Source organism: Amia ocellicauda, chromosome 13 (genome assembly GCF_036373705.1).
Source record: "Amia ocellicauda isolate fAmiCal2 chromosome 13, fAmiCal2.hap1, whole genome shotgun sequence".
Taxonomy (NCBI): domain Eukaryota; kingdom Metazoa; phylum Chordata; class Actinopteri; order Amiiformes; family Amiidae; genus Amia; species Amia ocellicauda.
This window is the reverse complement of record NC_089862.1, coordinates 9,944,348-10,013,078: the sequence shown is the minus strand read 5'-3', so window position 1 is coordinate 10,013,078 and position 68,731 is coordinate 9,944,348. Positions and strand designations below refer to the sequence as shown.

The 68,731-nt window shown below is 46.4% G+C and overlaps 7 protein-coding genes across 9 annotated transcripts in view; 3 read left to right on the top strand and 4 right to left on the bottom strand.

Moving 5' to 3' along the window:
• faah2b (fatty acid amide hydrolase 2b) overlaps positions 1 to 5,879 on the bottom strand; it is a 12,014-nt gene extending 6,135 nt beyond the window's left edge. For both annotated transcript variants that reach the window (XM_066719875.1, XM_066719876.1), the window contains exons 1-6: positions 5,611 to 5,879; positions 4,370 to 4,452; positions 3,016 to 3,152; positions 2,686 to 2,895; positions 1,976 to 2,095; positions 1 to 116 (exon numbers count right to left, since the gene is read on the bottom strand). The exon at positions 1 to 116 is cut by the window's left edge and continues 20 nt beyond it. In XM_066719875.1, coding sequence (XP_066575972.1) covers positions 1 to 116; positions 1,976 to 2,095; positions 2,686 to 2,895; positions 3,016 to 3,152; positions 4,370 to 4,452; positions 5,611 to 5,793 — 849 coding nt within the window. In that variant the 5' untranslated portion in view covers positions 5,794 to 5,879. The remainder of the gene's footprint in view (positions 117 to 1,975; positions 2,096 to 2,685; positions 2,896 to 3,015; positions 3,153 to 4,369; positions 4,453 to 5,610) is intronic.
• Positions 5,880 to 13,907: 8,028 nt separating this feature from the next.
• On the top strand, positions 13,908 to 39,741 carry tesk1b (testis associated actin remodelling kinase 1b). Its single transcript, XM_066719874.1, has 11 exons — positions 13,908 to 14,152; positions 14,605 to 15,328; positions 28,616 to 28,737; positions 28,971 to 29,019; positions 29,449 to 29,595; positions 29,917 to 29,999; positions 34,368 to 34,458; positions 34,540 to 34,623; positions 34,929 to 35,015; positions 35,666 to 35,774; positions 36,052 to 39,741. Exons 2-11 carry the CDS (start codon positions 15,149 to 15,151, stop codon positions 37,227 to 37,229), a joined length of 2,130 nt encoding a protein of 709 aa, XP_066575971.1. The 5' UTR covers positions 13,908 to 14,152; positions 14,605 to 15,148; the 3' UTR covers positions 37,230 to 39,741.
• A 1,095-nt stretch (positions 39,742 to 40,836) lies between these two features.
• On the bottom strand, positions 40,837 to 44,020 carry LOC136766988 (5-hydroxytryptamine receptor 3A). The gene is made up of 8 exons (XM_066720961.1): positions 43,901 to 44,020; positions 43,683 to 43,727; positions 43,353 to 43,462; positions 42,531 to 42,700; positions 42,188 to 42,345; positions 41,587 to 41,797; positions 41,267 to 41,479; positions 40,837 to 41,093 (listed from the first exon to the last, which is right to left on the bottom strand). The coding sequence occupies exons 1-8, from the start codon at positions 44,018 to 44,020 to the stop codon at positions 40,837 to 40,839; spliced, it is 1,284 nt and encodes a 427-aa protein (XP_066577058.1).
• Positions 44,021 to 50,228: 6,208 nt separating this feature from the next.
• LOC136766436 (C-C motif chemokine 19) lies at positions 50,229 to 52,296 on the bottom strand. The gene is made up of 4 exons (XM_066719873.1): positions 52,168 to 52,296; positions 51,380 to 51,500; positions 50,682 to 50,801; positions 50,229 to 50,366 (listed from the first exon to the last, which is right to left on the bottom strand). The coding sequence occupies exons 1-4, from the start codon at positions 52,220 to 52,222 to the stop codon at positions 50,351 to 50,353; spliced, it is 312 nt and encodes a 103-aa protein (XP_066575970.1). The 5' UTR covers positions 52,223 to 52,296; the 3' UTR covers positions 50,229 to 50,350.
• Positions 52,297 to 57,803: 5,507 nt separating this feature from the next.
• On the top strand, positions 57,804 to 60,274 carry msmp1 (microseminoprotein, prostate associated 1). Its single transcript, XM_066719872.1, has 3 exons — positions 57,804 to 57,926; positions 59,468 to 59,576; positions 59,717 to 60,274. The coding sequence occupies exons 1-3, from the start codon at positions 57,824 to 57,826 to the stop codon at positions 59,880 to 59,882; spliced, it is 378 nt and encodes a 125-aa protein (XP_066575969.1). The 5' UTR covers positions 57,804 to 57,823; the 3' UTR covers positions 59,883 to 60,274.
• A 393-nt stretch (positions 60,275 to 60,667) lies between these two features.
• On the bottom strand, positions 60,668 to 66,209 carry rgp1 (GP1 homolog, RAB6A GEF complex partner 1). 2 transcript variants are annotated; one of them, XM_066719871.1, is made up of 9 exons: positions 65,821 to 66,209; positions 64,713 to 64,828; positions 64,415 to 64,548; positions 64,204 to 64,287; positions 63,680 to 63,829; positions 63,414 to 63,560; positions 63,187 to 63,314; positions 62,598 to 62,775; positions 60,668 to 62,237 (listed from the first exon to the last, which is right to left on the bottom strand). In XM_066719871.1, exons 2-9 carry the CDS (start codon positions 64,826 to 64,828, stop codon positions 62,014 to 62,016), a joined length of 1,161 nt encoding a protein of 386 aa, XP_066575968.1. In that variant the 5' UTR covers positions 65,821 to 66,209; the 3' UTR covers positions 60,668 to 62,013. The 2 variants fall into 2 exon arrangements, with proteins under 2 accessions (XP_066575968.1, XP_066575967.1); XM_066719870.1 differs by having other exon boundaries at positions 65,838 to 66,208.
• A 608-nt stretch (positions 66,210 to 66,817) lies between these two features.
• gba2 (glucosidase, beta (bile acid) 2) overlaps positions 66,818 to 68,731 on the top strand; it is a 14,720-nt gene continuing 12,806 nt past the window's right edge. Inside the window, exon 1 of the mRNA XM_066719869.1 lies at positions 66,818 to 67,778. Within this exon, the coding sequence (XP_066575966.1) occupies positions 67,588 to 67,778 (191 nt within the window). The 5' untranslated portion in view covers positions 66,818 to 67,587. The remainder of the gene's footprint in view (positions 67,779 to 68,731) is intronic.

Sequence of the window (68,731 nt, the reverse complement as noted above, 5' to 3'; positions counted from 1 at the left end):
CATGACTCTCAGCATAGGTATCAGGTCCTCTGCGTAGCGGCACATGGGGCCAGTGCACAGGAACGGGTCCTGCAGGCCAGACGCGCATGGGAACTGGCCCTCATTGGGTACAATACCTGAGCACAGAGAGAGAGACTGCATTAATGCTCACTGCACACACACAGAAGCTGCATTAAAGAGCAACTTGCAGGGTTACAGGACATAAAACCTTACATTTCCCAACGCGTTAATGCTGGGGTTGTAACGAATACAACTGTAACTTGACTTTCTGTAGCCGACACACTGAAGTTTGTGTAGCTAAAATGTTGACGACTAACTCACTCCGTTTCTTATGCTTTGCTTTTGGTATATGAAGGACCATGGCAGGTCAATTAAGATTAATGTCCCACATCCAGGAACAGCAGTTTTGTTACTTACTTTGTTGAACTAACAATTCTTATTGCAATTACAGTGATTGTTTTTGTCCAAATAGCTAAAATTATATCTTAAGTGTGGAGTAGTGGTCAGGGCTCTGGATTCCTGAGCACAGGGTTGTGGATTCAATACCAGTGAAGGCCAAGGAAACAGCCTCCAAGTACGCTGACTTGCAGCAATGCCATTGGCTCTACCCACACAACCTAGGGAGATGGTGGGTGAGGAGCAGCAGCCACAGACCAGCAGTGCCCAGCACAACTACATGTGCAGGGGCCTATCGCAGACAAGGGGCAAGAACAGGCTTTCTGGCTGGAGACTGAAGAGGAGAGGTAGTCTCGGAAAGTCCCTTGCAAAGACACAGGAGCGTCCCTGAAGGGGTGAGGCCACCATCACCATCCCTCTCACCTCCCAACAGACCTACAGCACTTCCGGGTGCGAAGGACAACGACCCACGGATACACCCTCCAATTCCACTCTGCACCCCCCCCCCCCTTCATGAGAGTGCTAACCACTACTGTTGGGTGCCCAGAACACTTGGGATACTTCCTAGTGCCAAAGAAGGACAGAAGCTTCAGAGCCATACTTTATCTGAGGGGTCTCAACATATTTCTTAAGGAAATAAACTTCCGCATGTTGACAGCACAGTGTATCCTCCAGCCTGTCCAGCCGGGAGACTGATTCACGTCAAGACTTCAGGTACACCTACCTGACGTGTTATATGGAAAGGACTGAGCACCTTCGCAGCTCCAACCAGCTGTTTGTCTGCTATGGTTCTACCACCAGAGGGCAGGCAGCGACAAAACAACGACTGGAAAATGCAAGGGTTCTCGGCACACTCCACAAGGGGACTGGCAATGTCTTGGAGTTTTTTTCATGGAGGACCTGTGTAATGCTGTGACCTAGACTGGTCAACAAGCTTTCGCAAGGTTCTACCGCCTGAATGTTGCAGACCAGGTGCGCCCTGCTCTGGGCACTCAAGTACTGCAGGGGGTTGCAGGGGTGCCCTCAGCCACCGTGAGGCTCTGCTGTGCTTGCCATGGATGGGACTTGGCTTACATTAGGTATCCGGACATCGTGACAGCTCTGATATAGCCTTCCCATTTGGTAATGGCGGTCTTTCAACTTGAAAAGGAACATTAGGTTATTATCACAACCATGGTTCCCTGAAAAAGAAAGACAGCCATTTCCCTTCAAGGGTCACACGGCCAGACGACCTTCTTAACTAAGAAATGGCAGGTTGCTACTGTGAGGAGGAGACACTTCACAGGCACAGGGGTGGGACTCCTCCTCCCAGCAGTGCCTCTATTGGGCAGCTCTGGTACAAACTTTCACATGATTGGCAGGTCTGATGGCTCTTCCCATTCTCTAATGGTGGTCGGTCTTTTTCAGGGAAGTATGGGCATGATAATAACCTTACGATACATACAAATACAGAAATCATGTGCAGAACTTATTTCATCCATCAAACGGTGTAGATCGAGCTGTAGCTGGTGGATATTCTTGGTGAAGTGATCAAGCTAGGGAATTGTTAATAGAAATGAGGTGAGGACGGAGAGCTGACCTGGGGTGGGTTTGTGTCCAAAGACGCCATTGAAGAAAGATGGCATGCGAATACTGCCCCCGATATCAGAGCCAACCCCGATCACTGAGGCCCCGCTGCCCAGGATACTGCCCTCTCCACCTGCAGAGACAGAAATATGCTGTTGGGTGATCCACAGCACACTGTAGATCGGTGGTGTGCACTGAGAGAGGGTGCAGTATTATTCTGTATTCATAGCAGTACTTTACAAGCATTAACATTACTAAACATTGTTTGAGTCTTCCTCATCACTTCCAAGCTGAATGACTAAACCTTCTGTTCTGCAGAAGGAGAAACTACAGGAGAAAGAAGAGAAGAACAGACAGAAGAAATACACTGCTGTCATCTTCCATAAGTTCCTGACCTGCCTCCTCATTGTCAGTTGATTTGGCAAAACCGTTCTAAGCTTTTAGGGCTTCTGCTGCTAATAATTATGATCAAATTATTTGTATAGATTTGTTGTATTAAGACAACCCACTTAAGCAGGTCTTCGTTGCAAATCTATCCCACAATATGAATTAAATAATTCCAAAATAAAACATTTGATTTTCTTTTAAGATTAATTTTATGAAAACTAAAAGTGCAAGTGTAGTTCAGATGACTTTCAGTGCTGTGGAGTGTCCTGCACATATACACGCACAGTGCAGTGTTGAAGTACAGTGTGCGCTATGAAGCCAGTGCAGTGTGCTGACCGGAGCTGCCCCCTGCGATCCTCTCAGTGCAGTAGGGGTTGTTGGTGGTGCCATAGAGCCGGTTGCTGGACTCCAGCCACATGCAAAGCTCGCTGCAGTTGGTGACACCCAGCGGCACAGCCCCAGCCCTCTTCAACAAGGCCACGGCCGCAGCGTCGTTGCGGGACACCACCCCTTTGCGGGACACCAGGCCTGAGGCCTGTGGCATTCCTGGACAGAGACAGAGAGGCACAGAAAACAATGAGAAAAACTGGAAAGATACAAGAGACAGAGAGAGAGGACGCGGGACAGGCCGTACAGAGAGACAGAGAGAGAGGACGTGGACCATACCCTGCAGAGCGAAGGCCTCTTTGACAGTGAGTGGGACCCCCAGCAGAGGATACCGGTCCTGCAGACTCTCCTCATCCCCCCCCTCTTCGCTCACCAGCTTGTCCACCTGAACTGCTTCCTGCAGGGCTGCAGAAAACCTGCACGCACACACACAAGGTTACAGCACAGAGGAGCACCAGACACAGAGATAGGGACAAGCTGGTTTTCAACAAAGTACTTTAAATAGTAAGAGGTCAGGTAAATGGCTCACGGGATATCATCGTAATCAAACATAGGAATACTGCAAGGATATTATATTTACAAAAACATCAAGGATTTCAATAACTAGTGTGAAATCACCTGCCACAGAGAGGGAAAGGGAAGGAAAACCAAAAGAGTGAACTGAGCAGACCAGCTTCAAACTTCTTGTCCAGTTATGTTTGGGTCATTGTATTAATAGAAGTATGAAAGGTGGAACTTTGTTTCATAATCCATACAGATCATTACTTTAGTCTACGGGTTTAAAAATCCCTGATCTAGGACTATCGCATGTACACCACCGGTCAAAAGTTTTAGAACACCCCCATTTTCCAGTTTTTATTGAAATTTAAGCACAGTTTCCTACACCATCAAAAGGCACTTGGAAACTGGAGGAAACTCTGAGGAGGTCCGGCAGACCCAAAGCCACAACAGAAACAGAAGACAAGTTACTGAGAGCTTGCGTGATAGGCGGCTCATAGGACAACAGTTTCAAGCACAGCTTAACACTGGTCGAAGTAAGCAAGTCTCAGTGTGAACGGTGAAGAGAAGACTTGGAGCTGCAGGTTTGACAGGTCGAGTGGCAGTAAGAAACATGGAGGAGGTGATGGTCTGGGGCTCTTTTGCAGGATCCAGAGACAGCGACTTGCACAGAGTGAGTGGCACCCTGACCCATGGCTACCACAGCATTTTGCAGCGCCATGCAATACCCTCTGGTATACGCTTAGTTGGTTAGGGGTTCAATCCTACAGCAAGATAATGACCCAAAACATGGGATGAACTGGACAGAAGGGTGAAGAAAAAGCAAGCTACAAGTGCAACACATGTGTGGGAACTTCTGCAACAGTGTTGGAAGAACTTTCCAAAATATTTGATTTCCATTGTAGAAAGAATACACCGAGACATTAAACTGTGTACATTTCAATAAAAACTGGAAAAAATGGAGGGGTTCTAAAACTTTTGACCGGTAGTGTGCATCAAATGTATGAGCATGGATATTTTATTTAAACTTATTTCGATTTCTGCATTAGAGTTAATGTTGGGATAAAGGTTATGAGGAAAAAAAAAAAAAGAGACAGACAGACTTGACCTAGAACAATACAGTAGACAGACTTACCGGTCTTTGACCATTGCATTGATTTGTGGATTCACCTCCTGTATCCTGTCAATATAGGCCTGGATCACTTCCACACATGACACCTGAAATAACAACACACCTGTATATGCACTGGAGATATATGGTGTAGAGGAGAATATCATCTGAGGACTATAAAGTAGAGACAATTAAGGGGGACATGATAGACAAATTGCACATAAACTGAGCAATGGACAGAGCAATCTGAAGAGGTCTGCTTGGAAAATAAATGTAGGGAAAGCTATTTTTATATATAAAACACACACATACTTATTGTACACCCCTACAAGAAGTGTTACAAGAGCACCTTAGTGTCCGAATGAATGCCATAATACATGACAGTGGCCGCACCAGAAGAGGTCACAGAAACCAGACATTGTTATTCAAAGCGGTCAACTGGAAGAACGTGTGCATCTCCCCCACAATACATTTTGTTTTCAGGTAAGGTTTATTATATATTAATTGTAATAAACGGTTTACATTTTTTTTTTTTTTATAATCAAAGGTGACTAATCTGCCCAACACTAGGTTTATAACTACTGAACTCTGGAATGCTGTGTCCCTTCTAATCTGAAGAGCTTTCAACAAATCCCTTACAATCAGTATCTACTACAAACTGGAAATAAAGATATTATGTGAATCTTTGTTTAGAAGGCAAGTATCATATGGATTTAGTTAATGTTTTAAATCTTATAATGTAATTATACTTTTTTTTACAGTAACCACTAACTTTTGAATATTAAATTCAGCCCTGCCCCGAGAATAAATATCCGATGTCACTGAAAACCTGTGTAGAACAGGATTTAGGCAAAGGTAGCGGCAGCCCTGCCTGCCTGCAGCTAAAACCAATTTTTTAATTGCTCGCGTTCTTGTAGCGCAGATTCCCGCACTTGTTCGCGGCTCCACCAATGGGATCGGCGGGATTCTGCAGACCTGCGCAGACCTGCGCAGATCTGCGTTACAAGAGACACGGCCAGCGCTTAACCGCCCGCACCTGCAGCCCACATCCCTGTCTCCAGCGCCGCTCGGTGCTCAGCCACACACCGCAGGCAACTCCCATTCCCACTCCTCGAGTCGTTTGAGGACAAAACAGTCATTTGCGCAACAAACTCAATGTGATTCATGTTAGGGCTGATTTGGGTTTTTGTCCTGCCCCGCCCCACTGCTGTCTACAGCTCAGATCACAGCGGCGGAGGAACACGGGCATCGAGGGGGTGACGCACCTCTCCGCGACGAATCCTCCTCGCCAGCTCCACTCCGGACAGCCGCAGCAGCGGGTTGGTCACCGGGGGCAGGCGGGGGGACTCGGCTCCTCTCGGCGCCAGCAGGGAGAATAACACAAAGAAAAACCCGGTGATGGCACGTATGGCCAGGGCCAGCAGGCGCTCCAGACGGGTCAGAGCCATGGCTGGTGTCTCGCAGGTTTCCAGCACAACCGCCTGCAGCCCGGGAAGTCGGTCAGGCTGTATCCAGGGGCGAGTCTGCCCTTTTCTCTGACGTCAGCGGAAGAGGAACGCGGTACCTGCAGTGTAAAGTCCCCTGTCACGTGACGAGCACGGTTATGTCTCTGGGCACATAGGTCGCGTTGGTGTAGCGCAGGTTTCCGCAGTTCTGCACAGATCTGCGCGGCTCCACCAATGGGATGGTTGGAATTCTGCAGATCTGCGCTGCTCCACCAATGGGATCGGTGTAATGCTGCAGATCTGCGCAGAACTGCGGAAATCTGCGCTACGCCAACGCGACCATACGCCCATGGAAGCTCGCACAGATAGCTCCTTTATTCATTCATAAACTGAACAAAAGTACTGTTTTTTGTAATTGTATTAACTCATATAGCATTTAATATATAATTTTAACAAATAATTTGCTTGTTTAACACCCCAGCAATATATACAATGTGCGTGTCCCCTAGGATCCCATTTGTCCCCCATATTTTCTGCCTTTAAACGCAACAAATTGTGACTTATTAATACAACTTTTCTTGTGTACGCTTCGTCGAGGGGTGCATTGAGAGTACACCCTTTATTCATTCCCTGAGCAACTGGGTCACCTATTTATATTGTGAAAATTGCAATGTACATTTAGGAAATTGGATGTATATTGACAGAATAGTATTGTGGACCCAGAGTATGCTCTGCTGTCTGTCCTCCCCAGTTGGATTTCCAGTTTGTTGTCCTTTGTCAGTGAGTCGAAGTCTGAGATCACGCCTGTCAGTGCGTGGACTTTTACTGATCACACATATCATCTCTATAGGATGTTTTGTCTCTATAGGAAGTCACTCATTCGGTAGGACACTGTGACAGGTTAATATTTACAGGTTAATCATAATATTTTCTGCAATCCTGTTCATTTACACATATATAGGAGGGGACTTTTTAATGACGGCAATACGCACACAAAGGTCACATAAATCCTGGGGAATTATTGGACTTTCATGTCAGTATGATGAATTATGATTCTACAATGTGGTTAGAGTTCACAGGCACTTATAAACTGACTATAAATTACTGACCTAGCAGACCAAAGGCTTGGGAAACAGGATAATTTACCACTCCTTATGGCACTCAATGTATAGGTTAGGAGCAAGATTGCCGCCAGAGTGGGTGACAGGTCTCTTGAACATTGGTCGCTGCTATTATAGAGTACAGTCACTACACAGATTCATAGACCAGAAAGACTTGATATGCGGCTTTACTACAGTATGAGTTCCCCCCCCCCCCCATTCTTTATTTTGTACATATGTAGCATTTTGTGTTTTCTCTGCTATGAATCTTCCTGCTATCTCTTTTTGTTGTCGTGCCAGCATTAGGCCACTGGGTGGTAGTGTTCAGTAGTGTTACCTCCTTCAGCATTAAAGAGGCAGTACAGGTGTTCAGCGGGCTGTGCTGTCAAGCTGGGACTTGGTGATGGAGGAGTGGGGTGGCTCTATAAGTGAACAGGCCAATCCCGGGATTTATTGCAGTCTGTCTCTGGAGGGTTGTTTCCTCTAAAGACAAGATGTAGGAAATAGTGGGAGATTAGAGAAGGCAGGCTTTGTTTAACTAACATGTTAGATTTCTCTCAACAAGCAGACAAGGTAATGGATACCAGTAGAGCATATAATATAATAAAATTAGGTCTCCACATCAAATATGATTCTCAAATACAACTGTAGGAAACCATAAGAATGAATACAAAGAGTACTGCTAAGGAGAGAGACCCTAGATTGGGGTGAGGCAGTTAATGGCATATCTGTTATAGCTGGGATAAAGCAGTTAACTGGATTCTGGTATAGTTAGTAAACGTATTTCATGTGTAGGTGATGCACAAATAGATAGAGCAGCGAAATGAAATGGCAGCAAATAATATACAAAAGGCTAACACACAGATTAGGAGTTTAGGATTAGCCAGACACCTTTGAAATTCAATGTAATATTGACAGGGGCAGGTCATGCAGTAGGAATATATATGGTCTATAAAGTGTGGAACTGAAAATTAGGAAGTAACTGATGAGTAACTTATATATATATATATATATATATATATATATATATATATATATAATGTGCGTAACAAAAAATTACAATGCACTTTGACCTACCTGCAAATCTCAAATTACGAACTTATACCCAGCCATGGTGTAATTTATCGCCAGAATCCACTTTCTACTTCTTAATGTAATATTATGAAATATCGGTCTTACAGCTGAAGAATAATGTATATCCATAACTAGCCTGTCCCGGTCTTTGACAATAAAATAACATTGTATATACAGCTAGTTTATTGATATATTGATTAATTAATTATTCATCAGAGCAGATTCATTAGGGAGACTTTATTGAAATGTTGAGGTTTCCTACAAAACTCCAGATGCATTCCTCATTAACTTAGCCATGATTTTATGCAGGGCCTTATGTACCTATATATATTTAAGCTGTGTAAGGGGCTTTTGCTGGTTCTGCCTGCAGCGTGACTTTCACACTCGCTCGCCCTCAAAGCTAGGGTGTCACAGTGGACTGATAGGAGTTCTCCAGAGGAGCTAGAGTAGCATTGCGCTGTTTCATAACCAGTACAGTGGCATTTCATTCTTTGAGGTCAGTGACAGGTGTCTCCTAATCATGTCCTCTCCTTCTGCTCTGCTGCTCAGGGTCAGCACCAGGACAGGATTGCACACCGGGAGCAGTCTCCAAGGAAACCAGCTTACACTGCTGCTTGCCGGGAACTAACAGTATTTTAAAGATGCAGATCAGAGGTGATGAAATACTGTTCCATTCCATTCTGATGCAGGCCTTTGATAAAACCAGTAGCCCTAGCTCAGTTCTCTAAGTGAATTCATTAGAAAATAGGCTAATCAAAGACTTTTGCTGAGAAATACAGAAATGCAAAGGATAGGAAGGTCCAGTACTTGACTAGCCCTGGTTTAGAAGATACTGAACAAGAGTAATAGAGGCTCATGGGCATTTGATGGTGGCACAGGCTGTCAGCCTGGCTCCTAGTGTTTTTGTTATTCATCACGTTGGGGTAGACTGTTGTGCCTACATACATCAGACTGTATCGAAGTCTTTGCCAATTCTATGATGGCCATAATTTGCTTTAGGTGTCATTCTCATAACTTCATTCCAGTTCTTCGCATTATGGTATCTGGGTGCATCCCTTTGAGAGGAATACTACACAGGTGATGAGTGGTGCTGGTTGTGAGTTGGGGGAGTTGTATGTGTGCTATTTTAACGATGGTGTGAGCTCTGCAGGGCTAGGAGAACACAACGCCTCTATTTATGTTTTCTCCTGGGGGGCTGTTTTCTTACCGGTCTATTCAGAAAAATTAACGCTTGCCAAGTCTGACCTGCCGCTGACAACAATACTTGCTGCTTGCTGTCTAGATTCACCAAATTATTAATGCTCTCCACATAAAGAATGCATGATTCTCAGTACAGGGTGTTCACGGTGTGACCTGAGGCAGGTGAGAGTCACAGCTGGGAAAGATCCAAAATACATTAAATCAACACTACACCTTTGTACACGGAGACCTCAGAACATGTTACACAGAAAAAAAAAACCAATGCTGTCGCTAAAAAGAGATAATGGAAAAGAAAATAAACACAAATGGCAATGGAAATAGAATCAACAGGACATTTCTGGGAGGAAATGGTTTTGTTGTGGTGATGCTTGTTGATTGCTTGGTGTTCTTGGCTGTGCTTGGGCAGGTGTGCACATCTCACACAGGTCCAACATCTGGACTGAAATATCTTGACCCCGGAGAGTGCAGCACTGGGAGCTGGGAGTGGGCCAGTACTGCTGACCCAAAGCAAATATAGTGTAGTGTAATTAGTGTATTATATCACACATCACCATATTTTGAGTCATGTCTTAAGGCTTAAAGAAAACATACCTCCAGTTAATTAAATATTTAGACCACATGTCATGGAGTTCTCAGATGGAACCAAAACCAGAAGACACTGCAGCCTTCCAGGAACTGAATCTGAGACACCTGCTCTAGAAGATCCTGTAGGTTTTGAAAAGCGGATGAGGTGAAATGAACCTTGCAGGCTGTTGTAAGTCGCCATGGATGAGGGTGTCTGTCAAGAAATAAAAATAATAATAATAATACAACAGTTATATAGATTTGAAAATATGATGTGAAGAATCGTTCCTGACTATGCTAGGAAAGCAGTGAGCTGATTGCGATAGCATAGCTCATATGGTAACAGCACCCCCACTGAAAGTGAAGTCGTCCATCTTTTGTGGGACAGGTGTAGAGTTTCACATAGGTCACAGACAGTTTAAGTCAGGCCAGTCGTACAGCAACACATCCAGTGACTGACTGATTCCCACTCTGGGGAGCACAGCTGCAGAAAATGTAATGTTCTGTTCCAGGCATGCAGTCATCACGTTTTTCTTCACTTTTTTTAAGGTGTAAGGAGTTCTTCACACTGTTGGAGAGATGTCTCTTAGAGACCCTACCTCAGCTTCTGCCTTCAGTAACTAGTGTGCATGGGAAACACAGGGACTTTACTAAATATTACCAGTTTTTCAAGAGAACTCATAACCATAATTTAAAAAAAATGAGATTTTCCACTGTGTTCCAAGAAACATTATCACCATTCGCCAGCTGTACACTTTGCTCTGTGTGTCTGATAGTTGGGTTATCTGAGAACTTTTATTTCTTATCAGCTATACTAATGAACAGCCCTTCGCCGTTACAATCTGCTGGCTCATCTGAGAACTTTGAGCTGCTCTTACCCTCGCCTGATGTGTTCACAATCAGAGCCTTGAACAGACTAATAAGATGGGCAACATATTTCTCACTTGTGTTGGTCTGGACTGACAATGCCTTTGGGTAGCTGATAGACACTTGGGGAGTCTCCCTTCTCTCCGTGCAGGCAGACACACATCAAGGCTGACTGTTATCTGCCCCTGCCTGGGGTAAAAAGCTGCATCTGTCTCAGCTTGAGGTGCAATCTGATATAACGGAGTTGCAGGTTTTGTATTTTCACTGTTAATGATTTATAGCATGTAAAGATGGTGCTGTGTTGAAGGCATTGTAGCAAGGGAACATTTGCATTGCACATATTCAGAAAATGCAAGCTAATGTTTGGAATAATATATGCATTTTGTTGTAACAGCTGGAACCCATCAAGACTCAGTTCCTACCTTGTAAGCTTCCCTGAGGTGACATTTTTCTTCGGCGTGGGGCGTTCATTCTATTTTCACTCTGACAATATAGAACCCATACACATACATATCTGTCAAGACCTACAGCTTTGAAGTCATGTTTAGATGAGGTCATACACATTTTTTTCCCCCAGTGTAATTTATTGCCCTCAGACTCTGCTGAAACTAAACTGGTGCAATTAAAATATAGAAATTTCTTCCCAACTTCTCTAACTTCTTTGTTTGATGATGAGTCTATAATATGTATTTGTTTCATTTGACAAGCGCCTTTGTCTGTCCAATACAAAAACAACATTTGACAGCTGTGGAAATTCCTCAGTCAGAAACCATGTAAGGGGAGATATTATTTTTAGACGATCCTACAATAAGAACTCTTTAAATTGCTTAAATATAGGGGTGGGTTTTAATAATAGCATTGGATTTTGGCTTGTAATTAACAAAAGTGTAATTTTCTATTTGATCTAAATTTCCATTGCGTTTAAAAACATCACTGCTGGCTTTCAATGCACCCAAACTGTCTGATGCAGCTGTAATGATTTACAGAGCTGTTCAGTAATAAATCTGTACAGAAAAGAGTTGCAAAACACAGATGGCCCTTACATTCATTTAATATGAATTTATAGACACTGCTCTGTCAGATCAAAGTTGATTGTATTCTGGGTTTTATACTGTTCTTTTTTATATTCATCATTAACACATATATAAGTATGTATTTGATTACTTCCAGTGGGGTGGCTTGATTGATGTTTTGGAATTTCTCACAGATGAGTTTATCATTCCGATTTACACCTCATTCTTGCAGAACCATAGTCTTTATAGTCCACTTTTGAACAGTTTTGTAGTAGAGCATACTTTTGTCCATGTTATTTGACATTCTACATTCAGTACTACTGTTTTTTTTCCCTAGCATTCAGTGCTGCAGATTTTTCATTGCAGGAGACCCTCTGCTTTCAAAATCTTGCTGCAAGACTCATCTTAGATAGCGGAACCAATTCACTTGTTTTCCTTCTCATAATTGTGCATGTGATACATAATTTGTATACATTTATTTACAGTATATACATTTGTTACATTCATTTTTGTATTATTATGTTTTGCTCTTACTTATTTTGTCTGCAAAGGCAAGTTTATATGAATGGAAATATAGGAATGCAAATCCTGATGATGAATATGATTTACTGATTTCATTTCAGCAACAGTGCCCACTTGATTTATTCCACCTCCTCCCCCATTTTATCTTATTGAAACAATCGTTATTCTGTTAGATTTTACATTTTTAGTATTTAATAATTTTGCAGATGCCTTTATCCAAGGCAATTTAGGGTTACAAATTGATCTGTAAAATCAATGTACAACACCTACCTATAAGTACCTATAGGTTAAGTAATGTGCTTGTTGTCAACACCCTAGGGTGCCGTTAGAACAGCAGAGGGTCAGAATTATCGAGCTTCTGCTGACAGCCATATTCATAAAGGATTTACTGTGCCATTAAGTTAACACCTGCTTTTTAACTAATGAAACTTACAACACAAGAAGGTGGAAAGTTTCACATAAATCGTTCAGGAGTCAATAAAAGACATTTTAGTGTTTCTTTTTGTATGCGTTTGTTTCTCCTTTTCATTTTTAGTTGTAGTAAAGTAAATATCCTCTTAATCTCCTTTTCCTCATTGTACCTATTCTGTACTTAAAATGTATGTAACCACCCCAGTAATCAAGTAGTCTGAAAACACACGAAGTGTTAAAGATGAGAGACACGGGAAGTACCAGCTATCAAACTAGCTTACCCCAACCCTCAGAGATCATGTGCTGCACGGGCGATCATCAGTGGACACAGGCTATCTTCAACAATGAATCACATAATTACTTCAATTAAGAGCTCAGATGGAGAGGAAAACAAATGAAGCTACTGCTCTTATTGCCCACAGTGGACCAGTCATTAAATACCAGTCCTGTGAAACACTGAAACAACACAGCAATAGATCAACTGCAGCTTACATCATCCTTAAAATCGTTGGAAGCTGAGTCTTGTGCTCTACAGTTAGAATGCCACTCCGTATAGTCACAGCAGAGAGCACCATGTCAACAGTACAAGCTTTCTTAGAAAATCAATTTCTCCGAAGATCCGTTGGATTATTTGTAAAGTTTCAAATGGACCCTGTGTTTACTTCTTTTCATTTCCACGTTTTTAAAAGTGTGTCCATTCTCATTATATATAGAGAGAGACCAGCTCACTGTAATAGATGCTGCTGTGGGGATAAAAGTGGACACATTTGCCAAAAATATGTGTATTTGTTTATTTATATCAGCTTCTTTCTAATAGCTGGACAACTGAAAGCCTTCTTTGCCATACTGTTCTTAGGAGTTTCAGTGCAGGCACCCACCATATTGTTTAATTAGATTCCTGTGCCATGTTTAAACCACTGTTTCTGACTTTAACATTCGTGGCAGACACTTTGCATACGCTTTGTCTTCCTCTCTGTGCATTCCATTCTACACACAGCGTGCATTTCTGGTCATTATATTGCTAATGTTTACAGTGGGCCAGCACAATTGGCATACGTGACACAGTGTAAGCACCTTTCTTGCAGACACTTTGCATGCGTTTGTGTCTCTGGCTGCACGACATGAGTATGCACTGCAGGCATTCCTGGTCATCGTGTGTCTGAGATACACAGTGCAGCGGGGCAATGCCTGTCCTGCGTGCCCGGTGATACAATGCCAGTGGGTGAGTGTGCTGTCTGCGCAGCGCCACAGTGGAAGCGGGTTACTGTGCTGTCTGCGCCCCCGCAGGTGCAGCCGCGCTGCGCTCCACTGAAGACCCGCCCCGCTGCCTCGCCGCCGCTCCTCCAATAAAAGCCCGCAGCCTCACACTGACGGCGGGGCCAGCCAGGCCGGGAGAGAGACGAGGGAAGACACCGGCAGAGACGCACGACAACACCGGCACCGAGCACAGGTTGCGGGACAAGCCCCGGCGCTCAGGACGGGTCCACGCCAGCGCACCAGCCCGGCTGATGCGAGAGAAAGAGAGAGAGAGAGAGAGAGAGAGAGAGAGAGAGACGGGGCGTCGCATCCGTGGTGGCCGGCGCGTCCACACCTGCTCATCCACCCCGGCAGGTAAGCGCCTCTCCGCTGCCAGGAGTCTGATTACTGTTGTTTGTGTCGGGAACAATGGCTCTGTTGGGCTGGAGAGGGTTGGTTAATTAGCCCCGCTGTGGAAAGCAGCCAGGGATGCGGGCAGATGGAGACCTAAGACGCATTTATATTGTATTCTGTGCAGCCGGGCTGTAGTGTAGGGGACGGAGGTCGCTTTACACCGCGTACCTCCCCCTTTCTCCGCGGTGCTGGGACTGACGGGCATCCTGGTTATCGATCAATCTAGTGCAAGTGAGCGCTTGATTTAAAGGCTGGTTATATAACTATAGTGGACAATCGGAGCCCATTTAACAATTCCCGCGGCGATGCAAAGTGTGGTTTAACGTGGCGCGCCTGTGACCTAGCACCACAGGAGAGCCGGGCGAAGATAAGCATGCAAATACATCCAGCCAGCTCCATTTTCTCCTCCGCAGCGGCCGCGGCGCACACTTCAGCCTCCCAGGCGCTGCCATCGGTGCGGGGACGGGCGGCAGGAGGGGCGCTGCGGCGGCGCTTCCGAGCGGGCGGCCGGGAAAGCCCCAGCGGCGGGCGGCCGGTGTGACAGCGGAGGGGCGCTGACGTGTGTCCCCGCGTCCCACACCTGGAGGAGAGCGGCCGGGGGCCCGGGGCCGGGCTCACCTCGCTCCCCACACCACCGCCGAGGCAGCCGCATCGCGGGGCGCCGGATGGCCGTCTGTGCTGAAGGAGAATGCGGCGACCTTTAGAGGAGAAGCCCTGCGACATGCGTGCGAGAGCGGCTGCCCCCGGTTTGCGACGAGCGCTGCTTGTGTGCGTCCGCCCCGGAGCACAGTGGCTTTTTCCTGTTTAGTAAGCGGGGGGAGACCGTGGTTTGTGGGTGTCTCCTGCACTAACGCATTACCCGTGAAGGAGACGCGGCTGCCGGGTGCACCGGGGGGAGATGTGAACACTTGGCAGCGCCGCTCCGTCGTGTTGAAAGCTCCGTGTGGGATTACCAATATGGACCGGGCCGAGTTGGACCAGGAGCCCACTGATCCCTCCACCCAGGGGACACCAGTGCCCAACCGGCTCCGGCCCTCCTCCTATAGGGCCCTGCGCAGCGCCGTGTCCAGCCTGGCCCGCATCGACGACTTCTACTGTGAGAAGATCGGCTCGGGGTTTTTCTCGGACGTTTTCAAGGTAAGATACCCGTCTGGTGTGAAGGGCTGCGGACAGGCAGCGCTGTGTGTCGCCGAATGAAGCTGCTCTGGCTTTGGTACCATTGATGTGACATTCAGGTCGTATCCACTATCGGCGTCCTTGTTGTCGCATCATTGTAACTGCAATTCCCACAACTGAAGAGATGCAGATGAGACCCCCATTTCATAACTTTCGATCCTGTTCAGATTAGATGAAACCGAAACTGCAGATTTTCGTTTCGCATTTCTTTGCATGCAGAGGTTTGCAATGGGGTGATTCTGTTAAACGTGTCATTGAGCACCAGGTGTTGGATAAGAAGGTAAAACGTGGGGAGAGTGGAACCCCAAGATGTTCCAGTTAAGAATGGTCTGAGTCTTGGCATTCCTGAATCAAATCAAGGAGCTGGGTATGCTATGAGCATGCATTGTGATGGAGTGGGAGTATGACCACTACAGTCAAGATGCTAGACAACCCAACATTGCAGTGAAGCATTCTTATTACACATTGGTACTGAAACTTGATATTTAAAAATGAGAGAAACAGGAATTGTACATTGACTTTATTTTAGAATAAAATCTAGAACTGTGTTTTCGGACAGGTACCAGAATTAAGCCGTGGATACGCAACCCTGCCTTGCACAATTAACTACTGTCTGTCAGCAGCAGCAAAGTAATGCTCTGCAAGAACTGCACCCATCTCTTCATACCCTGGCTGACAGATCGGCAATATCAGCTACAGAGATCTTGCACTGTTGTTGCTTCAGGTGGGAGGGTTTCTGGTGCCCACCTGGGGTCAGGGGTAACTTTGTGGTGTTGGGACATCTCCCATGTCCACTAGTTTGTCCTGCTAACTTGTACAAGTATTTGAAGTGTCGTCTGGTTTATTACACTGGGGTTGTTTCCCCATGATGTGGCATGGTTCCAGGTAGATGGTTCCCAAAATAACTTTTAAAATAGGAGTGCCGTGCTCTGGTGTTGTGGTGTAGGGCCTGTTTACTTTATTATCTTTCCCGAGCTAGCAGTTGAGACAGCACTCAGTTTTCACAAAATGCTTTATTTGCATGCATAATCTAGAAAGGTTAAACCAGCTAGTGTCAGACTGTATACCACTTATGTCGACCTCCTCAGCTGTCCAGTCCATTGTTACTTGCGTGTTTATAGTGGAGTTCATTTGGCACCTATAGGTTCTCTAATATTTGACTTTCAGTATTGAACTGCAATGCAACTGGAATTGTTTATTTATTTTTAATTTTTGTACATGAATACATAGCCCAAGTAGTTTGTTTACAAATGGCTATAATAACACGTTTCAATGAACACCACGTCCTGTGACAATGCAAGCCTTTCAGAAAGAGAACGCCCCCCACCGAGAACGGAGTAATCGACTGTTTCTTGAACATGAGCCTGCGTTCTGGGACGATCACTGCCAAGAAACCCTTGGAGTTCTTCTGTCCTTTTCACCATGATGACCTGATCCCAGTGTGCTTCTGTTTCTAGCACATTTCGCCCTATAAGACTTTCCGAGCACAGAGGCTACCCTGGTCAGTGTGTCCGGCACGGATGTCTTTTATTTGATTTTTAACCCCAAGGTGAATAGTTTTGCAAGAGTCGACACAAACTGATGCGCACTGGTCGTGGCGTGGGCACCAGGCTGGTGTGTGAAGTCTGACTTTCCATCTGTACCCTATCCATTTCCCATCCAGACCCCTCTGACAGGCTGGGCTTTACCTGTAGTAAGGCTTTGTGACAACCTGCAAACATTGCTTGCATTCACTAGCATTAGACATGGAATACGACTATAAAATAGGATGCATCACAAACTTGCATATAGAAGGACAAATGTTCTCTGATATGATTGGATGTGTATATTGCCCAGGGGTAAATGTATATTTGCAGGACATTTGTTCTTCTGGGAACCAGTATTGATTTCCACTGGGCTGCTGCTGTCAGTGCCCCCTGGTGAGCTGGTCCCTGTGTGGGCAAAACTCGGCAGCAGCTGCTTCTGTATTAATTCACCTCCTTCCTGCCTCTGACATCTGCTTTGGTTTGACTCCCTGTAGTTTGCCTCATCAGTGTGTTTTCAGGAGTTGTGGTTTCTCTCCCAGTGTAGGGCGGCAGGCCATGTGCGGTGTGCTCCTTGCTGGAACCTTTAGACATGGGTGTTTGGATACGGCCCCCCGTGACCGTGGGACAGAGTCGCACACTGGACACTATCCCTTAATAAAACTATGAGCTGCGCTGTGGATGTTGTTCATTTAGTGGGGGGGAAGTCGGGAACAAATTATCCCACCATGTGGCTGAAGCCTCTTCCTTGGAAGAAACCGCTTGATGGGATTCATGGATCATTAAGTTACTGACAACCAAAACCGCAAGATGGGTCCAGTGGCCTCCTCATTAATTGTCTTTTGTTCTTGTTCTAGAAGACCATATGGAAAGACCACGAAAGTGAGTGAATGTGGTGTTGCATGAATAAGTTAGCTGATGAATGCAAATTAAAACCTTTCCTTTCAAACCCTGAACCACATAAACGCCGATATTGCCGTGGAGCAGGGTAGAGGAGTGCACCGCAGATGTGTGTGAGCAGCAGTAAGGCATCGCTCGTAGATGCCTCCAGCTTGCAGAATCGTACAGTGAGACCATGTTCTTATGCTGATGTTTGTTGATATTGTGACACTTTGTCATTTGTGTAACTAAAAAGCTGTTAAGTGGCACAGGATGTACTGGGTCTTTATCAAGATTACATTTTTTCACATTAATTTATCTGGTTGTCAACAAATATGAAGGCTTTGTGTGCAGTGTTCCTTTATTGTGACATCTGGTCGCCTTTCTAACCAAGTGAAAATCCCCCCCCTCTGTCACAGTGTGGGGTGACCTCTGTGCCTAGGGCTGGGGTTTCAGTACAGGGTACCCATTTTCCCCAAACTGTACAAGTCTCCCCGGTGTTCTAAAAAGGAATTGGAGTACATTTGCAAGGATTTGGGTGATGGCATTGGATTTGGATTTTTTTTTTTTTTTTTTTTTTTTTTATATATAAAGCAAAATTTACAATTTCTTTGGAACTGCAAATTGGGAATGCAGCTCAGCCCTGCCTGCCCTTGGGGTAGTGCTGCACTGCCAGAGCCCCGTGATCTCGGTGTTGCGAGATTAGTCTCGGCAGTGTGTGGCTTGGGATACGCCATCGCTACACCAGGAGGGGTAAACAATAACACTGCCAGGCCAGTACTGACTTGAATATTATGCTTGAAGCAACACTTTTTTTTTTTTTTCCCCTGTCATTTTCTGTTCAGTTCAGGTCTAGGCTTGCTTTCCATAACATGGAGTGACAGTGGAGCTGCTGCAGAAAGAAGAGACCTGTAGACTCTAATTATCATGTGATTGTATGGAGAACTCTCTCCTAAAGGGTACAGCCCTGTACTACTACAGACACTGTTGTGGTCTCCCTATGAGCTTCAGGCCTGCAGCTCCCAGCACTTTGAAGAAGTGGATGCCAAAGGCATGCGGCTTCACTGTACTGCTCTGTGGGAGGAATCCTAACCTTTTTGTCCGAAATGATCCGAAAACAACGGTTTGAAGTGCAATAAACAGCCTACCTGAAATCATTGGTCTCAATTTAAAGCCTTGAGAATGTCAGACACTCCGAACTCCATATTCGTAAACCATAATTTACTATAATTGCTCCATGCTTTAAACAACACTATTGGAAATTGTAATCTTTGCTCATGACAGTTGTTAATCTACGGATTTAGTTTTTTGTCTTTATCGGATGTCTTGTTGAAGCCTGTCTCTGCTGCTTTCAGGCAGTGGGCTTATCTTGCACAACATATAGAGTAAAACATGCTGATCGTTTTCAGTGACTCTGTGGTTCGATACAGCCTTTAAAAATGTCCTCCCCAGCAGAGTTCTGGAATGTCTTTGTGTGTCTATGAGTGGTGCAGGTGCTCCAGGTACAGGGTGGTTCTGGGAATGTCCCCCTGTTGCTCAGGTATGCGCCTATCGCCCTGCCACTGTTTGTTCATGATACAAGCCACAGCCAACCTGTTGGAGGTGAACCTAGCTTTGGAGGTGATCTCTTAACTCCGTTTCAATAGAACTTGGATCTACATATTGTCCTGTGAGCTCGTGTTGGCCTGCTTTATAGAGGGCAGCCCTGCCAGGGCTTTTGTGTGAGCAGCAGTGATTTGGGATTTGCCACACAAAACCCAGCTCTGCCTGTGTGGTCTGTCCTGTCCTCTAATGGGGTGTAAAGTGCCTCCCCACAGTAGGCAGAGCAGTGTTTTATATTCCTCTCCCTGTCCGGTCACACACAGCCTACTCACAGGGATGGGTTTCAGGGTTGTTTCTCCAGGGATTTATGCTGTATGGGAGTAACCGCGTCATTAATCAGTTGATAGCCGACAGTTCGGTCCACATTGATAAGCTGTGTGTGTTGAGAAGGGCTGTGTCGACCCCAGTGCTGTCAATCCACCTGGTTGGGGGCGGAGCCTGTGAGGACCAGACTGTTAAAATCTCTAGACAAGTTTACAACCATTAGTTTCTGTCAAGTAAAGCGAACAACTTGTTTAAATTGTAAACTGTCCATGGCAGGAGATAGGATGAACTGAATGTGTTCAGTCTTCATAAACAAGTTTCAAGTTGGTTTTACAAAAAAAAAAAAGTTGAGGAAGGTTATGCTGACATTTGCTCATTCTGAAAAATGCAGGAAGTAATCCAAGTAAGAATGTAATAAGAGAAAAATGTACATTGACACTTTAAAAAGTTGTGGTTTGTTTTTGTTTTTAAGTGTGATGAAATGCCAAACCTCGTTTTGGAGGTTAATAAACTGATCTTGAACGAATCACTTTGACATTGTGAAAGAATCTCTCTATATAGAGGAGGCTGCCAATGGACTGAATGGTCTGAACGTCATCAAACTGTCTTGTGTTCCCACTGCCACTTCACCCACCACTGGATAGCCCCCCACTGCCATTGCAACATGCAGCTTTATGAACTCACTGTGCATTAAAATGGCTAATTTGTATTTTTAAATCGCCTCTCGTTCTGCACACTTGCACAGATCGCATTGGTTCGAATAGCAGGCTGGAGTGAGCCGTGACTGAGAGATGTGGATGTAATCGAACACCGGTTACTGCACCAAAGAGTGATCATTGGTGGACACTGGATTCGAAAATGTCAAACGGCTGAAATGGCAGTGGGTGTCAGACCATATGTAATTGGGATCTTCCCCACCTCTCCTATAATATCCAGCACTTGGTTTAATTCACTAATTTAGTCAAGTTTGTAAAGGGAATTCTGTGAAGGTTACAATGAATAGATGCAGGATTCTGTTGTATAGCTTAATATCTATATACTCTATAAAATCCTATATATTATGATAATGAGATTGTCAACAATGCTATGCCACTATGGTTACTAATTTGATTTGTGCATTAGCAAAACTGCTAAAAAGTAAGTTTCATGTTTGTCTTTTAAAAAGTGGTTGTGACCAGTTTTTCCAGACATTCTTGCAGTGGTTTGAAGCAGAGAGACATGCCTTACTAATTCAGTGGTTATTAGTGACTTTAAAAATGTTTCCCATTGTGTTTTATTCCTACTGATAACAGACCATGATGTATAATGCATACAATCTCCCTTCACCAGAAAGTAGGGGGGAAATGGCGGTCTTGGACAGTGATTTTTTATTCTGAAATTCATATTAAAAGTTAAGCATTTATGATATTGCGATGCACTTACTTGTTTGTAGAGATTTGATCTCAACTGAAGGGGAAAAGCTCCAAATGACTGACCTACAGTTTCTGTCCATCTTGTGAAATTGGTCAGAACAGAAATACTGTTTTATCACTGCAATTTGTGAGCGGTGCCTGGCTCTCCTCACCTCGTCCCCTTTCTCCGTAATGAAGGGCGGACCGCGATGTCCCCACGCAGGGATGCTTGTTAAAGGCAGATGGATTAATGAGCATCGCTACAGTCTCTCCTAGTCTCTGTAGTAGAGTTACACAAATTGCCCTAGCGTTTGCATTTTGTTTTTAAACTCGGGGATACTTTTTTTGGGGGGGTTGACCTAAACGGACAATCTTTTTATATATTGGTGGCGCACAAGCTTTTTTTTTTTTTTTTTTTTTTTGTATTCCGGGAACCAAATAAAGAAATCAAGATTCTAACATTGAAGTGTAGCTTGGATCCTAAGTTTGAGCTGCCATTGGATCAGAATAACTGGATTTACAGATTGAGGCTGCATGGTCCCTGTACGTCTCTGGGCTGAGCCTGGTGGACTGCAGAACGGGACTGGGTGTGTTTGTGCAGCTGGGTGGATCTGTAGCGGAGAGACCGGTGTGCAGGCTGGTCAGTCGGTTAGATGGTGAGACCAGTGAGGTCAGAGGCTCAGTGGCCTGAATGCAGCATGAAAGCAGATCAAGAGGAATCATGGGAAAGCCAGAAAGCCTATTAGTGCAGAGAGCCAGGCTCCAGAGGAGAGCGTCTATTTATACACCACGCTTCAGGACACTGGCACACAGTGCGCATTGTACACACACACACACACACAAACATCCACATCAGTATACGCACCTTCAAAACACTCCTTCCTGCATGGCTGGAAATAAGATTCTCGTTGTGTAGAAGTGTGGTCATGCCAGGTTTCACGTGATGCAGGTTCTTATACTCAAGGAAGAAATGGGAGATGCATATGTTTTTTCAGCAAATGTATATAGTGGGGCATGGTATTAAAATAGTATTTAAAAAGCTTTCCTGAGCCATTATTTTTGGTTTGAATCATTAGAAAAGTCATAATGGGTAATGTTTAACTTCCATCTTGGCAGAATATACACATACACGCATCTCAAGGTCTGTTAAAACACTTGGATGATCTGGATATTGCTTTTTTTCCTCTCATATTTCCCTTTGATTTATGGGAAAGGGACTTTTTTGAGTTAAGGGGATGCACCATTAACTGTCAACCACACCGAAGACTGGAATGACAAGCTGTCCGCTGGATAGGTTGCATGTCTCTCTATCTGATGGAGTATGTGCAGTTCACATTGTATCTCAAGGGCGCATCAGTGTGTGTGTTTTGTTCAGCTCTGTCCTGCTATGCTTTGTGAAAGGAGACTGAAATGAGGGCCATGGCGACGGGACTCCTCTCAAAGCGGAGGTCACAATAGAAGCCGTATTCAGCCCCAGAGCAGGCGTTTGTTTAGGCTGGCTCTGCTGCACGGAGTGTGTGCCCTTGCTGCCTAAAATCATTTATTCCCTCCATCACATACAGCACCCTCCCAACATGCCCGTCCCTACGCTGTGTGTGTGTGAGAGGAGTGTTGAGTGAGAAGGCAGTAGAGTGTGCTCGGCCCCCATCTGGGCTTGTGTGGTGTGGTGTGGTGTTATGCCACTGCCTGACAGCGGAGCAGCGTGCTGTGCAAGGAAGGGGAACGGAGTAAAACCCCCAGACTGACCAGTGCTCAACTTGCTGTATAGAGGGGTGTGAAGTTTATAACTAGCCTGTTAGAGCTTGTTTATGGTTCTTTGCCACCTATTTTGGAGGTTTCAATGTTCAGGTAATTTTCAAGCACACTTAGTTTATTTAGTTAGGATTTGGCATCCTAATGTAAGCGCCAAATTGCTTTGTCTTTTAATGGTTGTTATTTTAAAAAGTGTTGCAATGTTTTTATGCCAGGTGTCAGTTGTATATTGCACAATGTTGGTTAATGCAGACCATTGAACTTGCTGCTGCAGGAACCTTTTGTGAAATGAATTTCTTCTGATCTGATCTAATTAACCGAGCCAGGTTTAATTAAATGAACACACAAGATGGTGGCTAAGAAATAACGTGTATGCCATTTGCAGATACGAACTTGTTTTGCAATTTCACGAACTTTGTTTTGCAGGTACTCGAACAAGCATAGTCTTCCTGTGTAGATGGGTAGATCTTGATTTTTTTTTTTTAATTCATACAGCAAGAGTATTTTTGAGTTCTGTTTTTCTTTATGGTTTTGTAGGGTTTACATGAAAGTGCAGAGCTGAGACTAATCCCAGGAGGAGGAAAGCTGTGAAATTACATCTAGTATTTCAGCAGACCCTGTTAATTTGGGCATTCTGCATTAAACTAGTGTTTACCACAGGTGAATATCACTGTTCAAACTGTGAACTGGAAGCGTCAATATATAGGCCTATTGTCCTGATTACCCTGAAATAAACTGGGTTTATTAGGTTGGATGCAAAGATTAGTCGGGCATACCAACAAATGATCTTATATTGAGCAGAAAGTGATTTTAATCAAAGCAGGTAAGCAGGAGTTTGTCCCCCCCCTCCCCACAGATGGACTAATGTAGCCAATTGGAAACATCCTCCAGGCCCACGCCCAGCTCGACTGCCAATCAGAAGACATGCTCTGGAACACACTTCCTTATGATCCCTTCCTTAATATGAACGGAATGATTTGTACTTTGTGTCTGAAGAAATCCATGACTAGCAACATGCAGTCCATAGAGCCCTGCGCTTCATGGCTGCAGTCTGAAACCGGTGCATCAATCATTTCCTCTCAACATCGTACAATTGCACGTCCTTCAGCATCCTAGCACAGGCCCAGTCACTGGTGTTGCAATATACATTTTTACACCATAATAAAAGGTAAATATAAGGTGTGTATTATAGGAAAACTGACTATGAATGAAGTACTGCACTTTCTGCAAACCTGGAGGTCTTGTAGTATACAGTTTGAAATGTATACCGTATAGATTCCTGACCGGTGGTGGTTTGTTATGCTTTGGAAAAGGGAATCCACTTTATTTGCTAAATGAATATAGTCCACCTTTTTCAGGTGGTCTCCGTACTGTTTAATTGTGAATGCTGGCTGTGTTACTCATACTATGATCTGAGTGAAGTGAACTGAACTGTGTGAGAGGAAGTCAGCCTGTCATTCAGACCGTCAGGCAGCCTGAGTCAGAGGTTTATGGAAAATGTCCCTGGTTTTGATGTATTCAGATCGATTGTCACTTTTGCTTTGTCACGTCAAAATTGCAATCCCCAGTGAATTTTGTAGAGGTGCGTCTGGAATAGTTCTGAGCAAGTCGGTGCTTGACTCTAAGTGAGAGAGGAGACCGAAGGAACTGGTTTCTAGGCAGTCTGGGTGAATTACTGTGTATTTACCTTATTCACTTCTTACCTGAACTTTAGCCTATTGGCATTCATAACACCCGTGTATACACTGTTTTATGGACTTTCCTGTTGCCTCCTATTGGAGTTTTAATCCACTATTTTGGTATCCACACGGGATAAAAAGTGCCAGAATAACTGACCACAGATTTTGTGTTAATTTTGAAATTGGCAATGTCCTTCAGCATATTGGTGCCATTTAAATGTCTTATGGGAATAAAATGTAATTAAAATGGGGGAGCTGGGGAATATGGTTGAATGGGTCCAGTGGAATGTGAGAGGCTGTGATTTGGCCGAGTGATCGTAAACTAGCTTTATTTCCTGGCACATTACATTTCCACATGGTACTCCAGGTGTTTATGCTCCCTGTGGCAGCTGGTTGTTAGTTTCCAGTGCTGGACATTGAAGAGAACAGATGGGCAGCAACACTAGACCTGACCAGCATGGAAGAAAACCACCTTTTTATAAAATGCAAACAAACAAAAAAAACACTAGGCTTTGGACAGACTGGGCCAGGCCCTAACAGAGCACAGCCCTGATTGCAGGCAGATGAATAATTACATTATCTGTAGTCTTTTTACAACCAGTCCTAACCCCCCTGCCGCCCTGGAGCGGCGGTGTCTGCAGTGACAGGCTGAGTTTACTCTGTGCTGTTGACTGTGTCACAGCACGCCCTGGCACTGTGTAGTACACGATACAGCACCCACCCCTGTTTTCCTCCAGCATACCTACACACAGAACTAGCCTCGTATGTGGGGGAGTGCATTTGTACATTTCCAGGTTTTAGGTCTATCTGAGTTTTCTTAACAAGTTTTGGCTCTGAATGAGTTAGAAACTAGTACCGGTCCTGTTTTAGATACTAGACCCCAGAACTGTCCTCTGTTAGGTATGTTTCAATGACCAGGTGTCTGGGATTTAAGCAACTGGGAGCTTGTTATGGAGAGGTTTGATAATTGTGCAATTCCCACCCATGTTTACATGTAATTAGCATGTAACATAGTATGAATGGTTTCAGACTTTAGAACAGGACAATTTCTGCAATCATGCACTGTTTGCAGACAGTTAAAATGAAACTGTCTGAAGTTTAAAAATAAATAAATGGTAAGTTACAACAAGAACCAGAAGATTGTACAATGAGAACCACTGTTTTTCACTGTAGTGTTTCAGTAGGGAAATGAAGACCAATCTTTTCACTGTTGTGTTAAACCAAAGAGTGAGGTGGCTCTGTTTGTCAGCTCTGCTTTCACTACGCACTGTTATTGAAGGCCAGGTGTGGATAGCTGGCGTTTGAAGGCCTGGGGCAATACCAGCTGTTTTTATCCCCTAAAGAAATCAAAAGAAACTGATCCCTTGCCATTGAGCTCTGCAAACTTATTCCTAGTGTTTTAAATGTCACAGTCTTGGGACTGCGCTGTACAGAGTTTTGTTTGTTTTTAAGGAGCTTGTTATTCAACGAGCCGACGAGTCCCAGTCATGAAAGCTGATTGGTTCTCTCCTCCCTGTGTCTGATACACTGCTCAGGGGATCTCTCCACGCTCTCCACCTCGCCCAGACTGCAGCTCTTGATTAATTGTAACCTGTCAGTAAGAACACAGTGCAAATGCAGCCCAGTCTGATATACAATGGTGTGAAATTTCCCCTTAGTAGTTTGATTGGCAGAGTAATCTTCATATTCTCTCCTGGAAGTGCCTCAGAACAGTGTATAATTTGAACCCTTTCCTGCTTTTGCGATATAATGCCCTATGCAGTTAATGCAGATTGTGTTTGTGTACTTACTGCAGCATGTTAGGCGTATGCGTGATTGTGTGTGTTGGGGCTGTAAGTGTTTGTTCTGAGGGGGGGGTGGCGGTGCAGGGGTAGTGGCCAGCTCTGTCAGACAGGATGTAGTGTGGCTTTCCTGCCATTGGCCGCTGGGCGCTGCTCCAGCACTGTACCCCTGGCAGCCTCTGAGCAGGGGAGAGGCTGTAAACTATGAGCGGAAAACTTGCCAGTTTCTAATAGAACCACATAAGGGAGAGGGAGAGTGTGAGAGTGAGAAGTGACCGGTGAGACTGTACACTTGCAGCCCATCAAGCAGCACTTCTGTGTGCAGAGAGGAGCTGCAGTGTTCAGCACTCATTGAGGGATGCAGGCCAATGCAATTTACTAAGCGAAATCCCAAGACCTGGAAAGAGTGGGGAAAATTGGTGAAAGATCTGAAGATTTAGTGTCCCAAATTGTATAATAAGGCGACCGAAAAGTTGTACTGTAGTTTTTGAGGAGAACAAGCCATTGAGCCTCTCAAAACTCACGACTACTTCTGGCCCAGCTTCACTGTTTTAATGCCCCAGTGTATCCGTGAAGCAGCTTGGTTATTACAACATGGAACAAATAAATCGACAAGTTTTGAGGCAAACCTCAGTTGGGTTCTCTAGAGCTGTGTATTCAAAGGCACAGAGTTGCCGCCTCCAGCATAAAAATTCTTCCAAGCCTCCTACCTCTGATTGTAGTTTGTCTTAATTAGTGAAATCTCCTATGTATTGAATGCTGAATCTTCCTCTGGTGTAGCCATTATACTAAATCAGTCAGTTTAGACCTCATTTAATTTAGATTTTTTTTTTTAATTTTAACTTCCATTTATTTTAAAAACTCGCTGCAACCTCATTACTCAGCAGAGAATCTTCCTACAAACATCCCTTATAAAAAAATTAAAAACACCATTTCTTTTGAAAGCCACAATCTCGCCGCAAAGTTTTTTTTTTTTTTTTTTGGTGTGAAATGTGATCAAGATCGTTTGATAACATGGAGACCCCACTTGTTCTTGGTTTTAAGTTGTCTATTTATAATTTAAACTGAGACGTAGGCTTTTGTTCACTATTGATCTTTTGAAACCGTGGACCGTTGCATCAGTTTGTTTACCCAGAATCCCAGGCATTTGTCATTGTCACCGTCTTAGCCTGGCCAAACAACCAGATTGATCTGTTTGGACAGGAGGCCCCACTCTGCCTGATGTAATGAATCTAAACTGCAGTGGTGAGGATCCTCTAAAACAAACTAGAAAATTGGAACCTAATCCTCACTGCTTTGCACTAATGAAACATCTGGATTTAGGGTATATGTGCATGTAAATGGACTGCATGAATTATTTCGGCCCCTTTCTTATTTAAAATGAATTGAGAAACTGGTAAAATGTAAAACCTGGGCTGTTTTTATTATGAAATGCATCCCTGGTGCTGGACGGTGAAATCCTTGAGTTGTCAGTGTGCAGGACAATGGCCTTGTTGCGTAGGTGTTTACAGGCACGGAGCGCTGCGCTGAGGGCTGTGCTGAGGGCTGTGCTGTGCTCGAGACGGGAGTGACGCCTGCTTCCTGAAGGTTTCACTGCGCAGCAGCTGGAACGGCTCCAGGACTCCACTGTGTGTGTGTAAATACACTTGTCTGTGAGGATGCAGCTCAGCGGTTATAGATCTAACACTGCCACTTCCAGCAAACTGGTACAATTCAAAGGCCCTTCACTGCTGCCCTCTTACTGATATTACACAGCATTAACGCCTGGTGAGTGGCTGAATAAAAAATGGCACAGAGAGGACTGTAGCTTATCTACTGGAGAGTTCAAAGCACAGATGTTGGACGCGGTGCATGTCTGGAATTCAAGGGACTTTACAGAAGGGCTCAAGATGCTCTCCCCAGTGTTCTAGGCTAGCTCTCTTGAAGAGCAGTAATTGGAAGAGGGATGATTGATCCCATGGCCACAACTTGCTCAAACCGCTTCTTTACAGATTTGAATGATGATTTTTGTATATATACCCAAGTAAAACTGCAGCCTACCTTGCCCTAGTTTAACCCATTGAGCATCATACCCGTCAGTTTCAGAATATGGAAAAGTATTCTGCTACTTCAAAAGTAGTGAAAGGAAGAATGATCAGAAAAATTCAGTTTCAGCATTTCCTGTTTGAATCAATATTGCTTTATTATATCCTGTATTATAGCGATTTAAAAAAAAAAATACAAATGTAAAGTTTCTCTGTATACAAACTGTTTAATTGGATCATGTTCTGGGTAATGGGACATTAACTTGCTAGAACCTGGAAAACGCAAACCAAATTTGCCAGTGCCTGTGATGTCCAGTGGCTCCGGGCTTTGACCCTGCACTCACCCCTCACAGGTCCGGCACCGCATTACCGGTCAGGTGATGGTGCTGAAGATGAACAAGGTGGCCAGCAACAGGGCCAACATGCTGAGGGAGGTGCAGCTGATGAACAGGCTGTCGCATCCCAACATCCTGAGGTGAGTCTCGCACACGGGTGCCGTGGTCGGGGTCGAAACCTGGAATCCATTTGTACAGAGGGAAAACTGTACTTATGCATGTTACACAAGGAAGACTTGTGAAACCTTTGAAGAGTTTAAGGTTTACTTTAAAACATTTACTTTTTAAACTGAGCCATGTACTTAAAATTAAATGCAGTATTACAGTATTGTAGATTCATTTTGCTAATATTTTAAACTCTCTCTCTCTGCAGGTTCCTCGGAGTGTGTGTCCATGAGGGCCAGCTCCACGCCCTCACTGAGGTACAGCCCTGCCCCGTGCAGATAGTCTCCCTTCCTCAACATCCCACAGGCCCTGCATTCTTACGGTCACAGACGGGACAGGCACTCTGGACCAGTGTAGCAATGGGCATCAGAGCTCAGGTTTAGACTGTACTTGCTCCCTGACTTCACAGGTTTTGGGAAAGTCAAGCCTGTGCTCAGACTGGCTGCCCGGTAACTGGACTAGTAAAAATGCCATGACTGAGTCTCCTCAATGGAGAGTTAGTGGTCAGAGGAATAGTTTAACTTTCAGCATCATGGGATGCTTGTCACCGTTTCTGTTGCCTGGACTGATCCACTGTCTCTGTATTAGTCATTGTGGAGCCACAACACTGCAATGACCTCTAAAGGTCTGAGCAGGAATCATGCTATTATGATGATGTGAATGATTATTGCCAATTGTTGTTGCAGTACATTAATGGGGGCAATCTGGAGCAGCTGCTGGACAGTGATGTGTACCTGTCCTGGGCCGTGAGGGAGGGCCTGTCGCTGGACATCGCCCGGGGGCTGCAGTACCTACACGGCAAGGGCATCTTCCACAGGGACCTCACCTCCAAGGTACTGCACACATCTCTGAAAATTATCCTTCTCTTTATGAATTTGTGTCCATTTAACATTTTGGTGATCTACTTGGTGTAGAAATAGTGGAAGTATCCTATAATATGTGCATGCACACAGTGGCACAGGGTCCTTGCATCAAAGCGCCGTCTGATCTAGCTTCTAAATCACGCTGATCCTCACAGTGTGAATTGTCCTGCGGGAGTGTACATTTTACCCCATTTTCAAATCCAAAGGTTAAAGATGGACGCACATTCTCCACAAATTCGAGATCCCCCTCCCCCACTCCATCTCTCTCTCTCTCGCTCTCTCTCTCTGTAGAACTGTCTGGTTCGCTGTGACAGCGGCCACTTCACTGCTGTGGTGGGAGACTTCGGGCTGGCAGAGAAAATCCCTGTGTACAGGTCAGTTGGTCACCTATTGTAAAAGGATTGCTTTTTATTTGTATTTTACTGTGTATCTTTGATTTTATTTCTTTTAAAGATTTCGTCTCTGACTGTTCAGTATTGAATGCAGAGAAGCAGGAAGTGCTCACAATTTCCAATCTCCTCCTCTCTCTGGGATTCCAGGGCCGTCTGTTTTCAGCCTGCATTTCCCCCCCCAGAATATTCTGGCTTGGTTCATCGCTGCTTGGGGTCCTACCCTCAGGAAAGACTGTGTGCCAGGGTACAGTCCCTCTGCGCAGCACATTCGATCTGCTGTTTGTCTGGTACTCAGAGCCGTTCTAGGAAGCTGCCCCGCTCAGCCCTGTGTGCATTATTTTCTGTGTTCCTGTGTAACTGCAGGAAGTGTTTACAGAAGTCTAAACACGCCGTTTCTCTTGGGCTCGTGTCCCATGAATTGTAGTCTGGCTATGAAGCTGATGCAGCAGGATGGGCAAAAGGACAGGCCCAAAAATATTAACCAGATTTTCATCTTGGTTAACCGGAATGTGTGTTTGGTACAGAGCTCTTGCAGCCCTGGCTCATAAATTTTTTTTTTTTTTAAATGACACTAAATTTGTTTACAGTGTACATACACTTCAAGGTTTCTTAAGCATTCCCTCCTGCAGGATGCCTCTTTCTGGCACTTTAAGGTAAACCTCTTTTTCGGCACCAGGCTGAGGGTGTGTCGATTTAAGTAGGGGGGCGTGGGTGTTGTGATAGGGCTGCAGAACAGAGGCTTATGGGAAGTGCGTTGTTTCTCTCCCTGCAGGCTGTGCTGTATGTGTCGGGGGGTGCGGTGGCCGTGCCGTGTGTTGTGGACGAGAGCTGTCTGCTTGACTCAGTGCTGATCTGTGGGGCTGGATGGTGGGGGGGCATCTTGGAAACCACAGCTTTCCAAATATGGAAAAACTATTCCACCCTGCACGCACTTTTCTTGGCCAGATCTCCACTTTTTTTTTTTTTCCTTGCTTCCCAAAATGGTATTCCTGGCCAGAGCAGACTGTTTGATTAACTGAACTGTACTCCTCTCCCTCCCTCCTTCTCCCTCTTGGTCCGTCTCTCCCTCCCCCTCACTTGTTAACTCGCATAACGCTTCATTGGCATGACAACCGTGATCGCGACTTGATAAAACAAGTAAATAACGCTTATCAGCAGGAACTCGCAAGTTTAAAATCGCTTCCCCCTCCCCCAATCACCCTTATCGGTCCCTTCACCCACTTCTTACATTTCTAATTGAATACATTAAACAAGGATTTAAAATTGCAAATGCCAAAGAATTTATACTGCAAAACAAGCCCTGTCCTATCTCATGATACAGTAATAAAAACAGCCGAGTGCTCTCAGGGCAGATGGTCTCTGCTGTGTGCTCCCTCTCTGAACATGATTGATAGTTTTTCTGTTCGAGACTCTTTGCAGTTTCGGAGGCTTGTAGGCAAAGTTGAGGAAGGTGTGTGTGTAACGGTCAGGTTGTATTTGGTCGGAATTAACATTTTGTATTTATTGATTTAAAAACAAACAAAAAAAACTAAAATGTGATTGGCCTTTTATTTTCAAAGGTTGAATGACTCTTTATTGACTTCTGTTTGGTATTCTTCACTTCCTAGGTATTGCTCAACTGAGGGATTTTCTGGACTGGAGCTCTGCCAGGCTTTGTGGCAGTAATTAGAATCACCCTGCTGTAGATAGTGCCAGTATCTCAGCACTGGTTTCTGTAGAGTAAATTCTTACTGTACTGGTTCTAGCTGCATCAGTAGGGCAAAAGCAGCATTTGCAAGAAATAAGAAATGCAGATTATCAGTAGGAATTTCACACTAAATTCTGATAAACCCCATTTCTCTCGCTTTCTCTTTGTATCCGTCTCTCTTCCTCTCTTACTCCCTATCTCTCTTCCTCTTTACTTGGCTTTCTCTATCTGTATCTCTTCCTCTTTCTCCTTGGCTTTCTTATGCTTGGTCTCTGCAACTATTTTATTCTTCTCTCCCTCAGTCAAGCTGATGATATTTGTCAAGGAGAGCCAGTTGCTTGGTGGCTCAGTGGTGCGTGACGTTTTATGGCAGCGTAAATCAGTCAGTGCGTGGGACTGGCACGGTGTGGCTGGCCTGTTAGTGCTGATGGATGACTGGGGTCAGGAATGGAGTGGTGACCTTTTTGTTTGGTGTCCATCTCAATCTTGCAGTTGTCTTCGCCCCGTCCCCTGGAATTACCACACCAGTTTAGTGGAGATCTCAATTATCTCAAGAGCCTTCTGAATGAGCATCTGTCAGGGTTTGGCTGGTCTCAGGATTTTGATATTCAGTCAGAGGAGCAGCTGTAAGAGTATGTGTGTTTTGTGGTGGTGGCCCATTGTCTCCTGATAGCTCTGGAGTATTTTCCAAACCACTGGTCAGGTCAGGTCAGGAGTCGCTCACTGTTGAGGTGAGAATGGGGGGTGTCTGAGATTAAATTAACAGGACACTGATGAATTGAGGGGGTTAGAGGTGATTTTAGAGGTAGAAAATCCTCTAATATTGTACCGAATCTTCTATAGAAGCCCAGAAACCTCTAAGCCTTATTGCAGCCAAGCTCCATATACTCCAGCCATCCTATCTAGTATTGGGACAATGGTTTTGAGACGTTTGTTTACTTTTACAATTTAATCGGTGTGCCCATCCGCGTGGTTGAGGCTGATATGCTGGGGATCATTTAAGAGGACAGTGGACGCAGTGTTGATACCAGTTATCTTTTGGAGACACGAGTGAGCTGTGAGGGGCCGAGGGCTGTGATAAGCAGCCGGCCATGTGCAGCAGCAGCGGTGTGGGGTCTGTGGCCGGGGTGTAATTTATTGAATTGGAAGGAATGCTGCCAAGAGCACAGAGGCCTGCAGCTTGATGACAAACGGCAGCAACAAAACCCAAAAGAAAGTGAAAAGATTGGTCTTTATATAGAAATGCCTACATCGAGCATGAAAAATGTCAGATTTTCTTAAAAAATCCTGTAGTCCACCAGGCTGTACCACCTTCTCTACTGTAATAAACTATTCCAATATGTCCATCTTGGCAATACTGTGTTGACTGAGCAGCTTTCACACAGTTCATTCAACTGCAAAGAAATGCTAAGTACGAATGTGACCCTACACAAATGGCAGCAACAATCGAGAGACTGTGTATCATGCAGGGCCTGATGCATGGATTTATGCTGCTTATTTGTTCCTGAATTGTGGGTCCATCTTTGTTATGGACAATTCCACTAGGGGGCACTAGTGGTCTGTTCCTTGTGGCAGGGCTATGTTTGAAGTGTAGAGGAGGCTTTGAGAGGTGGTATGGTGGTTGGCAGAGAGCTGCAGCACAATGCCAGCTGCCAGGGGACGGGACAGGACGGCACATGTAGCACTTTATGCACTGACATGCACACATCCGCCCACTAGCCCTACTGTGCTGATGTTAATCTGCAGTACTTTCCTACTGTGGCTCAAACGTTAGTCTAATTTTCCAACCTGTCTCCTGACATTTCCATACCGTAGGAAAACATGAAGGATCATGTTTTCATTGTTCTCTCTGCCTCCCTCCATGCTACAATCCATCCATCCAGACTGATCTTTCATCTCTCCATCGGTTAGTCTACGCATCCAATGGTTTTATCCAGATTTTTTTAAATTTAAATCACTGTGACTATAGCTCCTTCTTAATCTGCCTGTCACCATCCCTCTATCTTTCTAACAATCTTTCACAATAAATTATTTAATAGAACTTCATGAATTCCCCCCGACCCCCGAGGTCTGTCTCAATCTGTTAATGCTCGTCTTGGAGAGACATGAGTGAGTTCTGGGCTGTGATGAGCAGTTGGCCCCGTGCAGGAGCAGTGTGTGGTCTGTGTCTGGGTTGTGATTTATTCGGTCTTTGAGGAGCATTGCCAGGAACATAAAGGCCTGCTCTAATGTTGCCTTTGTATATCAATTTCTGTCTTATCAAACCATTCATATTTCTTTGATCTGCCAAAATCTGACTCAAAGGGGCAAGTGATAGAAGTGGCCTGAGCCAAAGACCGTGGAATGGTAGAGGTTACCCAATGTACGGTCAAAATCTGAGCATCCTTCGTTATAGCTACGCTCTTCATGTGAAATGTTTGATATGCCCTCCCTTGTGTGAAATGATGCATCTGCTGAATAGTGAAATTCTGCCATACAGCTAGCAGTTACCATGACCACTCATGTCTCCAACCTAAAGTTCAAAAATTCGGAACCAGATATTTTAGATTTGCGTCGGGACAGTCTGCATGTTAAAACTCAGGGACTGGCCAACTCTGTGTGAGGAGATGACTTGAGATGACCAGCATTGAGAGAGGTTTAATCTCTTGTTGTTTGTCCTGCAGTGAAGGGGTGGAGAAACAGCCCCTGTCTGTGGTGGGCTCCCCCTACTGGATGGCTCCGGAAGTCCTGAGAGGAGAGCTGTACAATGAGAAGGTATGCTGGGCAAGTGGGGTGTAAGATTTGAGTTCCTGCACTCTGCTAGGGTCCATTGTCTTTAAATGCTCTGTTTTGCAGGCGGACATCTTCGCCTTTGGGATTATCCTGTGCGAGACCATCGCACGCATCCAGGCTGACCCGGACTTCCTCCCCCGCACAGAGGTATATGTATAGGATTTTTTGTGATGCTTTACAACATCAGTAGGTTTTCTTTTTTAAAACAAAACCCAAGAAGCGGTAGATGAGAAGCCCCCTCTGCTGGTGTCCTATCAGCACTGCGGTCCCGGAGCTTTGATGTCTGTAGTGTCCTGTGTTTTATACTGTAGGAGCCAGAATTGTGATGTGAATGCCATACAAATGATTTCATTCATGAAAACAAAGAGCATTCCAATTAAAAAATGTATTGCTACAACCATTAAACCCATGTCAATAAACCCATTCATACCTCCCTCTCTCCCTCTGTCCAGGATTTTGGACTGGATGTGGAATCATTCCAGCACATGGTGGGAGACTGCCCACCTTCTTTCCTGCAGCTGGCAGTCAACTGCTGTGATGTAAGAAACGACAACACTCACCTTGGCAATCGTGCATATTACCGCCAGACATGCAAACTGTCAATTTGCATCAGTCGTACATTTTGCTTCTAAAAATGTCCATGAAGTAATCGTGTAGAGAATTAGGGGGCAATTTGTGGGTTAAGTTTAAGGAGATCATAAAGTTTAACAGGCTGAGTAGTTTTGCAAAGAACCTAACGTACTGCTCTGTTCCTGTAGTGAAGCAGGGAAACTGTTAAAGTATAGTGTACACTGTCGTATAACCATACTTGTTTTCGATCTAATTTCTCATTGTATTTGTTTCTTTTTGTATAAGTTTACAGTATTTATGCAAAAACAAAAGCAGATATTTGCTACATTCATATTTTTTATAAACCATTGCAAAAAAGACATGCTCCTTTGTTCAATTATATTGTAAATGTGTACAGAAGTATTTATTATGTAGAATACTTTCATAATGCAATACATTATTATTTATAGACTTTTCTGTTAACTTTCCCTTTCTCCATCTCACGCCCATTCGATTTCTCTTCCCCACCCCACGCCTTCTCCTTGCGGTCTCCCCCTCATTTCTCCTCCTCTCCACTCTCCTACTCGCATCTCTCCGGAACTCTCCTCCTCCATTGCACTCTTCCGGTCGTGTCTCTCAGATGAATGCAGACCGGCGTCCCTCATTCTCAGAGATTGTTGCGGAGCTGGAGACGAGGGAGGGAGCGAGGGAGAGCGTGGGTGAGGAGATCAATCTGGCAGCGGTGAAGGGTGAGTGGTTGTCATTGTGTTGGTATGGTTTAACACGCAGGCTGTTCTGCATTCTGGAGACTCAACACGATGCAGCTACATCATTCAGCTGCTGATTTTGTATTTATTTTATTAAAAATGTTAACGTGCCTCTTTGTCAGTCGATTTCACAATAAGGGTAACAAACATTTGTAAAAAGTACAATTTAGTGTCTTTGATAAATAAAACCCATGTATTATATTTCAATGATAATGCTCACTGTTCACCACAACCCTGATGCTCTTCTTTCCCTTCACAGATGGTATCCCTGTTGGACCCCTGTTGGCCCCTGGCTCCAGCCCTGTTCGGCGACGCTCTCTGTGCTTGCCCTGGGACCGAGGGCTGTCCCGTAGCCAGTCTGACATGCTGCCGCCTGCGATACCACCCCTGCTCTCCGGCACACCTGCCCGGGTCAACCCCTTCTCCCAGCGGCAGGACCTCAACGGCGGCAAGATCAAGCTGTTCGACACGCCCAGCAAGTCTGTCATTTCGTTGACCTTCGCCCTTCCCCAACCACCCGACTCCTGCACTGGCTCCTCCCCCACACCCCCTGACCCCTGGCGGGATTCCAGAGGGACCCCTCGTCGCTGCCGCTCGCTGCCCTGCACCCCTGAACTGCCCCGCCCTACCCGGCCCACCTTGGCCCCCTCCGAGGAGCAGGTTGCTCTGGCCCAGCACAGGCAGGGGCAGCTGAGGGTCAGTGAGCCACAGGACAGAGGCATCGATGTGGTGGCGTACAGGTTGGGCGGAGGGCAGATGCCTGACCCTGAGCGGTGGGGCGAGCCGGTCATGAGGCAGCCTGCAGGGAGGATGGAGAAGGTGGGGGAGAGTAGGGGGTCGACGCTGGACTCGGAGACACCCGTGGACCTGGAGTTGGTGTCTCTGGAGATGCTGACTGAGGGAGATCTGGAGACTCTTTGTCTGGGGGAGCCCATGGACTGCTCCAGCAGCCCGGACACCTTGGAGGGCTCGGTGTTCCTGGAGGGACCCCAACCGAACCAGTCCTGCCTCAGCCCTCCCTCGCCCTCTGTGCTGGCCAATGGCTGGAACTCTCCAGTTTCCAATGGCCCGCCCTTGCTGCCCCCGCTGTCCCCGCTCGATAACAACAACACGGCCGTGGTGGTCAGCCACCCCTTGGGGTGGGGGGGCAACGGTTATCACGGGAACTCTGCGAGTCCCTCGTTCCCGCTGCACGGATCCAGCACAGCCACCCTGGAGCAGGACGAGGTCATTTCCTGTCCGGGCTGCTGTCTGGCGGGTCTCCGCTTCCCAACAGCTTGCTTGCGACCCCGCAGGAACCCCCCCCCCTATAAGAACCTGAATGGAGAGGCGCGGCGCAGCCTGCTCTGTGGGAACACAAAGACCCTCCCGGCCGCCCCACGCCTACCTGGGCACAGTGCCGAGCCCAGCCTGCCCCTCCCGGAGGCACAGACATAGGGAGGATGTCCTCATCCTTCGATGTGGCTCCAGTTCCTGTCAGCACTGTCTCTGTATAGATATTTTTCATATTGTTAATTATATCTGTTATTGCTGATGTTTGCTCAGGGGTGTTGAGGAGTTTGCTGCCTCCTCCACTCTTTTTTTTTTTTTTCCCCCAGGCTCTGGGCAACAATGGCAGGGGCAGTTTCTATAGTGAACAGAATGATAGACCAATATGGGGAGAAAGTGAGTGGCCAGCAGCCTGTGGGGGTGCTCTTGGGTTTGCTGGGTTATTACACCTAGAGTCTGTGAAGAGGGCCCTACTTTTCTAGCCCTATACACCCTTCTGATTGCCGGAACCACTCTCTCCTCTGTGGCTTGCTCTCAGGTTGTTTTGTTTGCGTTTCTTGGAGTTGCACTGAACGAGCCTGAAGGGGAGGGTAGTGGCACTGCGGTGTGCAGTCGGTGTGAAGCGGTGGCAGTCGCCGTCTGAAAAGGAGTGGTTGGGAAGGAGGAGCTACTCGGGGTCATTCGGGAGGTTGCATTTCTCTTTGTTGCATTGCATTGCGTGCTGGTTTGTGTTTTAATGGACCGCGTGTGCGTGTGCGTGTGCGTGTGCGTCGCCTGCCCGGACTGAGCCCAGGGTAACATTCCACACACCTCCCCAGCACTCTGCAGTATCGACACTTGCTAGCGGTGGGGAGCTCGAGTGTTTGGTGGGATGGGAGGAGAGTGAGAGGGACGGAGAGGTTGACCTAACCGTCCCATCAGCCCCTCTCGCAGAGTTCCAGTCACAATCTGCCTCAACCTGCCTCCCATCTCTATCTCCTGGAGTCGCACATACAGAGTGGAGTACCTCCTTAGTTTCAGATCTACTGATTTACCCCTGTGACCCTGTTGCACACAGCATGAGTATTACAAACTACGGTTTAGAAGTGTGAACAGCCAGTGTGACGGGAGAGAAATTGCACGGGGGCGAAACATGATTTGTTGTCTCTGTGTTTTGTACAGATCACATTGTTCTCCGCACCACACTGTCCGTGCAAACACTCCCCAGGCAGGCCGTGCTGTCTGAGAAATCCCAGCACTGCGCAGCTCTCAATCTGCACATGACGCTGTGGGGGACAATGGGGGGGTTGCTGTAGGGCGGGGATTCATTTTTTTTCTATGTACTTTACAAGAGGCAATGAATTTAAATGGTATATTTTTTCTTACAAGAGTTTGTATTCTACACTGACTGCTGTACAGAGTTTTTGCTTGAAACCCCCGAATTCCCTGATTTTTAGCTTATTTATTCCCCGGGGGTACTGGAGGGTCCTGGGAGAGAGAGCTGGTCTGGGGACTTCGTGTCCGCCCATGGTCTAGTTATCGGGTCAGTATTGACAACTTATTTTCCACTACAACACCCCTTTCTTTAAGAAAACTCTGAAGCCATTCCTGATTTTTGTAGAATTCCGAGGAGCCTCAGTTCAGATGCACCTCTGTGAAGATGTCTGGTTTTTCACAGCCCCGTTGTTTTTCATTCTGGACAGGAAATATCTGGTGTGAACTTGTGGTGGGATAATGTTCCATGATTCTGACCCTTAGCCTCTGAGTACCCAGGGCCCTCCTTCACCCTCACATGAAGCACTTATCATTGGAAACCATGAACAGCTTTAATAAATCGGGTCAGATAAAATCTTAATTTAAAGAATAAATAAAAAAAAAATATATATGGATAGTAAATCTTGTGTGGAGTGCTGTCATTCGAAGATGCCACAGTCTCTTACTTGCACTTTGCTCTGATTATGCAGCACATAGAGTATTTCCTACTAAAGCCAGCTTCGGCGACCTCTCGTTGCAATAGGAATCAGGCTTTGTAAAATGTGTAATTTAGTCAATGTAGTCGTAGATTCATCCACTAAAGACCTCTGGCTCAGCTGAGTGGTGCATGATCATAATAGATAGTGAATAGTTCCATCACGGTGCAAGCTTAAGGTGAGACTGATTGCAGGAAAGGGCCAGACTGGTTTCACCTGCACTCTTCTACACTCCACTTAGGATAAAGTACTGTTTGCAGGCCATTCTCCTTTCAACCTCTTCCCATTATCTAGTTCAGTGGTGTCCACGCCTATACCTGGAGAGCCACACAGTCTCCTGGTTTTCCTTGTAGTTGATGAGTGCAAGTTCTTGTGTTTTCCAAGCCTCCAATCAGATTCTAGTTCCCATTAAACCTCCAGGACTATGGCTCTCCAGGTCTAAGGCTCGAGATCTCTGCTCTATCTTCTCTCTCATGTGCCGTTCCAAAGATCTGCCTGTAAGATCCCATTCGTTCTTCAAACGAAAGTGTACGGCAAAGATGAGGTGCTCTAAACGCATCCAGCTTAACGTTCAGATCATCGTATATAAACCTCTCCATATTACTTCTGGTCAGCATGCATAAACTATAAAGCTGCTTCTTTAATAAGTGAAAGTTTATTGATTGAAAATGTATGAATGATTAAAAACAAATTTCAAAAGCAAACCAAAAACAAATAAACATGCAACCGTCTGACCTGATTCTTGAGTTATTCAAACATGCATAAACCTGGGGTACAATAAGTGTTTTTTTATGGTTGAGATTGATCTACTGGAGGACTTCTGCCTTGGAATTGCTCTTCATATCTGATTCGACAATTGCAAAAATGTTCTCCATTTGCATCACTGTTCTGTTTGAGCTTTTGTGTTGTGTTCTAATGATGAAGGTGGGATTGCAAATTGCCTCCCCTTTAATTGATCACCTTTTAACTCAACATGGCAATCTTGTGTAGTGTAAGCTTTACCTTTACACTTTATCAATCCTATCCCTACCCTACGATCTTTCCTAATGTTTCTCCCCACCTGCTCAGAATGTGAAGTTGGGAATCTAACCATGCTAAACAGTCCTTGCTAAAACATAACACTAGCTGAAGTGTATGTTCAATGGGAACTTTTATCCTAACTGAAGCCAAGTCTATCATAATTTGGCATCAATTTTCAATCTGAGTTCACATTTTTCAAGAACTAGCCAAACCATTACTCTACACAATCCAATTGCACAAAGTGCCCCAATCCCATATTTAACTATTCATAAATATACCCTACCACACACTCTTACACCCAATCCAACATCATCTTTCCTTTATTTTATTTTTTACCGTCCCATTTCAAGCCATATGTTGATTTACTGCCTTTTGCTGTAAAACTCCCATTTCTTTTGGTCTGCCTTTCACAATTCGCAGTGATCGGGAGGGTGCGGAGATTCCACAGAGTGTGACTTGGGACAGCTAAAAAGCCTCGTATGCAACGAGGTACAAAAAATGTAATGCATGATTAAAAACGCATATACAATCAAAAAATATCATATGTGGCCAAACAATGTCATGCAGGATTACAATCATCATACGTGACCAAAGAATGCAATATGCAATGGATTAAATAGTGTCATGGGGACCACAAATGATCATACAACGAATGAAAAGGTGTAATGCACAACAAGAAAAATGTCATATTGATCCCAATTTTGGGATGGCGGGGTTGGAATTCATGGCCTGTGTTAGTGCAGGCCTCTGACCCTGCCCAATCTCTCTCTCTCTCTCTCTCTCTCTCTCTCTCTCTCTCTCTCCGTTTAGTGTCCCAGCACCCAGAGCACAACGAGGACCAGCAGGAAGGTTGCCAACAGGCTGATGTACACACAGAAACACAGCCAGTCCAGTGTCTCCATCAGCTGCAGGCAGGTTCTGCGCCGGGCGCTCCTCTGTGTCAGGGTCTTCAGCTCCTCCCTCACCTCCTGGAGCTCTTCCTCCAGCCCCAGCAGGATGTCCTCCAGCCTAGCCTGGCCATCTGAGGCCTCTTGCTGCCCCAGCCCATAGGATCGCTGCAGACCTGTCATCCACAGATAGACATGCCATTGGTCGACATAGGCAGGGGACAGGAACACTATTGACCAATCCAGACAGGACAAAGAAACACCATAGGTCACCGAGTAAGTGTACCATGTTCATGGGAACAGTACGAGAGTGAGAAATGAGCATGAATAGTGTTTGAGGGCTTCATACCTCTCATCACCTCGCTCTTGTCTCTCCTCTCAGTGTGAGCTGGTGTCCGTGCTGCCGTCCACTTGTTTGTCATCCAATCAGGGAAGAGCAGAGCAGCGAGGCGAGGCAGGGGCGGGACGTGGTGCAGGATGTCCGGTTTCCCCAGAGCCAATAGGAGCACAGACTCCCCCACGCTGAGAGACAGGAAGGCCAAGCACACCACGAAATATACTCCTGTGCCAGACGAGACACGTGGTCAATACACCATGAAACGACACCTGCATAGAGTTAACAGACATGAAATAATCCCAGCACACAGACCATAATTCCCTCTCTCTTACCCAGGACAGGGGTGCTGTCTCTGAAGGGGGGTAAGAGGTCATTGACCAGCACCAGGAAGACACTGTAGCCCAGGAGCAGCGTGATCTTGAAGGGAATTCTCTCGGCACTCTCCACAGGGATTGCAAACCCAGCCAGGTCGATCAGCATCACAAAACCACTGGGCACAATCAGGTTCACGACATAGAACAGGGAGGAGCGCCTGATCTCCACCTGGACACAGACGGGAGGGAGGAAGAGGAAGGGGGAAAGGAAGAGGAGTTTGAAGCGAGGGATAGGAAGGGAGAGGGGAGGACAGTGGGAGAGTAGGGGAATGGGAAATGGAGATGGAGAGATTGGGAAGGGGAAGCAGAAGTAGTAAAGGAGAAAGAGATGGGAAGAGATATGGAAGGAATTGAGAAGAATTGGAAGTAGGGAAAGAAAATGTGAAATACCAGTATCAGAAAAACATCTTTAAGCAACAGAAAAAGGAAACTAAGTTATCAAAATGTAAATACTGAGAGCTCTGTACACAAGATACCATTTATGAACCATATCGGAAATGCATTGAAGGAGTCGTTTGAAATGCTTCTCTGTGACTGGGTTCGGTGCCAGTGTCAGTACCTGGAAGGTGACCCGGGAGTAACGGTTGGTGCCCAGTGTTTCAGTGAAGCTGTAGGTGTGGACAGACAGCAGCTCCCACTCCCCGTGCTGTGTAGACTGGCGACTGCTATTCAGCACTGCCACCCCTGGCCTGGCCACCACTAGCTCCACGTCCTCCACTGCCAAACAGACACAGTGACACAGTCTTTCCTGTGCTTTTGTAAGAGGGAATGTCCTTTAGGGTTCTGTATGAAGTGTGTGCTGTATGTTGTTTCTGCTGTAATGTAATGGAAAAAATTAACACAATTCACTAGGGTGCTAGGGCGCAGGGTGCCAGGGCGCAGGGTGGCAGTGCAGGGCGTACCTGGGTGCAGGTTGGGCCCGAAGGTGAGGTTGCAGCGCTGGCTGTCGAAGGGGAAGCGGAACATGGCCAGGTCACAGCGCAGCACCAGCAGCAGAGGGTCGGCGCGCTGCACCCAGCCGGAGCTGCTCACCGACACGTAGGAGTCTGTCTGGAGCTGGTTCTCACTCACCCTGTAATACACAGCACAGCACACAGGCGTCCGGTGGTAGCTATTCATACACTAAATCATTAGGAATTTGTGCCCTTTATTGTAAAGTGAGATCCATGGTAAATTGAAGTTGTGCATCAGAGTTTATTTTGTCTTTGTTGTTTATTTGCTTTGGTGGAACTGAATCTATCATGCCATTTCACTCAGATCTCAAATCAGCACAATTTGAAGCTGAAAGTCAGAATGTCAGGTCAAAAAAGGTACTCCTTGATACTCCTCATCTGGACCTGTTCAGTCTTGGATTGACCTAATGTACCAAAACAAACAATTAATACTAAACTCAGAAACCTTAACTAAATACAAGAACATAAGATATTTTACACATGAGAGGAGGCTATTCAACCCATCGTGCTCATTTGATGTCCTTTAATACCTAAGTGATCCAAGTGACACAAAACAGGCCCAGCGCACATACATTTAAATGGACTTGAAGTAGATTTAGATCTGCGAATAGGAGGGATCTACTGTCTACAAATGCATGTGTACATATTTGAATCTGCCCGGCCATGCATGGAGAGCCTTCAAGCAACCACTGGAGGGCGCTGTGGGATCACTGAGCAGAGTGAGGGTTCTCCTATGCGTGTCTGTGGGAGGCTGTGCGGCAGCTGTCTTACGCCTCTCTGACGCCGATATCGGGGGTCCACAGGCTGGAGGCGGGCAGGGTGAAGTGAGGCAGGCCTCTGTACTGCAAGGGCTCCCACGCCAGGAACTCATCCCTCCACCTCTACCACAGGGAGAGAGTTAGTGGAGCTGAGCTGCCGGCACAGTTACAGCACTTTGAGATCCTTTGGTGGAAGCAGCGCAGTATATGAATGCATCGTGTGATTATTATTATGACTATGGGTATATGATTTTCTATGATATTAGAGGGAAAGTGATGTGTTTGTGTTAGTATTAGGTAACAAAACATATTTTGTCATGACAATAAAGCTTAAAGTGCTTACCTGGGTGCAGAGCACATGGAGGCTGACCTTCTCTTCTTTCTCATTCTGAGGAGAATTAAAATGAGACCGTGGTACAGGATGGAGGAGTGTAACAGCCCACCAAAATACAAAGTCATGGTTTTACCGAGGGAAAACTGCACTGTAACAAACTACATTCAGCTAGTGGTAGTGTGTGGTGTTAGTGTTCGTCTTGTCAGTGTGTATTGGTGGGTATTTACCACGTCCAATATGGAGTAGAGCTGCAGGTCCAGGTGTACAGTCAGCACGTTGTCCCAGTGCCTGACCGGCCGCAGGAGGGGGGACGAGCCCTGGGTGAGGGAGCTGATCAGAGAGGTCATGTCTCCCGAATCCCCAACGTCTGAAACTAGAGAGAGAGAGAGAGAGAGAGAGAGGGAGAGAGGAAAGTGGTGAACCAGGACAAGTCTCTCTTGCCTCTCCCTCTCTGATGGTCCCACTATGTGTCTCCTTACATGCAGAGGTCAGCCGCCAGAGCAACAGGACTCCCAGAGCACACGGCCCCATGTCTCAGGAGCACAACCACTATGGGGGGGTTTCCTCTCCCAGCCCCACAGCCAGCAGTCCCAGTGAAATGCCTCTGTGTTCCAGGTAAGGAGCTCCTGTTGCACCAGTAAGGAAAATCTCCCCTCTGTCCTCCAATTTTAGCTCCTTTCACCCAGTATAGTCTGTCTATTAAAACCCATCTGCCCCTGGTGTAGTCCCCTCTCTGTGCACACAGTGCCTCCTCTCCCAGTGGCACCTGCTCTGAGCCACAGTGTTTCAGTGTGAGGGCTACAGGTTCAGCGATTAGCCGTCATTTCAATACTCAAACACACAGCTGCACTGTGAACTGTAATCTCTGATCACAGGCTCACCCTAGTTTGAATATTGCTCATCCTGGAGAATTGCTTCTGCTAAACTAAAAGAGAACTGAGCTGAGGAGCTTGGGTCAGTTGTGGTTGTACATCATTACAAGACAACGTAATTGAGGATCCTGACTGGCTCCATGAATCTCAAATGCTTTGTAATGGTCCAACATCCATTTGACATTTGATCCATCCCTTGGGATATGGCTCATTTTCCAGTTAGGATTCATTCCACTGATGAGACCAGGTGAAGAACTGATCAAGATAATTTGACGAGGAATGTTTATATAAGGCATGAACAGAAAAATGAAATAGTCAAATAGTCAAGATGACATTTAGCTTTTAATCGTATAAAACATTCTTGAGTTAAATGGAACTTCATTGTTATAGGAAAGGAAAGGATCCATATTTATCCTTTGCTCATGTTTATAATAATTCAGCTATAAAATGTAATGTATAAACTCAGAGCCATCAGCATGCAATAATATTATCACAAAGCATTTGTTTATTCAAATTTACACTGACACTCTTTCTCGTGTACAGTCAGATACTGTAATGGTGGAAGATAAGGTGGAAGCCGTTACCCCTAGCTGTGCAGCTGCAAACAATAGGCCCTGTTCTCTCCTCCACAGAGTGGTCAGACCAGCCTGTCAGCTCTGGAGCGCTGGGAGAGAGAGAGACATGCAAGAATGAGACGTCTGCTGGGACACAGGGATCCAGTGAGCCCACGCAAGAGAGAAACAGGGATGCAAGAAGCCAATACCGAGTTACACAGTTAGAGAACAGGAATCTGAGAAGGAAAGGAGTGGGACCACACTGGCACAAATCAATCTTCACTAGGCTGAAGTGAAAACCGGTGCTGAGGTCTGTATTATATGTACAGCTGTGTGGTGAGAGTTATACTGAGGCTCCACCGTAGAAGCAGGAACATAGATGAGAGGACTGATCGTAACTCTGTGTCGTAACTCTGGACTGTGGGACGCCGGGGTTTGCATTGCGCTGGACTGGAGAACCTGGACGACACAAAGGTTAGTTGGTCTGATTCAGTGTGGAAGAGGTTTTATAACTCCATGATGTGGGGAAGGGTGAGGTTGTGTGTTATCTGTGAAAATGGATCAGGTGCGTCTAATATAGAATGCAGTATGTACTCGTGGCTTCACTACCATAAATCCTGACTACACGGGTAATTTGCAGCAGGGGTCTTTAGCGGGGTTTATAGTTAATCGGTGTTCAGTGCAATTTCCATATGAAGTTTTCAAAGTCATTTGGCAGGGGGATGCAGTGAGAGGCAGGTCTGTGAAGGAGTTCAGTGCAGGCTCTTCTCCTCTCTCTGGCCCTTGCAGCCGGCACTCCAGGGGACATAAAATCTGAGTCATCCATTAGTCATTGCAGCCCTGTATATGCAGTGCGCTGTGTGGCTCCATGCTTTGAGGATGTAGTGTGGTCTATATATTGAGTTAGGATCTGCGTGCTGTGTGGAGGTTTCTGTATTGTACTGTTAAGACACAAGCCCTATGTTATTCAGGTTATTCAATGCCCTGGACGGACTGCTCTGGACGGACCAGGGACTGTGGAGCCCAGTCCCTGGACCCGAGCCCTCCTCAGTGCCGCGCCCCCTGTGTGACCCTCGCACTCCTTCTGCTGCTCTCCCTCCTCCTGGGTAAGGAACAGCCAGTCATTGTATCTTTATTCCTTTCTGTGTTTAATGGTTGCTTAGGCTACGCGATATTTTGGACCAACGTGGTCCAACATCCACAGCTCTTGTATGTGTTCTGTTCCTCCATTTGGATTTATGTTTTCTGCAAGTTCAATTGCCCAAATCTGCCCAAATATGATATAATTTAACCCAAAACAATTTATCTATGAGTCAGGAAAGTTCTCAAGTGGCCAGATTGGTAGTCTTCACTTCTTCCACCACTAAGACTGATGGAGATGGTGTTACCCACAATCCCTCAGTCCTGGGGAACCGTCTCAATTCTGAGACCATGTTCACTGATGTACTAAAGGGCTTTGCTCTGCTCATGTAGGAACTCTCCAGGAATGTCTGCAGCTTCCTTTACATTTCTTCCCATTACTTCACTGCTTCACTCCTCAGTTTGTGTCCCAAGAAGGCCTGCAGATACAGGAGATGTGGCCTTTGGAACAAATTATATTCATTTCAGGCTGTGGAAGGTGGGGAACCCACAGAAGTAACAGACATAAGATGTATAGATAGTCCTGGTGAATCCAGAAAGTGTCTATGATCTCCTCACCTGCCTTGCTCTTGATGTTGACATTATCCCCCCCAGGGGTGTCTGAGAGTCATGATGCCCAGTCCACACCCCCTTCCCTGGCAGACTGGCTGGAGGCCATGCTGGGGGGGCACCCAGCGCGAGTGCGGCCGGTCCGGGACTGGAGGACCCCCACCCTGGTCACCATTGACTTCTCTGTACTGGCAGTGCTGGATGTGGTGAGGTCAATGCAGAGCTGGAATGGGCTGCTGCTCTGTGGATCTGGGGGGGATTTACCATCGCTTTTATAGTAATACTGTAACATTGTCGTTGACTTACAACTGTAGTTAAACATATAGTAATCTGTACAGTTATATTAACAAATATTAACACAGTGAACTGGTGCTTATTAGCAATAATGACATTTAAACTGAGTTGCTGAGGAAACCATGTATCTATAGCCAAACATAGAAACTTAAGTGTAACCTGCATTCATGATATGTTATGAGAGACAGAGACAGAGTGTCCCTCCTGTGATCAGTGCTCTCTCTTCACAGGAAGAGAAACACGAGAAGTTGCTGCTCTACATCCTGTACACACAGGTAAGCAGGGAGCCTGGAGTCAGGGTGGATGACGGACTGCTGCTCCAGTTGGCCAAGATTCTCTGTTGATTCACAAACTGTTCAGCCAGAGCTACTGAGCGCTGAGATCATGCTCAAGCAGGCTGTGTTTGTAGTGCCAAACCTGGCTGCCTTCCTCTCATACAGATCCTGTCCCTTTGGAGCTGAATAATATCATACATTTGACAAATAACTGTAGAAATGTATCCAGCTATGTCATATCCCCATCTCCTTGTGTTCTCTCTCTGTCTCCCTCTGTGTCGCTGTAGGTGTGGAAGGATGAGTACCTGTCCTGGGACCCCTCTCAGTTTCAGGGGGTCCGCAGGGTGTCTGTACCAGTGCAGGACCTCTGGGTCCCTGACATCATTGTGTATGAGATGTAGGTGGCCCGACTCGCATTCCCACTGCCCACACGCCTCATCCACGTCTGTGTTTTCATTTAGTTCCTAAAACACAATTCAAGGGTAATTGCTTTCATTTACCAAAGTACAGGAATCCCATAAGGTATTGTAGATGATTTACGAATAGAACAGAAAGGACTTTGCTCTAAATAAATGATTTCGTGAATAACTTAGAGCTTCACATTTTTCTATCGAAGACTTATTTGATTGCCCTTATTTGATACATACGGTATCTGACTGTCTCTGTATTCATCTGTCCACCTGTCTGTGTATCCATCTGTCTATTTTAATACCAGGGCAGGTTTGGACGGCCCTCCCAGGTCCAGCTTGCTGTCTGTTTCTCACCGGGGGCAGGTGGAGCAGCGGCAGCCCCGTCTCTTGGTGTCCAGCTGCCCCCTCGACCTGCACGCCTTCCCCCTGGACTGGCACACCTGCAACCTGACCTTCAGCCCGCTGTCACACACAAGTGAGGCTCCCTCCCTGCTCTGACTGTCACTGTCGCTGGTCCCCTCCCTCCATCTCTATTCACTCTGTTTCTTTGTTTCTAAATAATGTTAAGTAGTCTCCTTGTCTGTTTCTCTGTCTGTGTGTTACTCACTCACTCACTCTGTGTCTCTCCCTCTCTGTCTCCAGAGGATGAGGTGCAGGTCCGGTTCAGCCCACTCTTCGTGGAGGTGAACAGTAACTGGGACAGCTCATTCGCTCGGGGGGAGTGGGAGCTGGTGTCCCTCTCCGTGCTCGGCCATCTGCCGCCTCTCCCCCCCAGCAACACATCTGCTGTGAGGGTCCAGGTAAGAGGTGTTGTGTTTAACACCCCCCACACCTTGCACTGACTGCTAATTGAAATTAGCCTGCTATTAGGCCTGCTGTTTTGGTGCAGGTTGGTGGGGTGGTCATTCCCACTCTCCCTCTCTCTGGTTTAGGTGACCGTGCGCAGGAGGCCTTTACTCTACCTGGTCACTCTCCTCCTACCCAGCGCCCTCCTCCTCCTCTTGGACGGGCTGGCCTTCTTCATCCCCCCCTACTACAAGCAGAGGCTCAGCGTCAAGACAGCCATCTTCACCGGCCACTTCATCTTCCTCCTCATGGTCTTCAGTCTGTTCCCCCCCTTCAGGGGACAGCTGCCCCTCATCGGTGAGAACGGGTGTGGGCATGGATAGGCAGGGAGATAATGAATGGTGGAGGCCTGAGGGAGAGAGATAATCTTATGAGGATACAATAAAATAAAAATTATAACTGAGGAGAGAAGGGGAGAAAAGGAGACAAAGGGATCTGTAGAGAGCATGTTTCTGAGGTGATATGGGAGAACGATGACCTGGCAGAGCCATTCATGAAAGGAAAATACAACCTTTCATTATATATCAGCAAACCTTTGTTACATAGACTTGACTATGGCTGTCGAAATGGTACATTTGTTGGTTTATACTTTTCCTGCACTGTATTGAACTGTGTAAAAGCATACTCTTTTGTAAGCAGAGGTCTACCTGATTGGCTCCCTTGGGTTGTTGGCCTGCAGCACCATGGAAACGGCAGTCATATTTCAGACGTCCAATGGCAGGTGCAAGTGGGCGGAGAAATACATCTTCCCCTACCTATCACAGCTGTTGAGGATAGGCAGGTGGGAGGAGCCCAGCGCAAAAGGCAAGCACTTCAAGTCCATTCATCGTATTTTATTCACTAAATGATGCACAGATCTAGATCTTAGTAACAATTGCATGAATGTAAACGTATTATCTGAAAGGCTGTCAGTCTTCTAGTTTCTAATAAATACATAATAATGATAATACGTTTGTGCAGGGCCAGCGGAGGAAGTGATGGCAGGGGCTGGTGATGAAGGGAGGCTGGAGGGCAGCAAGGGGGCAGCCGTGGGCCAGAGGCAGCTGGCAGGGCTCCGGCGGGAGTTGGGCCGGGTGCGGTCAGAGCTGGAGAACATGCGACGAGGGCAGGACAGGCTGAGTCTGAGCCGGGAGTTGGGTACCGCCCTGGACAGCACCTACCTCTACCTGCACTGCTTCACCTTGCTGCTGGGGGGCGCTTTGCTCTACACAATGTGGCCCTGGAGGCTATGACAGCACACCCTGAGAGAAGGACTGTGAAAATACCCCTAACCACTGCCTCACAGACTTTGAGACTGACCTGTGGCAACAAGCCAGACTCTGCCTCGGAGATATAATAGTATGTGGAGAAATAGAAGTGAAACACTTCAAAACTTTTTTTTGTTGTCAAATATATTTAATTTGTATTTTCTAGGAAGTACAGGTAAGCCAGCCTTCACTAAGAACACATTGCTCATGTGGATACACTGGCTACATCACAGGAAGGAAAGGACACAAAAGAAACACACTGAGATCAACTCAGCAGTGCACTTCACCATAAAAAAAGAAGAACCACAGTAGTTAGTTGCAGCAGAAAACTATCACATATGTAGGGGTGTCTTATTTAAGTACAGTATGCCAGACATCCACACTGCCATGTTGATGGAGCTCTGCCAAACTCTATAAGGGCACTGCCCCCACCATGCTGGGCACCGCTGTGTGGCAGGTTGCAGTCTCCCAGCTCCATCCTTGGCTGTTTTTACCACATCTTCCCCCTAGAGGAAGAAAATATTATAGTAAGCTTCAGTGACCAGTGCAGGCAACACACAATCCCAGCTGTGAGACATGTATGGTAAACACATCAGAAACCACCACTGCTCTTACTTCAAATATTACATAAAGACAGAGAGGAGTTGGGCACCACTATCTAGGAATCAGGAAATAGGACATTTTCACCAATATTTATATATATATATATTGTTACATACACTGACCTTTCCGACCCAGAGACACTCTCTCTCTCTTTCCCCTCCCTCTCCAATCCCAGTTCCCACCACCCACAGGATCTTTTTAAAACCCCACCCCCTCACCTGGGAGGTCCTTTCTTTCTGCTGTGTGGGTGTTGTGGTTTTTTCAGTCTCACAATCAGCTCCTGGACCCAGGGGGCATCAGGGGGAGCACACAGCCGCCTGTTACGTTTGGTGATGAATCTGAGAGACAGAAAAGGAAAGAGTGAGACACAGAACAAGACAACAAAACCACAAGTGAGACTAAGGATCTCAGTTCATTCAGTGATCCATCAAGAGTCACCCCTCAACTTATTTGCGCGTTTATAGACTAAGGCTAACATATTAACCTGGATGCATGGTGCCATTATTATTATTATTTTTATTTTATTTCTTGGCAGACGCCCTTATCCAGGGTGACTTACAACATAAGTGCAATACAAAGTGCAAGAATACAGTTAAGTACAAGGCATCAATCATTACAAATTAAATTTAACTAAAACATAGCAATTCAAAATACATTTTACAAATTCCAATTTACAATTCACACAAGTACAGTAGGTGAGGTCCTACATCCTGGACGGTGAAAGCTAAGTGCTGTCAAGATGTAGTGCTGCCATTGGGTCCTAAACGTGATAGGTCCTACAGAACATCCCTGATTATTTTTTTTGCGTGATCTAATGCCTATGATTTTTGCCCCCTTCTTTGCTGCTATGTGTTACAAAACCGACAAGAAGCCGTGGTGCAGCAGCAGAGGAGCATGGGAAGCTCAATGCACTCACACTATAGCCGGGATGATGCAGCCCTCCGAATTGCTCTGAGCGAAGTATTCCCTCACGATCTGAAAGGGGATGGGAGTAGGGCTGGTTGTCAGACAGCAGTCCACTGAGCCTTCGTCCATGCCTGCACACACACATAATGAGAGAGGGAGAGTTAAACACATACACCACACTTTAATGTGCTTCCTCTGAATATTAGGATATGGCATTATCAGCGCTGTTGGCTAAAGTGCAGAACACGCTTCATGTTTTGTGTGTGAACTGAAGACATCAATGGTCTGTGTTCATGAAATTGGACACAAACTCATCTAAATAGTAATATAGTTTCTTAATTTCTCTACCGGGCAGACTGAATGGATTAAAACAAATGCTGTGGATTGTACACTATGTTTTTTTTTTTTTTGTATAATATACTTTAATAAATTAACAGTGCACAGTGCACCCTGGGTTTTTGGAAAATATTTCCAGGAAGGATTCAGTTTCACTGTGGAATTTCTGAAGGAAACCTGCATGATTATTTAGTGTGTGAGTTGAAACACCAATCAACCAACCAACAAACCAAAGCGGTGTTTTAATCAGAGTAATCAATGGCATGCAGTAGTTGTTATATAAATGTTGAAAATGAATCATGAATCTATAGACTTCACTATCACTTCAAACTTGCTGTTGACTACTAGACTTTAAATCAGCTCTGAAATAATTGACAGATCTTCCAAAAAACAACACCAGCGGTCTCTTTTGTATGACTTGCACCCAGTACAGTAGTTGCCCCAAAGAATGCAAAGCTTTACCTCGTGCAAGGCTGAGTAGCAGTCCTGCGAGGAGCGCGATCGGGAGCACTGCCATGGGGCCGAGGGGGAGTCGCTGTCCAGAGTGCTGCAGGGATGCAGTGTTTCGCCGGGATCTGTCAGTCTGTCTGTCTGTCTCTCTCTGCTAATGTGACAGCAGAAGCATGCTGTTGCATTTATATACTGTGTCGGGAGTTTCCCTTTGAGTAAAGAGATGCCCTGGATATCTCCTTACATCCATTTACTGACAAACCCCTCCTCAGCACACACTGTTCACACCAGATTGTGATCACTCTCCTCCTTCCATTACTGGAACACTTTCCTTAGTTTTTACCGAAGGGCATCATTAAATCCCACACACCAACCATGTAACAATAACAACCACAACCCTCACCTGCAAGGGGGCTAGAGCCCACCATGAGAGGAAAGTGGATCGCCCAACCTTCACTCTTACTTTACAAATACTAGAGTGGAAAGCAATGCAAAATAATACGATACATTAAACATCTGCATTGTTAAGGTCCCTTAAAATGTGTGGGCAAATCTGAACTCTCTTTTCCTGCATTGACATAGGTTTGTTGAAAATGATTATCCAGCACAAGCTTATTCTCTCCCTCAGTGTATCATAGCTTGATGCACTCTCAGATCTGTATAAATGTGGGAAATCTGCACTAAATGGTTCGTACAGATACCCCTGCACATAGCTATCAGTCATCATTATAATAAAAACAATTATTATGATTATGCAACTAATTATGCAAGACAATGTCTGTCTTTCTAGAACCGTTGCATCTAAAGGTAAAGCTACTGAAGGGTGATTATTTGTTTACCATTATATTGTTGATCATCATCTCTAATTCAGATTTTATCAACAAAAATGAAGTCTGTAAAACAATAAAAGTGATATAAAGTCCTGAGAAAGTCCTTTGTTTATGTAGCAACTGCCTACTTGTCAAAATCTGTTTTTTTTTGCAGTCCCTTGAACTGACAAGAGGATTCTGACTACCAACCTCATATTGAGGAAGTTCCTGTCTGTACCTGTGTATCAACGTTGTAGTGTGCTTGTGTCAGTGTATCAGTGTGTCCCTGTGTTGGTGTATCAGTGTTAAAAGTGCTGTCCTCTCTATTGCAATTGATTGCTACCCTGAGCCATCCCACTCTCACCGTCAGCCAAGCCGCACTCTAACGCACCTCTTTAAACAAGTCGGGTCAGGACAGGGGGATTTTTTTGCTGTTCTTGTTAACTGGAATTTTTTTGTAGGAAAAAACAAACAAACAAGTAAACTTTTGGCATTCATTCAACTTTTTTGTGAAAGTGATAACAGACAGAAAATCCCCATAAGGGGTGGCACTGATGGGAACATAGAGAGCAGGGCAAGATGCCAAAAGCCTGGAGGAGCCACACAGTTTCTATCCTTGCGCTGACACAGCAGTAACAGACAGCCTCTCCAAGCTCATTGGCACCCTGTATCCCCACTGACCCAGACACAGCCTCTTACGGGATGTTTATTGATTTATGTCAACATATTGTGAATACTGGGTGGAGCTGCTTCGGTTCGGAGCGCTTGGAGGAACGTCAGTGGTGCATGGTTTGAATCCCGAGTGGGGAGCTGGTCCGGTGTTCACAAACCCCTGTGTCACTGTGACACATTCAGTGCCACTACATTTCACGAAAGAAAATGTCCTGTGAATTCAATTTGACTATTTAAGCATCCTCAGTTGCTGAATCCTGGCTTCTTTCAGAAAAATAATTATTTTTCAGCATCTACAGAATTGGTAACAACAAATACATATCTTTTAGACTTTCATGTTAAATTGGGAAATACATTTTCTCTATTAATGCAAACAAACTTTAAACTTTGAGGTTCTTTAACACTATCATGTTTGGCGAAATGTGCATTTCCTTTTCCATTGAAGCCTGAGTAAAAATAGATGCATTTGAAATGTTATTCAGCAGCAGAATACCAAGTGTTCAATCGAGTTTAGCATGGCTCAGTTGGGAGCTTTTTGGGTAAAGTATAGGCTTCCCAGATATAGCTGGCAAGGGCTTATTATGTGGGTTATACAATTTGAATATATTGTACAATCCTATACTGTACTATGAGAGCACATTTTTGTAACTTGATGACCACTACAAGTGAAGCCTTCTGGTTGCCCCAGTGAGGACTGAGGTTGCAAAAGGAAGAATCAGATACAGTCTCTGGGTGTATAAAGAGTTAGACATCAGCTGGGTTGACAGACCAATGGCACCTTGCGATATGTCAGGCTCTGGAAAAAACTATACATCACTTGGGACAATACCTGAAAAACAGGCTGTCATCGTTGAGTATTCTCTCTGCTCCTGCTCATCTTCTGAGATTTCGGGGTTTCAGTGCTGTGGGAGTTGCCCTTCTAAACTACTGGTGAAGGTCCCTATCAAGTACTGCTGGGTGTGCTTGGGGTCTGCTCATGCATGTTAGGCTGGACAGGGCTATGGACCATATACCTGCATCAAAGACTGAGAGTGTGCATCTGGCAGTGTATGCAGCAAAGCTTGCTGGTAACTTGACTGATCACTCAACCCTCGAGTCTAGGCATGAGCTCTCCGCTATCTTGGACTTGATGGTGGAACTGATACAGTATTCTGTGCGGGCGATGGGGCACTTGTTGGTGGCCTATGTTGCAGGCAGGCACCAGCTGTGGCTGTGTCAGGCCAGAGTGCCAAAGAATGACAAGCCTCATTTCTTGGACGTGCTGATCACATCTAATTTCACCTCCTGACCGGTGATAGAGGCCATCTTAGAGAACTCCAGGAAGGCCAAGGAGCAGTCTCAGCAAATGGCCAAAGTCTTCCCTCACCAGACAACCACTTCCTCCACATCCTTCCTCAGAACGCCAGCAATCTCAGTATTGCTCTGCAGTGAGTCTACCCTTTTTGCAGCAGCCTAGAGCACCAGGATACTTGCGTCACCATCTGCCGGCTGGACCTCCTCCTTGGCAGTTGCAGTTGCAGTTGCATTTGCAGTTACAGTTATCAAGCACTTTCAGGGCCCACAGGACGCCTCTCAGGCTCCTCAGCTGCCCCTACATTCGACAGCAATTAAACAACCACAGACTCTCTCCAATGTTCAATCACAGCCAATCACTCCCTCTGCGCTCCATGATGGCTTCTATTCCAAATACTTCCTGGTGCACAAGAAAGGTGACTGAATCTTCACCTGCCAGTATTGATGTTCAAAATGCTCATGCACCGATCCATTGCCCAGTTGGTTCAGCCGGGCAACTGGTTCAAGACCGTGGACTTGAAAGATTACTTTCATGTTCATATATGTCCCAGTCTTTGGAAGTTCCTCTGCTTCAAGTTTCAGGGCAGGGAGTTCAGTTTCAGTCTCTTGCTCCCTGTACATTTTTCGAAGTGCATGAATGCCATTCAAGTGCCTCTATGGCTTCAGGGTGTGACTGTCTTTAATAATCTAGTTGTTTTAACTCTCTGACTTCATCTCTAAGAGCTTTGACATCTGCCGTTAGTTCTGCCATGACTTTTTGTGTGATTCTACTGCAGCAGATGAGTTGTCACCATATTTTTATCTGTTGTGCCTTCCAAAACTCTCTCCAAAATCAGTTCACTTCCACTTGAGTAACACGGAGGGGCAGTTTGAATGCTTCCTGAACCTGTTCCCATTTGCATGCAATTGCTAGGGTTTCCTCTAAACTACTTGCACCATATTCATGACATTTTGCCTGCAGTACCGGGTTTAACCCAACCACAAAACATCTGAAGCATTCCATTGTTATAGTTGGCTAAATTGGGATTGCCTCCTGCACAAGTCTACTTATCTCTGTACCATACCCTTATAATGCTTCTTTAGGCTGGTGTGACCTTCCATTCACGAAAGAAGTCTGAAAATGCAGTAAGTATTATTTTCTTCCAAAACACTTAATTTTTTTTTTATCACTTTCATCATAGTTTTGCTGTGTTCCAGTTGGTAAAGGTGAATGGAGTCCATCAAAAAAATGGATCTACTGTAATTGATGTCTATATTGAGTTCTGGTTATATATCGTATGATAAACATGTTTAAAGCTCAAGTTTGTGCCCACAAGGGTGGTTTGTGCCCATGAGACATTTGGCTTAGCTCATTGTATGTACAAATTAGAGAGAACATTGGCTTCATCTTATCCTGTTATTTCTGTCAAATCCCCTCACTATACAATAGGGTCCAACACACCACTTTCACTCGTTATTCAAAAACTCACTCTGTTTCAATGTGAAATGACAAGTCTCCAGTCAACACAAACAAGGAGGATAATGATCATTCATTGACTTTTCAAGAAAGGTGATGAAAAAGGAAAAGAAAGAGGCCAAAGCAATTCTGGTTTGCTTTTAATTGCAAGGCACTGAGACTAGGATAGATTGTTTGGGACTGGGGTATAGGAGAGTATCATGTTGGGTGTATTTAATATTTTAATTAAGCAATTGAGGTAGTCAGTGACGGGGCGTACAGGAAAATGGCAAAGGAAAAACAAAGAAATACAAAGCAACTGAACACACCAAATACAAAATGCACAACCAGACTATTCCATTCCTGAGAGTTAGGGTTAGGGTAAACGTGTAAAGAGCTGAAGCAAAGTAAACGACCTGGTTTAATGTTGGCATTGTTTGCATGTTATGTTAGCATTCCACATTGAGAGGAAAGTAAATAGTTTCGTATGAATGCAAAACCAATTGGCCGTGTGTAGTTTATCATGTTGTGTAATTACACACCATGCTGTAAATAGTTTCCAGAGAAATTGTTGCTATGTTTTCCACACGGTCAGTGTGTTATTGCCAGGCCGTCCTCCAGCAGTGTCAGGGCAGGCTGTCTGATGTTGTGTTCCAGCTCAGGGAGCGTTTAACGACTGTTCCTCTGTGCTGGACCTCTTGCTGCGCGCTCACCCTGTGACGTGACTCCCCGGCTGACATGCTCTCTGCTAGGGAGTCTCCTGTCCTCTTGCTGACACCTGCAGCCCCGAGTCTCACACCCTCATCCTCCTGTAAAGTCTAATCTTGGCTTTACAAGCTCCATTAGCCTAAACAGAGCAGGGGCAGGTGGTGTCCATGGCTACGCTTACTCCATTCAGGGGTGTCTGTGTGGAGAGGGGCTGTCAGCCACCCCAATCTCCCCCTCCAGTATCCCCCCCCCCCAGGGCGGAGCTGAGATCATCCGGAGCAACATGAGATCACTGTGTGGAAACAGCCTGTCAGTGGAGGGGAGTATGTGAGTCACCCACAGATAAACAGTGTGTGTGTGCGTGTGTGTGGATGTGGATGTGGAGAGTCTGAAGGCTGAAGAGATGTTAATTAAAGGTAAGACTTTCCTTTCCCTTCTCTCACTTTCTCTTTCTCAAATACCTGATAACTACCTATTTTCCCTCGCTTCAGCCCCCCCTGTCTTCCTCTGTCCTCCTCCCCTCCTCCTTGCCCTCCCTGCTCCCTCTCTCCATCCCACTGAGGTGGTGTTGTTATTGTAGAGGTCATGCCAGTCGGAGCGGGTAATGATGTTCCAGTGTAGGAGTGCGGTGCCAAGGCACAACACCCCCCGCCTCCTTCCTCACGGGGGGCGTCCTGGCTCATAAAAATGCAAGGGTATAAAGTTCAGGCTGGGGTAGCGAGGGAGAAAGACACACACTGCGGCGAGAGAGATGGATGCTCTTTCAGGACACCCAACCTTTCCACTCCTCCTCTGTGCTGTACTGTGGACTGGCAGCCTGGCTGCCCCCACACACTGCTACTACAACTCCAAAGGTGAGTGAATAACAGGGAGGGAAGAGGTGGAGGAAAGACAATGAGACTGAGGGAGGGGGATAATTCACAGAGAGAGAGAGAGAGAGAGAGAGAGAGAGAGAGAGAATGAGAGAGCACCCTTTGGCTCAGTTACATTGTGCTATTATATTACCAATAAACCTAATATACAAGAGTTGTCCAAATCCAGCACTTTATTAGCTGATTCATAGAATTGAATATTAGTACAACGCGCCCAATATAGATTGAAAAATCAGAGAGAAAGAGAGAAAGATGGGGAGAGAACTGTTGAAGCTTATCATAGTTTGGCCATGGACCTTCACGATGCAGTCAGATACTGTGTGGAGGTCACGGGGGAACAGGATGTGTGGGAGCTACTGGGGCTGAGGGCCTGTTCTCCCCGCGCACTGCTCTCCCTGGTCCCTGTGTGCTACAGCTGCGGCCAGAGCAGGTTTTGTATCTCCTCTGGCATTATCTCCAGTGATGGGTTGATGGATGACAGATAGCTGCCTGCTCTGTGCCGTGCCCTTATGTTGCTGTGTGAAATACTGTGTGGCACTAGTACCCTTCCTTCTCCTCTGTGGGCTCTGGGCTCTGGGCTCAATCAATTCCTTGGTGATGTGAGAGACCGTTTAGTCCATTGAGTCATCATGTCTAACACAGTGAATGAGCAGGACTGCCTAACCCTTGAGCTGTCCTGCACAAAGAGAGAGTAAGTCACCGCTTCAAGGTGCAGGGAAAGTTTACTAGTGCCAGTCATCACCCATAATTAAGTTAGCCGCAAGCTGAACATTTCTGATTGACTGAGTAATAAGGAAAAAGACAGCAGTACATAGGATTTCTGAAGGAAGTCATTTACTGCTTCCACTGGTAGGCAACATTTCCACTCACAAGCGTGGGATCATCTTTTGGGAGCCATGGTAACGATGCAAATATAAACGCAGTACCAATAAAGGGTTATTTCCTGTATTTCATGACTAATTGAATTACTGCATTTATTTTGGTTATATTTATATATATAAAATATTTTCCAATCTGCTGCCTAATAAATTGATAAGCTGATATCTCTATATTGTAGAAATTTAGATTTGAATGCACACATTCTGCAAAACCTGTACTGAATGTTATGGAATATGATTTAGTGTGGGTGTTATTTTGATAATTTTAGCACAGTGTATTGTCATCAAATTGAGTAAATTATTTTGTCCCTCAGATGAACATGGGCAACAGGTAAAAGAGCAGAGATTTAAGCGAAAATGTACAAACAGCACCCTGCTGAGGCTCATAGTGTGAGCAATAATACAATATCTGAGAAGCTGTTACTATATCACACTCACAGCACACACACCAGAGACTGTGTTACACTGCCCTCTTGGGGAAAATGCAGCAACTAAATCTAGATAGAGAGTATTCATAGCTCAGTGCTAGATGAATGTCGAGTCTTGGTCTCTCCCTCTCTGTGCTGTGCTAATGCATAGAGTCGCTCTCTTTCACTCAGAGCTGTGTTAACATACAGGACCGATCTCCCTCCATCTCTCCCTCAGCGCTGTGTGAGCACGAGGGCCGGCAGTACTCTCTCGGCGAGTCGTGGACAGACAGAGGGTGTCTCCTGTGCACCTGCCTGCACCCTGTCGGGGTGGGCTGCTGCGATATGTGAGTGTGACTGCGGCAGGCATAGAACATACGTTTGATACGCTCAGGACATAGGTAGTACATCAACATTATGGTGCGATGAGCATAAAGTATTCTGTGCTATTCAAATCCCTCCTCCATCTCTCCCCGTGTGTGTGCAGTGTCCAGCGGCCAGTGGACTTCCCCGCTTGGTGTGAGGTGCGTGTGGAGCCAGGGAGCTGCCAGGTGACTGTGGTCCAGAGCGCCGACCCACGCCTGCCCTGCCTGCCCGGAGGGGGCGAATGGAGCCCCAACCAAGGGACGCTGTACAATGGGCTGGGGGGCTAGCCTCCACCATTCCCTCTATTCCTCTCTGCTACTCTGTCCGTTTCCCTTTATCAGTGGTATGCAGCCTTGACTTCTGCATTCCACTCAACTGCATGTCTTTCATAACACGCTCGATTCAGTAATCGCAGACTCCGTCGTGACAGTCCTGCAGTGCAGACTGTCTAGGGACGACGCCAGTTCCTTTTATTTCAGATTGACGATGTCCAGACTACAAGCATACCAATATTCTTGCACAGTGTCGGTTATAATTTTGCTGAGTAACATATTATATTAGACTGAACTATACAGTCATGTAAGCCGGTGTATTTGTATAATTGTATTCTACTCCAAGCACATGCATCTTTCTGTTATCTCAATATGACATTTTGAAGAAATAAAATCTGATGAATAAAGATCTGGAATTGTTCTTTTGATAATGGACATCATCACACAACAGGGCAGGCTACCACAGCAGTGCAGTTGGGCTGGAGCAGATGGTCATAAGAGGCTGCTATTAACACCACTGGGAGTTTAAGTGGTGTGGGAAAGCTTTTCCGTTATGTTTGGCGGGACTCCACCGAGGAAGTGCCCGTGACCGACTATTGCTGCCTCTGCGCCAGTCCAAACACACAGTCCTGGCACTGTCCATTAGCTACAGAGTCCGGCTACACCAGCACAGCAGATTCAAGACAAAACCGCCACACTCAATATCGGCAATTCCTCACCTTTACATAACATCTGACACACTGATGCACGGAAAGACACACACACACACACACACACACACACACACACATTCCTCCATGTGAGATTGAAACATTTTATTAAACATGATAGACATGAGATTTGGAAAACATATACTCTCAATGCAATAGCACCCAGTCTGGGGCAGATAGCAGGCAGCCAGTCCAGCACAGCACACACTGGACACACAGTCCATTCCAGCATGCAGAGGTCAGTGCTGGAGCCTGGGAGGTATAGGGCAGTCGGCACAGGGCCCTGCCATTAACACTGCAGTCACAGCACAGCGGGGGACCTCAACTGAGGCCGCCGACCACTGAGGGGTTAAACACACACACTTGGGCTTCCCCTCAGGAAACCAACACATCATACAGAATTAACCAATAATATTAATAATGATAATAATAATAATACCTTGCATATACTGCTTTTTATTCCAAAGGATCTCACAGCACTCTGTACTCTGTACTGTAGGAGTGGGTTTACCTTGTCCACCTGATGTGCGGCCACTAGAAAACAATTGTAGGTACAACTCTCCCAAAATAATTGGCAGTGGACAGAAACCACTGATTAGACATGTCCAATATGGAAAACAACGGTGGTGTCTATTATCATTGAGTGCATCACTGAAGCAGTAAAAAGGATTACAATTTAAATACTTTTGATCGGTTGTATAGTTTTAAGAGATATAATCTGTGCATTTACATTACTCTGAATACTTGTGCTTGTAGTTAAAAACAGCACCGTTTGCCGTGGCGTCAGCCTCTTCACACAGTGAACAGCTCCCGGAGAAACGGAACGCTCCGTTTCCTCGGGAAGGTGACCCGAGTTCGGCACAGGTCACCGCCAACTGATCTTGGGAGAGGAGTACCAGGGGCCTGTCTGGGCGCCTGCATAACTTTGTTTCAGAAGTTCTGATCCAGAGCTCATAGACACACAGAAATAAATACAAAAACAAACAAACAAAAACCCTGCAGATAAAGAGAATTAAGAAATATGACAAGGAAACAAAGCTTTTTTTTGTCTTTAAAAGCAGCAGAACTGCGGTACGAGAGAAATGTGGGTGGTTCAGTCCCTGGGAGGTAGGGCAGGCGTCAGGGCGCCGGCACACGTTGCCTTGTCTCTATCAGTAGATCACCCTGTATCACCAGCCCTCACTCCCCTTCTTGTCCTTGAAGAATGCAGTCCTGCCGGCTTGACAGGTGTCTTCAGATCAGAGACGGATCAACACTCCTGAATTAAAACCACGCTTTTAGTTTGCCCAGTTTGAAGGTTAATTAAGAAGCAACCGAGGCTCGGGCAGGAGTAGAGAGTCTGTACCAGAGAAGACAGCCCCACTCTCCCTGTCTCTCACGAGAAGACGGCCGAGTCCAGGCCAGGTGGCCCTCTCCCCTGAAGTGGTTCAGTCCGCTCAGATGTGGATGCTATTGGTCCCCGAGAACTGAGACACATAGGAAGCCAGAGCGGGATTTGTGGGCAGAATCTTGATGGGTAAGTCCCAGCTGAAGGTGTCAACGTCCACATGCTCTGCCCCCGTCCACACGGTGACCTCAGACTCGTTCTGCAAGACCGTGGCCGGCTCCACGGGCTCGCGGGCCGTCACAAACTCGAAGTGCAGGCGCCACCGCAGAGACACTGCCAGGGAAGGGACAGAGGGACAGAATGAGTGTGAGAGAGAGAGATGAATACAACCGAAAAATAAGAAGATAGAATAATACACTTCTCTGCATCCAAAACAGAAGCATTGAGGAGAAAGGGAGAGGTGGAGAGAGAGAGAGAGAGACACAGAGAGAATGGTAAATTCTCAACAGCCACCCCACAGACAACGAGAGAGAAACAGAACGTACGGGAGAGAGAGAGAGAAACTCACTGACACTGTTTGTCCTGTGGGGCAGTAGGGGAGAAAAACAGAAGTGGCTGTCTGTGCGTGACAGAGAGTGGAAGTGAAAGTGCGAGAGAGATGGGGAGAGGGCCACGAGGCGGCGAGGGACCCACCGATGTCCGTACTGAAGCCGGGCGTCGCGTTGAGCGGCACGGGCAGGGAGAAGTGGCTGGCAGCCGTGTGCAGGCAGGCCTCCTGGTGCCGGGCGTGGCCGGTCACGTTCACGGGCTGGCCGGGCCGCCGCTGGTGCTGCTGGGTCACCTCCTCCTCGCTCTGGAGGCTCACCGAGTACTGAAACACACACACACACACACAGTTATTCTCAGTGTGCTTTCTGCGAGGGGGTAAGAGAAACACTGACTCAGGTGATTAATGGAGCAGAACAGTTGGAGGAATTGGTAAGGATTAATCAGCAACTGGGGGGGGGGTTGGAAAAAGTGGCCTTATGTTTTTAGGTGATATATATTGGTCCTAATTAAATGCAAAACAGGTTTGAACTAGAATCGTCCTTTTCCCTTGACTGCTGGAATGATGAAATATAACACACACTCCCTTTCATCACCTCCTTCAAACGAATCCAATCTGAACGATCTAGCAATGTGTAAAGCAACTCTGACAGACACGCGTAACAGGCAGATGACGCGGGCAACCAGGGGGTGGAAGGAGAGACACGAGGACAGACAGGGAGCTGGCCAGACCGACCTGCAGGCAGGGGATATCCCCCTCCGAGAAGGTGAAGGTGCCGATGATGTCCTCGCCCAGGCGGTACATGATCTTGAAGATACAGAACTTGCCCACTTTCCCCCTGGCGTTGGTGATGTTGAACAGGTCTGTGTGGCACAGGGCAGAAAGTACACACTCTCAGAGACAGAGCTAAAGAGGCAGCGAGTCTCGAATCCGGGCAGTCAGATCTGGGGAGAAATACTCACTGGGACTCCGGCGCGAGGTGTTGATCATGAGAAGGTCCATGGCTTTCTCCAGCAGGCGCGAGTCTCGCCGCCCTCCTTCCTCTTCCTCCAGGAAAGGGTTCGAGGGGGCCACGGCCTCATCCTGGGGGAAGGGACGCTCGGGGATACCTGGGGAGGGAGAGAGAAGAGAGACAAATTACAGATACACTCTATAGAAAGGCAACACTTCCTCAACATTCGGCCAATCAGAATGCCAGAAGTAGACGCAGACGCAGACGCAGACTGACCGTGGAGCACCATCACTCTGAAGGGCACCCGTAGGAGTTTGATGGGGGAGTTGACACGCTGGCAGCCAATCGTCAGTTTGTAGACGTACTTCACCGACTGGCCTCTGAATGTGGGGGGGCCGTCTACTGGCACCGTCTCACAGTATGAGTCTGAGAAAGAGTATAGTAAAGGTGAGGGAAGAGAGTTCGAGAAGGAAAGAGAGAATGAGAGAGAGAGAGACAGAGAGACAGAACAGAGGAAAAATGAAGTCAGTGGCAGACAGACTGACATTTTCAGGAAATCGGCTAAATACGTCGCATATGAAAATCATTATTTCATGCATGCATGTTTTCGTCTGCAAAAACAATCAAAAAGATATATTATTTCAATGATCTCAGGGAGAAAAAACATATTTTTGAAGGTGTTTAAGCTTTGGCTTTTGACACGCAGACGGACACGGAAGAAAAAGCAGTTTGAGAATCTGCCAGATTGAGATAGAAGTAGAAGGGAGAAGGCAGACAGACAGGCGGACAGACAGACTCACAGGATTTGGACTCCCCAGGGTCCAGCCGCAGGTCACAGAACAAGATTTTGGGGGGGGTGTCCAACATACATTGTCCACGCTCACCTGAGGGACAGAGTTAGCGGAGGTCAAAAACCTTCAACAGTGTGGGACTTGCATTTAGTGTGTGTATACAGCAAAATGAACATGCCCTTAATGTGTTATTGCACACAGGGTGGCATCCCTCTCTCACCTCTGCTGGGGATGAGTACCGTGTTGCTCTCGGCCTGCACGTCCTGCTTTGCCCCCTGGCTGGGCAGTGCTACCCGGCTCTCACTGGCATGGAACTGGCAGTGGATCTGCGCACTGGCCCATGCCAGCATCTCACTGGGAGACAGGAGAGACGGAAGAGGGATTCAATGAGGAAGAGATGGTGGGAGAGACCAAGAATAAATTCCCTGAAAGCTGATGTTGATCAACATTAAGCAATCAAAGAAAAACGAATCCAACTGCAGTTCCTTTCACAGTTCAGTACATGAGAGTGTGGTTACCTGCTGGCGGAGGTGGAGAGGTGGGACAGGGGGTTCGTGAAGGTGATCACACACTCGAGCACCTCTCCAGCCAGGAACACAGGCCCCCGAGACAGAGTGGCCACCACCTCGATCATCTGCAAAACGCACAGCGACACTCACACCTCGAACACCCCTTCCATCAACATGAAGGACACAAAAGAAAATTTGAATAGCCCTTAAGCTCCCTACAATAGAAAGGTTCCCCTTTTTTAAATATGATTTAAAAATAACTATTTGAATATTGTTTTGGTAAAGAGTACTACAATTAGATCAAAAAGGGAGAACAACAAGCTCTGTGGTGTGCACGAACATTTCCTTTAGACTCTGACACATGCATCTGTAACACACAAGCACATCGAAAAGTCGTTCTTTCCCTGCGATTTAGCATTTTCCAACATCAACTTCCCAAAAAATAAATGACATGTCAGCTGCAACTGCACTTACTCTGAATTACTCTACATCATTTTGGATCACATGTTTATGCTTGCCCTGACATCTTTGCCAATGTGGTACAGGACATGCCCCTGACTACACAAAACATATGATATAGTCATCTATTTGGAAAAAGACTGAATCAAGACAATTACAGCCTGTAGAAACGACAATGTAACTTAATTTTAGACATTAGTTAGTAACAACGAACTGGTGAATAAGTCTTTGCATTAGAAAGCAATTTGAATAAAGCATATTCCTTAATTGGCTAGGATATACATAGTGCAATAGTTATAATGTCTGCCTTGTTTATTTTTCCTTGAAACACTGACTCGCCCCCTCAGTGAGCGCACTGCAGCCCCCCTTGCTGCTCACTCTCCAGCTGCGCAGAGCAAGTGTGCGCACAGCTGCCCCGGCACACCGAGCACAGGAGAGCCGGTCGGCCACGGCAGCCATCAATTATGCATTGTTGCCCAGGTTCACCGGTGAGAAGACCGGGACTTTGACCGCCATGTCCCAGATCTCCCCGGGACCAGAGAGCGCTGCGCTGCCGGCACTAGCAAGCGGGCAGACGAGTTCAACTACGCGCCCGGATCATTTCCCTCTCACGCTTATATTACATTGCAGTGCCTGTGTATCCGAGTCGGTTACAAACCCCTCCTCCCGCTTCACCTCTGGGTTCGGCTTCTCGTCGCTTCCACGATGTTGGGCTCGGTTCTGGTTCCGATCTAGTGCGTCTCCTGCCAGCCCGGCGTCATCCTGCTGCCCGGGACCGAGCCAGAGGCGCTACTGTGCGCGTAACAGCGCTGCACAACAACAGTGCCTCCTCTCTGCTGCGCGACCACTCGCTTTCCCGGAGTGCCCGCGGGCCTCGGGCTGTGTATGGAAAGTGGGCTCGCTGTTTTGTAATGTATACCACCGCAGATCTGCAAAATATGCGCTTTGCAAATCAGTAATCACCCCCACACAGACCCAGCACAGATCCCACAGGCGGATACATCGTCTCAGATAGAGAAACCAACTTAATGCCTACATTACTAGTAGGGCCTAGTTTGTTTCTCTCCCAGACGTACATACAGCGCAACCCATGTCAATATTCTAGTCGGACACCAGCAGTTGCTCCGTGGCATCTCTGACGTAAAGTGCTGCGGGTTGCAACAAGTCGCTGGCGGTAGTGGGGGGAAGAGGTTTTAGATTGGACGCACAAAGATCGTTAGTACGACGTTATGCTCAGTCAGAAAATATGCGTTATCAATATTTAGGATTAGAGTGGAAGTAAAAAATATTCTTATCCGCATCTTCAATTACTAAATTAGCGAAAGAGTAGGCATCTCTTCTGCCGTGCTAAATTGCGCCCGACCGGGTTGAACGGGCGAGTCTACTTCATGCGTTGTAGGGGTGTGTGGCCGTCCATAATGAACTGGTAACTGAAGTAGCGGACTTTTTAAGTCGCCCGAACATTTTATTTCACTCAGTAAACCCCGGCTCCTGCGCACAGTGTGTGGCTGTGAACCGGTGCACCGTGCTGTCCATCTGCGTCCCGTCCACCCCACGCCACGCCACCCCCGGCCCCGGCGGGAGATGGCGGATGCTATGGGCGTGCGGTGCTCTGCCGCAAAGTGGCGCCGGTACCTCGGAGACGGGGATCCGCACGGCCAGCGCTCAGAGCAGCGGGACCGACTCTGACTGTGACTCCGCCGCAGACGCACCGCTGGCCTGGAGAGACCCGGCGCACACCCCGAGGGCCTCACACAGCAGAGGGACGGGAACAATAACACCACTTCGGTGGCATTCATAGAAGCAGACGTGCGCCTGTGCGTGTGGAGCCGGGGACTCGGCCCTGCAACACCGCGGCCGAGCGACTCCGGCTGCAACTGAAGGTCGGGGCTTTTAAAAACAGCGACCGCGGGGGATGCAAGTAGCCGCTCCGTGGCTGACGGGTGCCGCGCTGATGCAGCAGGTCCGCGCACGGAGGTGGTCGTCCAGTGCCTGCGGGCCGTGTGCTGCGGTCGTGCTTGCATTTGCCGCTTCAGTGAGCGTTCAGCGCTGCAGGGCTGGGTCCCAGGTGTGCCGCTGAGCGGAGCGGGCGGGCTGATCTCAGCCTGCACAGCCAGTCGGGACACAGGTAGCGCAGGTCGGACCAGTGCTGGGTGCAGGTGCTCTCTGGTGCCCAGTGTAGCGCGGTGGAAGGAGTTGAAGGGCAGCGGTTTAGTGACACTTTTCTATTGGACTCGGCGCTCTGCACGGCGCCGGGGGCTCAGATCGCCGGGTGTCAGTGACGGTGGCCCGGATAGCGTCACACGATCGCCACGTCAGACGAGTCGTTGACTTCCAGCGGTGGTTTGGGGGACGGGCAGCTGTATCGCCGAGTTAGTTCGTCGCAGCGGGCGTTTTGCAGCAGCGTCCAGCCAGGGAAGCAGCTATGGAGGCGGGGGACGAGGACTCCACGGCGGCGCTGATGAGCAGGTACCTGTCGGCGGCCCCGGGGAAGGGGGTGCCGGAGGAGGGCTGGCGGATCTGCCTGGCACACGAGTTCAAGGAGAAGAGGAAGCCCTTCCAGGCTCGGGACGTGTCGCTGGCCAACATGGTGGAGCATGTGGGGCTGGGAGTCAGGTGAGCATCCTCCAGTGTCCTGTGCTTGCTCTTAGTTAAGTTGAAGGACTGAGCATTTCCAAAGAGAAATACACTTTTGTATGCCATGGGTACGTGGCAGTACGTCAACATCTGTCCTGCTATTTTTCCTCTTTTATTATTTTCCTCTCCCTCCCTCCCTCCCTATCAATGTCTCTGACTGTCAAATCATGGACCACCATTCTCTTTATCAGCAGTGAAGATGAGCATAGTAACCAATTAGTCATTAATAAAGCTCATTTATGTACACACACACGTAGTTGCTGCATACTATCAATTACGTGTACTTGCTGCAAAGTGGAGCTAATGTATTGAGTAAGACACAGAGGGGACTTGTGTCAGTATCATCATGGAACTAGTGCAGCAAGACAGGTGAGAAAAACAACAAAAGCAGCCCCAAACATTGGTGTTGCTATGTGGATCCTCTTGGTGCAGAGCCCCTCTTATGGTTACCAACCCGGAGCCCAGTGTGAACAGCTGAGGGGAGGGTCCCAGGGGGTTTGCTCAGTGCCTCATTGCAGGCACAGCCTTCTCCGCACCCTTCCTCAGTCCAAAGTCCGCAAGTTGTAAAAGTGTGTGATCGATGTCCGACTACGAATAAATGCTGTACAGTCGTCCATAGCAGGTAGATATTTGCTGTGAGTGATTGTGCTGCTTTTCTTCTGAACAAAGACGTCCATAATGGTTCTCAAATTAAAGATGATGAGCATTTTTTATTATTATTCAACTGAACATTCATGTCAACTTCATTCAAGCTTCACCCTTGATAAACTTGATTTTGCTGATTTTGTTGTGTAATAGAATACAAATGAGCTCACATCCACACCAATATTTAAGCTCAACAATTAATATGTACTGTTATCACTCCCCCTTTGCAGGCATTGGGGGTTGCTAAGCTGGGAAGTTTGTTTTAGCATACTTATTTTGAGGTAGCA

Excerpts from the sequence above, each read along its gene's own strand:
- tesk1b (XM_066719874.1), top strand. The coding sequence starts at position 15,149 with ATGGACCGGGCCGAGTTGGACCAGGAGCCCACTGATCCCTCCACCCAG. Across the intron at positions 30,000-34,367 it reads GAGAAAATCCCTGTGTACAG|TGAAGGGGTGGAGAAACAGC; the intron begins GTCAGTTGGTCA and ends TTTGTCCTGCAG. Across the intron at positions 35,016-35,665 it reads TGGCAGTCAACTGCTGTGAT|ATGAATGCAGACCGGCGTCC; the intron begins GTAAGAAACGAC and ends CGTGTCTCTCAG.
- LOC136766988 (XM_066720961.1), bottom strand. The coding sequence starts at position 44,020 with ATGACCTCTCTGATCAGCTCCCTCACCCAGGGCTCGTCCCCCCTCCTG. Across the intron at positions 42,701-43,352 it reads GATATCGGCGTCAGAGAGGC|GGTGAGTGAGAACCAGCTCC; the intron begins GTAAGACAGCTG and ends TGTGTATTACAG. Across the intron at positions 42,346-42,530 it reads CGGGCCCAACCTGCACCCAG|TGGAGGACGTGGAGCTAGTG; the intron begins GTACGCCCTGCA and ends TCTGTTTGGCAG.
- rgp1 (XM_066719871.1), bottom strand. The coding sequence starts at position 64,828 with ATGATCGAGGTGGTGGCCACTCTGTCTCGGGGGCCTGTGTTCCTGGCT. Across the intron at positions 63,830-64,203 it reads CCCTGGGGAGTCCAAATCCT|ACTCATACTGTGAGACGGTG; the intron begins GTGAGTCTGTCT and ends ACTCTTTCTCAG. Across the intron at positions 63,315-63,413 it reads CACCTCGCGCCGGAGTCCCA|ACCTGTTCAACATCACCAAC; the intron begins GTGAGTATTTCT and ends TGTGCCACACAG.
- LOC136766436 (XM_066719873.1), bottom strand. The coding sequence starts at position 52,222 with ATGGCAGTGCTCCCGATCGCGCTCCTCGCAGGACTGCTACTCAGCCTT. Across the intron at positions 51,501-52,167 it reads GCTACTCAGCCTTGCACGAG|GCATGGACGAAGGCTCAGTG; the intron begins GTAAAGCTTTGC and ends GTGTGTGTGCAG. Across the intron at positions 50,802-51,379 it reads TGCATCATCCCGGCTATAGT|ATTCATCACCAAACGTAACA; the intron begins GTGAGTGCATTG and ends TCTGTCTCTCAG.
- msmp1 (XM_066719872.1), top strand. The coding sequence starts at position 57,824 with ATGGATGCTCTTTCAGGACACCCAACCTTTCCACTCCTCCTCTGTGCT. Across the intron at positions 57,927-59,467 it reads CTGCTACTACAACTCCAAAG|CGCTGTGTGAGCACGAGGGC; the intron begins GTGAGTGAATAA and ends TCTCTCCCTCAG. Across the intron at positions 59,577-59,716 it reads GGGGTGGGCTGCTGCGATAT|TGTCCAGCGGCCAGTGGACT; the intron begins GTGAGTGTGACT and ends GTGTGTGTGCAG.